The sequence below is a fragment of the Barbatula barbatula genome (genome assembly GCF_947034865.1).
Source record: "Barbatula barbatula genome assembly, chromosome: 2".
NCBI classification, from domain to species: Eukaryota; Metazoa; Chordata; class Actinopteri; order Cypriniformes; family Nemacheilidae; genus Barbatula; species Barbatula barbatula.
Genome location: NC_136767.1, coordinates 2,469,398 through 2,526,883, shown reverse-complemented (window position 1 = coordinate 2,526,883; position 57,486 = coordinate 2,469,398). Strand labels below are relative to the sequence as shown.

Genomic DNA, 57,486 nt, shown 5'->3' with positions numbered 1-57,486 from the left:
CTCTGATCCAAAATATTTAAATTCATCACGCATTAAATCACCCAAAAATGAAAATTCGGTCATTATTCCGTCACCCTCATGTAACTTCATACCTGCGTAAATAGCTTTGTTCTACGATTTAGACGGAAAGATATATGGGAGAACGCAGTCATTTTCAGTTCTGGGACTTCATTGACTTCCATAGTAGGAACACTTTAATGGTAGTCATAGGTGCCCCAGAACTGTTAGTTTTTGTCTAAATTCTTCAAAACTTCAAATTTTGTCTTTAACAGAACAAAAATACAATGTATTTTCTACTATTGTAGTGTACTGTATGATGTCCCAGGAATGGAAATAGCTAACATTCTTCCAAATATTTTTCTGTGTTCATCAAAACAATGAAATGTATACGTGTAAATGATAACAGAATTTTCATTTTGGGATGAGCTGTCCCTTTAAAGCCCGCAAAATAATATAACTGTATAGTGCAGAAGTCACTAGATATTGAGATGTACAGTTGATGCACGCGGTCAACAGAGTTTGCTTCTCTTTACATTTCAGTTTGGTTTATAGTTTAATAAAACCGCATGACAGTAGCTGACCGATTACGCTGTTATGTTATTTAGCCCAAGGAAGATGCTTATGAATGTTTCGCGGTTGCCTTTTGCAAATTATTATGCACAGTATATATTCATCAGATAAGTTGTATATATGATGCTATATTTAAATAAATAAATAAAATATATATACTGTATGCATGTATTTATATGAAAATGTTAAGCTGGTTCATTGAAGTCATTTGTGACCACATGTCACCCTCTCACATGAGTAAATAGCAAAGCAGACCATTGAGAAAAAATACGATGCTTCATCTAATCCCTTCATGTGTGTTTACATAAAGCAAATGAGGTCAGAATGTGATTTTGGGGTAAAACACATTTTTTAGCAACAAGAAGTCTTTTTCCTACCAACTACAGTCAGTACATGTAAGCAGTGACTGGACCAGTAACGTCTCAGATTTATAATACCAGGCAATACATAGCAATAAGATTGATCACAATATTTCTTTATCAATACAGATTTAACACTGTGGTGATGTGACGTCATCATCTATATTGCTGTTTGATTCATTTAATGGCAGGCTTTGCAAAATGGTGTTTCAATAGTGGGTTAGTTTAACAATAGAGGAATTCCAGGCAACACAAGTACACTTAATGGTAAGATATGGGGGAATTTGGTCAATAAGCATTGAGAAAGCTTCTTCTCGTAGGCCATTTACTGATTCTCGGAAAACAGGCATGTTTCAGGTACGAAGAACTAATTTATAATGTAATATTTTAGAAAGAAGTAATAGAGAGAAATGATACTCTGTTGATTCATAGTTTGTGCACCGGTTCATGGTAAGATTCATAGTATTGTGAACAATAGTACGTGAATTTCACTAAATCACCCAAGATGTCCACCCATGATGAACATCCAAATGCAGCATACTGACGGCGGGTCAATACGGTTTTAAGACACATTCTGTAACGAGTGAAAAAGTAGCACACATGAATTAAACATAGATGATAAAAAAAGACAGTAATGACTCGACTTCATATCATCCGGTGAGGTAAATTAAATTCATAAAACTCCAACACAAGATATCAACACAAGACTTATATTATATCCGCAACAAAAGTTTCACATTTGTTTCAAGTATGAATCATTAAAAGAAAATAGAACGCTAACAACGTAAGAATATTTCATTTGCAATATCATTTTTCAGACTAAATATTAAGTCAAAGGGGGAAAGTTTTCAGTGCATAAGAATGAAGAACCATTTATAACAAACAATACATTGCACATTACGTCAATTAAAAGATAAAAACGGAAAGAAAAAACACAAACATGACGCTTAACTGTTATGATATTTTCTCCTCATTAATTGACTTGGAGTCAAAGAGTATTTGCGTTAAATAAGTTTAGGCCCATAAGTCAATTATTCTGTGTCCCCCATCTAGTCGAAAAAACATAAATGTAGTTATCCTAAATGCTTTCACAATATGGCGTCAACATTCTGTAAGGCATCATCTCTATTAAAATGTGCTCTAATACATACCTATAACGTATTTCTAGATACTATTTTAATATCGTAATTGTGTGTATTTGCATGACATTTGCACCCTTATGACCGACAAAACTGTTTTGGTCCCTTTCCACACACCAGTACTTCTGAATTTCATTCATAAGCATCTAGACATGTTTTATATTCAGACTCTTCTGCCACTCATCAGCTTGGAGGATGCTGGAGATTTCCAGGTATTTCAACTATAAGCATGTTTTGAAATGTGCCTGAATGTTTTTGGTTGAAAAGGGAGTTGTGCCATCCAATCTCATACCAAGAAATCTCTGCCCTCCCACAAGTCAGGATTGAAATTTGGATGGTTGACAAACTGTGTCTACTAACTAAAAAACATGTCCAGATGCTCCAGGAAAAACATTCCATAATGCCCCAGACGCTTGAGAAATAAACATTCTTGCTTCTCCATATTCCTAACTGAGTTGAATCTAAACGCTACCCAGCTCAAATAAATAACAGCGTACAGTACAAGTACAGTAAGGCAAACTCCTTTTTCATTTTACGGTCGCATTTTCGTCAACCACGAAGCGTTGTGTTATAAATATAATGTGAGTACAAATTTGGTTTTAATAGTTTAGTAGTAATAAAGATCCCCATGCAATGGGTCTCTACATTTTTCACGTCCCCTTCTCGCCATTCGCTCCTGTCCTTTACTTTCCCAACCAAGCTGAGCGCACACAGAAGGAGGTATGACACGGCACAGAATACTCACTCACAGAAACAGAAAAAGATGAGATGACGGGAGCAGTGAGGAGACCGAAAGCGTCATGGAGAGCCGCGTTTAGCAGAGCTTCGCTGGATTCAATCACACAGTCACCAGTCCACAGGGCTCAGAGTTTCACATCAACATTAAGGTTATATCTGGTGACACCGGGCAGGAGACTTGAGAAAGCGTTTAGATGTAAACTGGTTGCTCCTGGGCTGTTAACAAGCGGTACATGGCAGCCGGCATAGTCTTCATGTGAATCTGTTTGGAGTGAGACCACGTTTATCCAATGTGACTTTAAGGCAAATGCAGTTTTTCTTAAAATAACTATGAATAACTATTGACTGTGTCAGCAAGACTTACCTCACCGACCGCATTTGACAGAATGTGTACGATCTTCTCGTGAGGGGTGGCCACGACACTCTGACTATTGATTTCAATGATCCGGTGTCCGACGCGCACCCCACCGCGCTCCGCTATACCTCCTCTCATGAGACTACAGATCTGGAGAGCACCAAATACATTCACATTCTCTCCGTTATAGTTTCACAACAATGTTCTCTTACATTTAAAGTTGTGTCCTTAAAATACCCACAATGCCGTTCTGCACACTAAAGCCCAGCTGATATCTCAGGTCTGGTCTTCTGATGAGAACAGTGGTCACGGGGGGACATCTGACAATGTTCAACTTTATTCTAGATTGGTTCTTCAATCCCTGAGAGAAAGGAACAACATCTTGATATGTAAAATGTGTGAATTTCTATTAAATAAATGTAAACGTAATACGATAAATTTGTACCTTGATAATGCTCTGACAGGTGGAGAGGGGTAATCCCACCAGGCTGGTGCCATTGATGGACATAATCTGATCTCCAATGTTCAGCCTTCCGGACTTCTCAGAGGGACCGCCGTGCATCATGTTTGCTATGATCACAGTGGGCAAGATGGAGCCCCAGCCCGACTCCACGATCACCAGCCCGAGAATCTCTCCCTTCTGCTTCTCTATGTAAACCTAAGAGCAGACAAACACCACGTTTACGTCTGTTCAAACGCTACGGTTAGTAAATGAAGCCATGAGAAGGTACACAACATCACATGAATGGTAATATCGTCACTATTTGCAATTGGTCACTTGGTTCCTCAAAGCGAGGATGGTCTACTTACATCTTTGCAGTTTTCAGACTTTGAGAAGTGAATGAGGTCATCATTGTACATGTCCTGTGTGTTGAGTAGGTCGCTGTACTCCTTCTGGCTCAGATCTTCTGGATTGATGCCGTTGGCACGCAGGAACTCTTGGTATGCCACGCTGAAGGCCTGGCCGATGGATTGTGCTATGAGCTGAGCCTGACAAAAAAACAAATTTGGAAAACGTTTTTGCAGACTTATAAAACATATTGCAACTAGTACACAATGAAGCAGGGTGTCTATACTCAGTGTGGTGTATTATGGTGGTGGTTTGTGGGCAAATCTTCAGGAGCCCGTTATGCAAATCAATATCAAATCAATTTTAAGGAAGGTAAGAGTAATATTCATATCTTATGCCTTGGAAAAAAAGTTAGTTAAGTTAAAATAAGATTTTTTTTAAGGGACAACCATTGAGTGTGGTTCCCCAACATGTCTCAGGTTCTCATTACATTGCTGGGTTGAATGTTGTGGCACGGCCTCTTTATATTCATCCCTGCTTACTGCAGCTGAACATCGAGAAGGTCACCCCTCTGTCTACTGTACCACAGAAGACCATCTGGCAAAAATACTATTAGAGGTCACCGCAATGACAGCAACTCATGCTCCAACACAATGCGAGGAAGCCTGAAAATGATTTACGGGCTGGGTGAAGAATACGTTGTAAGAAAGGTATATTCAGGTAATAAAATGAATCGGTGATTCGCATTGTACCTTGACTGCCTTGACTGGTTTATAACTGCGACACCAGCAGTACGATAAAATATTTAAAGGGATAGTTCACCCAAAATAAAAATTCTGTCATCATCTACTCACCCTTTTGTCATATCAAACCAGAATGACTTTCTTTCTTCCGCAGAACACAAATAAAGATATCTTGAGGTATGTTGGTAACCGAATGGAACCTATTCACTTCTACAACATGGCCAAAAAAACAATGCAAGTCAATGGGCACCACCGTTGTTTGGTAACTAACATTCTTCAAAAATATCTTCCTTTGTGTTCTTCAGAAGAAAGAAAGTCATACAGGTTTGAAATGACAAGAGATCACAGAATTTTCATTTTAGGTCAACTATCCCTTTTATTAAGGGATGTATCATTTTCAATCTATTAATATTGTACTTATATCAGCATTTTACTTCAACTTCTAATGCATGTATTATTGTTTAGCTCATCTGATTTGATACAATTTCAATATTGATGCAATAAATAAAAACGAGGTTACTAAAACAGCTAGCAAACCAGGCAGCGATGGATTTGTTTATTTCATGGATCTGGCTATTTCCTGCTGAGATGAGACTGGTATGAATGCCAGCCTCCCTCAACATTTGATAAGGTCACCCTGACTGAGTTAGGATGAAAACTCACGTCTTCAGACTCAAACACGTGACAGATCATCTTGTATTGGCGCTTCTCCTCCTGGACTGGATCAGAGGCCTCCATGTTCTCCTGTGAGTCAGAACGGCCCATTCTCCTCCTCGCCATCAGCACCACGATGTTCCCGATGTCGGCGATGTACGAGATGGTCCTTAAAGGGTGGTCCATCATGGTCTCCTGTCGATCAGGAGGAGACGAAATGGTGAGACAACTGATGGGCAAAACACGAGGTAATAAAAAATATATAATTAAATGCTTTAGATGTGTTGGCACCTGTGAGTCTGCATTGAGAACTTTAATCCTTTGAGTGGAGATGAAGAGATCCACTTCTGTCATGGGTTGAGCTTCTCCTTCGGGTGCCTGAAGACACAAAGATCAACCAGATGTTATATGCTGAGACAGAAAGAGCTATAAAGAGAGAGCTAGGCCCAGAGATACTATGAAGGAGCATGACACTCTTTTCAGTTTGCTTTAAGATGAATCTCAAACATACTTGTGGTCAAGGTCAAATGTTAAAGACGGAAACAACTTTTCAGTTTTATGTGCTCTCCTTCATTAAGAACTCTGTTTTTTTTGTGTGTGTATTTTTCAAATCCAGCTCGCACGTGGTTAGTTGGTTAGTTTTGTTCTTCATTTTCCAAAGACTTAGTAGTGAGCGAGAGAGAGAGAGAGAAGATCAGAGATGATTTTCAGAAACCACCAAGTGATGTATTAAAAGTGTCAAACATGCCGTGCCAGAGATACAGCTTTAAAGACAACCCCAAACACGGAACCTCACAACCAAAAAGAGAAAGAATAAGAAAGAAACGCTTGCATTTTCTGTATCCAGCAAATAAGACTTTCCCGTAATGACCTCACTCCTAAATTTCCCCGTCTATGCGTACGTTTGAGTGATAAAACAGAGGTAATGTTCGGTGTGGAATGAGTGATGACTAACAGACTGTGCAGACAAACACAGGCACGTGACTCGTTGCTGGATTCAGAAAAATGGCAAGGACCGACAAGAATTATGAAAACACCACAGTGTCGAAACAAAGCCAAAAAGACCAAAACAAGACGAAGAACAAAAATAACAAACATCAAACCCATGAGCGGTTACTGCACCTTTTTCCTGTTTTTGGCTAATTTCTGGGCCGTCTGCTCAGCATGGAACAAACAGAGACAGGAACATTGTTAGATAAAGCAAAGCCCAGCACGCCGGACACAAATCACATTCGTGATCCACAGTGGACCTCTTGAGATCTCTTTTGGCTCAAGAAGTATCATCCACGAGGGAATGACATCAAATGACATCAAGCCAAAAAGGACACCACCCTGCTACAATATGTCGACCTCATACATGGGAAGCAGTTTATTTATCATAATTTGCAATGTTGTCCACCAGGTGGCACATTTGTTCTTTTATTATAATATATTGACTATATGTGCTATATTACTGTTTAGCGTTTATAAATGGTCAACTATACGAATTAGAAAGTGGCTCTGATGAACATTAGATTAAGAACAAGATTAGATGTTCCATCACGCTGTGAAAATGGACCAAACTGGCCATCAAAGGAAGATCTACATCACGGCTGCTGAAGCAGGGTGGACCGACTCAGATGTGGACTTTGGTCTATCTGCTTCTTTGAAGGTGATGCTCCAATAACAAATCCCAAAGTGTACCAGTGAATAAAAGTTCATAACGTTATGTTTTTTATAATATATATATGTTTTATTAGATATACATATATATAGAGAACCACACCGCAAACCCAAAGGTAGAATTGACATACTATATGCAAAGTGACATCTGAAGATCAAATGTGTATGCATTATAAAAATAGATGATACTAGAGAGGTAGAGAAACAACATAAGTGAGATTTTGCCATAATGCAGCTCTAGAAGATCTAAAGTAGTGTTGTATGTCCTTTACTGAGGGCACTAATGGACTTTAAAAGCTATACGGTTCAATTACATTTGTACATTTGTTTGACCGAATCTAGTTTTAAGAACTTGACCTGCTTGAACTGCTACAACCAACAAGTCATATATAGAATGCAGGTTCTCGGGTATTTTATACGAAAAATTTAAATTTGTTCAACATTTACTTTCTTCTTTTGTTTTTCTTCTGCAGAACACAAAAAAGATATTCTGTATAATGTTGGTAACCAAACAACATTGGCCGCCAGTGACTTCCATTGTATGGACACACAACCATACATTAATCAAAATATATTTTTGTTTTCCATAGAAGAAAGACTGTCAACATTTTGAACAACATGAGGTTGAATAAATGTTGTATTTTGGGGTGAACTATCCCTTTAACAAGCAACCAGCTTCACCAGAGCAAATTGTGAATCTTCTGTATGTACTGTGTTAAGTTACTGTGTTATGTTTCCTTTCATACAATATTCTGGTATCAAAAAATGCCATTTGAGGAACTATTTAGACAAAATGTTTTCTGTGATGACACAGTGAAATGCAGAAGGACACTAAATGGACAGGTATGGGTTCACAGCATTTTTTAAAGGTGCAGGTAAATAATGCAGAAGAATGCATCTGACACGGAGAATGGCTGACTAATGCTGCAGGTGGATGAACAGGCGGTAAATGCTTCTACTCCTTTACAAACAGGAATCATGGGATAGCTTCCTACAGTACATGAGTGTTTTATTATTGCTGGATGACCACACGCTCTTACATTCTTAAGCATCCGTCTTTATCCGTTCACCTCGGCCGACATTTGACTTGAAATGCCAAAAAAACACTTCCTGTCTGAAAAACGCACCTTCACCACATTGTATCCGAGGAATGAAACACTTGTGCATTAAACATCATTTATGCATATTCTGAAGCAAATGCCGTAGTAGGTTAACAGGTTTAAAGAAGCAGGGCTTTACGGGATGGTTTCACCTCACCTTAATGCGACTCACAGCCTCCTGGGCCTGCATCATGCGCACGTTTTTAGAGGGCGTCTTGTCCGAGAGCAGCTGGGTGGATCCCAAGTAGTTAGCAGCGAAAATAATACCATCAATGAGATCCTCTGGATCACAAGGTCCTGGTACTGAGAGATGAGAGAGGAGATTCCTACATCATTTTAAAACAAACTAAGGATTGAGTGACAATTATAATAAACAACATTTTGCAGACCAAAATTTGATTCAACCAAATAAGCTCTGTGACAAACCCACCTTCCACATACGTCGGAAATGAGGCTAAACTCTTCTTTGACTGCACAAACAACAAAAAAATCAAGCAGTTACTATACGCTGTAAAAAAACATAAAACGGCAATATTCAAGCAACTGTGGCACCAGAGAAACATACAAAAATGTATGTATTATAAAACGTATGTTTGTCTTGTTATTTTACAACCCACATGTAAATTTGCAGTCTGTTTCTATAAAACTATAAAATGTCAAATAAAACAGGAAGATTTCATAATATTAGGATAGGTTTGGCATATGCATGTCACTTCTATAATCTTATATAAAAATATATATTATTCTTACAAATTACATATTGAACTGTGAACATTTTCAATGCTTCCTGACTGCCCTAACTGAGAAATGAGTCAGGAAATGCTGTTTATTTATACATTTTTTCTCTTTATATCATTTTTAATGTACACTTCATTTTCCTACACCCAGTATTTTAAAATCAAAACCTCAATATCAATATGTTTAAAAACAGCATTACTATTTTTTATATGTCATGGGTCAATTAAGGTTAAAATTGCCAATTCAAATACAGTTTATAATGTATAAATTGCTTTCCTGTAGCTCATGGCACTAGCAATGCCAAGGTTGTGGGTTTGATCATAGGGGATTGCATATACTTAGAATCAAATGTATAGGCCAACGCAATGTAGGTCTCTTTGGATAAAAGCGTCTGCCAAATGCATACATGTAAATGTAATACATATTTATGTATATAAAGTACAGAACAAATTAAAAAAAAGAACAAATTCAGTCATAAATGAAGTGTCTGGTTCCAAAATGAGATAAACAAACATGTTTTTAATTATGTTATCGTGTTTTATTGTGTTAGTTAGCTGTACTTATTTGAGTTATTATGGCTTAAATCACAACAAACCAACTGCAGTTTGATTTATATTCATTGGAATGCACAATAAAAAAACATGATTTTTGTAAAAAATCTGTCCAATTCATTATTTCCTCACTTCCAAAGCATAACTCCAGCCACATGGCTGAATCCATGTTAAACAAATAGTGCAGCAGAGGAGAAATACACTGTTTTAAATTTTAATCTGTTCCAGTTTATCTACTCTTAACGGTTAGATAATTTATAACAGCTTTTAAATCACACTGAGCCTGAAGTCTAATTCTGTGGCCATTAATGTACGCCTAACTAAGCATAGTATTCCCAACACTAATAAAGAACCATCCAATTTAAGTCGATCGCATTTCTAAGGCTTTATGGACAACCCCTCACCTCTTTACTGGCCGGAGACGGAGACGGAGAAGGAGACTCAAAGCTGTCACTCCCCTCATGTGACGGCAGGGGACGACTGGAGGACTCCGCCCCCTGCGGGGAGGTGGAGCCAGAGCCTGGAGACTAGAGAAAAGAGGACATTAATAATTCACGTGTTACAGTCTTTTGTGAATACCTGAGAAATACAAGCAATTACGTATATGAATGTACGCAGCTTATTCTGTGACAGATCTATCGTGATCATAACAATAACAAATGAAAGAACAGCATCGTGAGTTTGAAAGCAAAGCAATGTGGGTGAAACAAAAGAGGGCGATCAAATGAAAAGATGCATTTTATACTTCATGAAAGTACAGAATATTGCCTGATGGATTTAAATGACTGTTGTTGGCACGTCAAAAAAGTCAGGAAATCTCCAGAGAAGAACAAAAAAAGATTCTTTAGCAAGACAGACTCATTTCAGCGAAGATGCATAACTAGCTCTAAAGTAAGACTCGTGTCTCAGAAGAGGCCACGTCTGAATCATAGAACAAGTGACTCATACACTTCAAATCTAGAAGGAAGCAGGACAGAATAACATTAAAAGATATTACTCATGATCGTCATTAATATATAACTTAAACAATATAACACGAAAAAAAACCATTTCACTTTATACATACAGATTTTGTCATTCTACTAATTCTTTAAACACAAAATGAAAAAATATCTAAACCCTTAACTCAACTCCTCACCTCATCACCATGGCGATGATCTACCTGATACATCCAAAAATTTTCCATATCAATGCACGCTTCCAAAAGATACGATAAAAAAGGCAAACAGAACAGCAGATGTTGCTCTCTGGACACACAGAAGAGTCACTTCTTCTCTTATACGGTCAGATACGGTCACAAATGGCCCTAGACAACAAGGGAGGACACAGCTCCGGTTACATCCCTACCTGGGAAGCTGTTCCTGGAACAGCTGCCCTCAAACGTCACAGTGACCTGGTCCGAAATCAAACAGCTACGACATCACAAAGCACCAACATTTGTGCTAGAACTAATAAACGTATTATTACATTAGAGCGACTATAATTCATTATTTTTCCCTTTTTGTACTGGAAACACTGAACGTGAACTATAAAACGTAACACTTATTGTAAATAAGTAGTGCGAAGTGCCTTAAGCATTAATGCAGGCCAGTTTCTTCTTCTCTGGTGTTATATGAACCATACTGAATTATTTACAGGCTGTTTTTTTCGGTGTCTCCCGACTGCACTAAATAAATCATATTGTGGAGGGAAAAAATTACACGCTTCCAACAAAACGTCAAAACAGCGAATGACAGCTGACATCACACCACTGATCTAAGTTCAGCAGATCTTTCATGGGAATTCTGAGAAAAGTCTAAAGAGGCTTCTGGAGATGAACATTGTATAAAACCCGATGTTGAAATCTATCTCTAAGCTCTACTGAGAACGGAAGGCAAAAACGAGAAGAAAAGTGAAAAGAAAATTCATAATTTGTTCACCTCATGTCATCGCAAACCACTGTAGAACACAAAAGAAGATATCTTGAAGAACGTTGGAAACCAAACAACATTGAACCCCATTAACTTCCATTGTATGGACACAAAACCACTAAGACATTTCTCAAAATATCTTCTTCCACATAAGAAAGAATCATATAGAGGGTTTATGGGTGAACTGGCCTTTTATTGTAAAACAAAAGCATCTTTAAGAATTATGAAAAGTAACTTGTTTGTGTTTTCCTTAAACTAAATGTATTAAAAAAATAAAGCAAAAGACAATCCACTTCTAAACTGGTTTAACTAATCTGGGATATAAGCATAAACGCATGAAACGCAAACGTAGCTGTAATTGCGGCACGCGGGGGCCTGTGTCTCATTTAAAAGCCATTGGGTGTTTTCAATTCAAGTGCAATTGTTTCTCTTTCTCTCTAAATGGCACAGAGAAATTACCTCTTGTCGGGTGGGGGAGCCCCCGTTCCCAAAGAACGGCCTGTAAATGAAGCCCTGTCCTCACGAATGCTTCACAGACAAACAATGGTGATTAATTAACGCCGCTGAAATAGGCGACGGAGGAGTCTGGCTTTTAATGCGTACCGTGGAAAAAGTTGCTGTTTGTTCAATGAGACAGAGTGTGTGTGTTTTCGTAATTGTTTTCGGTACAACGTGACTGATTCAGCCGTGATTGATCGACTACAATTATGCAGCACGGGATCTATTAATAATGCAAATTAACAAAAGAAAAGATATCAAAAATCTCAACCACACAGTGTGAGATGATAGCATTAAGTTAATACCAACCGTGGGCGGACTTGAATGACATCTACTCATTATTTTAATAAAAGCGTAATATTTATATAGGCTTATGGAACGATAAAATAGAATATCTAAAAAAGTGTCAAATAAGTAGAAAACATACATAATTATTGTACTCATGAAGTGCTCATCTACTTCTCCTCAGACCGGTTGTGTTGGGGTTTTGCACGCTCGTGCGGCTTTCACGGAATACAGATGAGGCCTTCGGGCCGCGGATAAGGAGAGCCGTTCTATGAGTGCGAGCCGTCTTCATTTCCCACCGACATGCAATTTGTCGGTCGCAGTGACAGGCGCTACTCACGAGAGAGAGGCTGGCGTGTGCCATCATCCTCTCCAGAAAAGTGAAACAGTGATGGAGCGGTTAAGTCACGGGCGGGGGAATGATGCGATTGGCCATGTGAGGAAAACAACAAAGTAATTGTGCATCCTTTCCCTCTGGGATTTGTGTTAGTAATGTGTTGCACCTGCTACACAGATTTAACAATGTACGTTACAGCGTACATATAATAAAGATAAAACATAAATAGAAGCTTGTATACTTGAGTACAATTTTAAATTGTCGAATTATAAGTGGCCAACATTTTCAATAGGTCTACGGTATAAACAACATCAAGCTGGGATCTTTTGGGGTTTAAAATAAACGTTTTAAAGGTAGTGTTCTAGCGTAACACAAGAACAGAAACGTAAAAATACTGATTCTGATCGGAGTGAACGACTGAGTTTTTTGGCTTTCAAATTTAATCTGGGATGGCTTAAGAAACAAAAAATGTCAAACATCAACCGAGCTAGAAAGAGGGAGCGACCATGTCTGTCAACTGGATAAGTGGCCACAAGAATGAGCAGATGTTAATCTCAAAGTGACAAATATTGATATTGACAGCAGATCAATTTGTGGTCAACATTGTTTTTGTGAATGAAATCACATTTTAACCATATTATGGATTTGTTAACAAAAATAGTTCAAAAGAGCGACAAAACAGTGGACATGGTAAAAGATAAACCGAAGCAAGTGTGACATTCTACATATACCGGCTCATACTCACATCGCCTCCTAAAGACGGCTGCAGGTCAGATTCTGCTGTAGGACTCAGGTCTTGTCTCATTACCCAGATGGGTTCTTTGGGCTCGTCGGGCGTGTAGGGCGAGCGAACTGTCCTTGTCTTCACCTCCTCTATGGCCTCTTTGATGTCTTTAATAGCTAGTGAGATTGCGTCTCTCTTGTCACGACTGCTCTTTACCGGACCCGACTCCTCTGAGGGGCTTTTGGGGATCTGCTCCCTGCTCTCTCCTTCACCCTCTTGCTCTGGGGGATGGATCTCCTCAGTTTGACCATGGTACTGGTGCTCAGACTCGGGCCAGTCTCCGTCCTCCTCCCCGTCTTTGTCTAGACCCAGGGCAACACGCTCCAGGCTTTGCGAGCTAAGACTCTCCTTCACCTCTGCCACGATCTGGTCAATGTCCTCATCCTGCTCGCAGCTATCAACACGGGGGTAGGGAGCAAACTCCGCTTCCTTCTCCGGGCTGTCCGACTCCCCATCGGATCGCTCGTCGTAGTGGTGGAGTCTGGAACCGACAGCCTCCTGCTGCTGGTACAAGTCACGCTCGAAGAGTCTAAATTCCGCTTTGCGTTGGTGAGGCGTCTGACCCTCGGCTTTGGGGGCATCTGCTATCTCCTCATAAACGTGCTCCTGGACAGAGTATTCAGCGTAAGGTTCAGAGTAGGGCTCGTCTTCTGTTGCTCCACCCTCGCAGGGCTCTCCTGCTCCGTCGGGGTTGCGGTACACTGGTTGAGTGTAAACATAATTGGAGTAGTTGGGATTTAGCGTCTCTGCATCGCGACTGTGTGGTCTCTCTGCATTGGGCAGGGGCTCTCGAGGTAGCGGCGGAGGCTGAGGTGGGTATTGGGGCTGGGGGTAAGCTGGACCACCATGCTGTTGCTCCGATTCGGCACTTTCCGTGTACTCCTCCGCTTCAGGGCGAAGCGGGATGCCGTAAGTGCTTTCGTCCTCTGGCTCGGCTTCTATGGCCATGACCGCATCTCCTTCTGCTCGGTCCGTGTGGTTGTGGAAGCCACTCTCTGTACTTGCAGATCGGGCCAACGCGCTGCCTCCTTCCCCGTCGTCCTCTTCGGCATCCTCCTGCTCTCTGGCCAACGGCAAAGGCTGCGTAGGGGAGCTGAGACCTTGTTGCATGTGCTGTTCGGCTCTCTCCGTATCTCTCTGCTGCCTCTCCCGCTGCCTCTGTCTCTGCTGCTGTGCCCGGAGCCGGGCCTCGTTGTCCCCCTGTCTGCGGTAACGCGTCACTGCGGGTCTCGGTATGGGCTGCTGCTCCGCACTGCCTTCTTCCGTCTGCCTCCTTGCAGCACGTGTGCGGTTCGTTCCTCCGTTAGATCCCTCATACCTCCGGTAGCGCTGAGCCCCCTGCTGTTGGGAATGGTAGTGGTTATTCTCCGTACCCTGATTGCTGTGGTGGTTACGGGTTCGACCGGATCGAGAGCTACCATCACCATTGTCATGCCGTCTACGGTGGGATGAGGGAGGCTGCTGCCCCTCAGGGCCCCTGCGCTCCAGATCGGCCTCAGCCGCCTCTCTCAATTCCTGGCCATGTGGCGCCTCCTGGTGGCTCATGGTTGGCAATGGGGAGGGTCTACACACAGAGCTTTCCTTCACCAAGACTGGGCTTCACTTAGTTCAGCTCAAGCAAAACCTGCAGTAAATGTAAACAAACACAGAGATTAGCTTTAAAACAGCATCAAATGTTAGACTAAACAGAGGTTTATTACAAAGCCAGTTGTATCAAGTATCAGTCTTTAGTGAGTGCTCATGACACCTTGTCATACACAATCTAGAAAGGGGAAAAACGTCAAATATTAGATTTTCTGGTAACTTCAGCCAGCTGAGAAGGGTCTCATAGTGTATAAAAAAGAATAAAACAAAAACATTGATAGGCCGTGTGAGTTGGGCAGATTATCATTTCATTAATAAAACTCTTATTCGAACTATAGTGATGTGAGGTGACCTGCTAAAGAGACACATTAATGTCTTCACATCACAAGATCCTGAGGGGATTCCCGTGCATTCTTTACAGGCAAATGACAGCACTATCATTTATTCTAAACCTACTAGATGTGACCTACTTCCATCCTCGCCAGAGCACAGCACCATCATGAACTGTCATTCACATTGCATGGGTGTCTATTATTTGTGAGGATTCACAATTTTGGACAAAAATTATTCTGCAAACTATCATGGAATATGGGCTTAATATAAAAAAATGAAAACAACAAATATCACCAAGCTAACGTGGAGGTTTAATCATTTATTATAATTTGTTGTTTTTTCAGCAGTCATTCACATGTATTGTGTGTGTTTTTTGCTGGGCTTCTTTATATTCTCTCAAACCTTCAGTCTACACTTTCATGATATTTTAAATAATGAGTTTAAATAAAAGGCAAAGTTATACATTTTTAGACATTGATCACTTTTGGGCGCTTGTGTTTTTTTCTTCAGACAATCCACTTACAAGTCGATGGATAAAGTACATTGTTTTGAGCATCCCGACTGATAAATAATGCCTTATTAAATAACTGACGGCCTAAATGTCATTACTAAATACCAAACTTTTGACATTTCTGGAGCATCTCCACTTGTGATGGTTGACATTTTGCTGCAGACGCTTAAGAAAAAGCGCTGATCTTATTTTAATCAGCACAAAGAATTAGCCGCTCTTTCATTCACTGCCTGACAGCTCGCCCGGATGAACAACAGCGTGTCTGAGCCTCACATCTCAACCCGAAGAGAAGAGAGGCGATAGAAGCACACGACAGTGCACAGCACACTAACAACATCCACGGCAAACCTGATATCTGTTTCCATGCATGACGATATGTGGTAACACTTCGGTATAGTGGGCAATTCTCACTATTAACTAGTTGTTATTAGCATGCCTATTATTGGCATATTCGCTGTTTATTGGTATTAACAAAGCACATATTCTGTATGACCATATTCTAACCCGATCCCTAAACCTAATAACTCCCTTACAAATTATAAATAAGTCACAAATTAAGAGTTAATTGGGGAAGAAGTCGTATTAAGTGGTTTAATAATAGCGAGAATTGCCGCTATACTGAAGTGTGACCCAATATGTGGCATGTTGGTAGAGATATCACGCAGAAAGAAGTCACGTTGTATTGTTTTCGCAAGGTGGGATCAAAAGCAAAAGTGTTCATATAGACGCATCAGAAGGCAGCAGTAATTGGTCTAGACGTGACAAAATGGTGGAACACCAGAGGATGTTAAGATGAGAGTCTGGCCACCCCCACCCAGAGGACGTTTTATTGCTCACTATATTCTCAGATGTGTTACATTTACTGTAAGTATCACCCCAGATACTTCTCCTAAAATAGAGACAATGGTTATATAGGTAAAATAATCTGGACAATCTGGACTTGATGAGAAATGCTAGAGTTCATACTGAAACCTTCAATAATATTTTAATATTGATATTTGATTGCAGATTTGACGAATCTGAGCTGTGACATTGTCTTCTGAAACTCTAATGGAGACTTCTCCATCTTATTCTCAGGAGAAATATCTGAGAGCAAAAGACAAGTTTCCTCTTGTTCTTCAATTAAAAACACTGATATCTAAAAGAGAAATAATTCAGATATTGAAAAGCGCTCATCTGTCATTTTTTCTGTCACACAGACACCCCAGAGCATCAAAACATGAATGTTTTTTTAATCACGTTCACATCTATGAAGTAAATCGGCTGTTGAAAAATAACATTTCCCATTGAGAGTTCCAGGCAAATCCCCTTTCTCAGCCTGATAAAAACATAAAAAATCTGCAAAAAATATCTCGTCGGGCAAACGTCCAACACCTCCCATCTGTAAGCAACTGACTCACGCGGGCTCCTTCCTGGAGACATCCCAAGGAGATGAAAGAGAGTATTATTGGCATCGGTGAGTCAGTCGAATCAATCAACACTACAGTGACAGACCTTCCAATGTGATCTCAGGGGTACGACTGTCATCGATTCTGCACGCACATCATCTCAGTCACAGGGTAACTCCTCCCTCCAGCAAAACATCTCTTTTAGACTATGTCAGCATTTTAAGAAAAATATTAAACAAATTAACAACCCACACATAGCAAGAAAATAAAGCTTCCAGAGGAAGAACATATTATCAAACTTGATTATTCGTCCTTTTAAGGATAAACGTATTATCAACGTATTTACAACAAAGAACAAACCTACTGCACAGTAGAGGGCTAAGGTGTGCTGTGCCAACACCTGCAGATACTATGCGAATGAGTTTTCTAAAATCGCTCCATGAAAAGATATTATCAGCTCTACATGAATCGTGGGCTCACCCGAGCTGCAAAGAGACGAGGAGAAACATGAAGATGAAGGGCACAGATGAAGGTGGAATAGCTGGGGCACGTTACAAAAAGGGTGCAAATACGGAGGAACACTGTGTCATTTTCCATCTGTCTGGTTCGTTCTCACACATCGAGTCTTCAGTTTGTGAGGAGCAGGTTTAATCGGAGGCTGTTCACACGCAGCTCGAGCTCCCACACAGAAACCAGCAGAGGTCTCACTCGGTGGCCTACCCACCCAAGCCAGCATGTTGTCTACTGCATGTGTGGAGATCTGGGACAATGCAAAAATCGTGTTCTTAATCACTGTCATTGTTTTGTTCTAGTTTCTGTTTGTCTGTCCAATGGTTTGGATGTTGCAAGTTTGCCTGGTAATGCATACATTCAGAAATGTATAGTTCTGAACCAAACATCAGCCATTAAAACAAGAGTTGTGGAATGATTGAACCTATACAATAACGGAGAATACTTAAAAATGATTTCTGAGCGAATTAAGGAATATTGTTCGTCTTTAAAGTTCTGTCAACAGTTATTGTTCTCTGATGTCATTCAGAACATGTACATGACTCTTCCACCGCGGCTCGAGGAGAGGAGCCGGGGTGGTGGAGGGATGCTGAAAGCTGTTGAGAGAATGCAGGTAAGACAGCTTGTCTATTTATAGGAGATCTCGCATGAGCTAATAGGGTAGATGCTGTGATTGCTGATTGTGGATCGGCAGCTCATTCTCTGCTCCTGATCTTTGATAATTTTTGGGTGAACAATCCATTACACTATTCCAACACCCAGTAATATACACAATACCAATGATGACACTGGTTTCTACACTATTGCAACTTTTCGCTTTGTTTTCAAGAAACATGCTGCATGCTGTGTTTTGTTTTTGTCTTAAATGTAGAGTAGCAAAATAAAAGGTTGAAACGGATGAGTTGGGATGTTAACCACCCTCTGCTTTGAAAGGTGCAGGTCCTGTACACGGGCGGTTAGACAAACTCAGCAGACATGTTCACTTGTAGACACCCACAGCTGAGCAGATACTGTCTGCAGGGCTGTCAGGGAGTGTGAGGTCAGGAAGACCTGCTGATAAAGATACACAGCTGCTCTGTTGCAAAAACATTACACTATAGGGGAAGTTTATTCTGCTGCAGAAAGAGCAGTGAAAAAACTGACATCTCAAGATCACTGATGCCCCTTAAAGGAACAGTTCACCCAAAAATGAAAATTTGTACATTTCTTTGTTTTAATGAACACTGAGAAAGACACCATTGACTACCATAGAAGAAAAAATGGTTTATAGATTTCTTGAAGATCAAAGAAGATATTTTGAAGAATGTAGGAAAGCACTTTCGACTCCCATTGTGATTTTTGTCCTAATATGACAGTCAATATCTTTTTCTGTATTCATAAGAACAAAGAAATGTATACAGATTTGAAACAACTCGAGTAAAAGATGACAGAATTGTTATTTTTAGTTGAACTGTCCCTTTAAGTGAAGTAAATCAAATGGTGAATAGAAATAGATAGAAAGCGCACGGAAGAGCCCTTCTGTCTAGTCATATAGGATTTGTAACCCAGTCTGTGAGTTCAGGCTAAAGTCTCGGAATATTATTTCGAGATAACAAGCGTAAATTTGATTTCAATAACTTCACTTTTAAAGACACGTTTGAATCTTTGACATGTTCTTATTCTGCTAGGTTTATACAGGCAGCGTCAAATTCTGTGAGGAAATCTCAAGTAAACTAGTTTCAGACTTTAGAGACAGCATAACATCACATCTAATGATCTAGAACAAATTCAAGTGTGCTTTAAAAATAACTAGTGAATCACCAAAGAATATTTAATGACTGCATAACTTAATTCTTAAAGGATAATGAACATACCTTTTTTTAGCTGCTCTAGCAGATGTTACCACATGCACATAATTGTGGGATATCATAGGCACAGAAGGATGCCCACAAAAAGGCATCTTAAAGGATGATTTTGACAGAAATGCAATATAATACACATAACTATGCCTTCAGAGGTCTATAAAGACTTTAAAGCGGCCCTGCAACGGTGTTTCATGCATTCTGACTTATTTACAATATTGAACGTGTTGTCTTCTCACGCTTGACATGGTCAACTTGTCAAAAAACGAGTTGGACTTATGACTAGTATTTCTGTGCTCGATACACTCCCCCAGTGTTCGTACGGGTTTCGGAAAGTTTTTTTCCAACATGAAAAACTGTTACGTAACAACTTTTCTAAGTCCCTTATTGGACAATTTTCCAGAGAAGCATGGGGCACGCCCACGCGTCAACCAAGGAGAATGGGAGAAGGAGCATGTGCACAAGTCACGTTCACTTGTGTGCAGGAGAGAGCACTACGTACGTGAAGTTCAGCTGTGTTTGTCTGTTCACTGCATTTGGGTGATGAATGTTATATAAACGGTGGATATAACGCTGGATTTGGAGATTGAGCGGCGGTCCCAGCGCTAAACCATGGCGGACAGGAACCGCATGCGGTAAAAGTGAAACCGTCTGTGTTTTGTTGGCAATATATGCGCACGTGCTTTAGTTCAACCTCCTCCACCCCCCACACGAGTCGCATGTTTTCGGAAATACTCGTTCAGCTGTATCTGTCTTTTATATATGAGATCGAACTAAAGACTCTACTGATATTTGAAGGATGTCATACTATTCTGTAAGTACTCAAGATTAACATGAGATGTGCAGAAACTGTCTGAGTAAGGGCTGCTTTAAATAATGTGGCGTTATGTTTTTCTATTTCTATCTACATGCACCCTGGGTCCTCTTGTATGGAATTTGCCATGTTGTCTCTAAAGTAGCCCTAAACAGACAAACTGCTCTACAGAACACATTCCAGAAATACATGATCTCAGTCCGGTGTCAGCCACCGTGGTGCTAGCGTGTGCATGAAAAATCTAATAATTTTGATGAATTAAAGTTTTTCTATTTGCATCAAAACATGAGAATCTCAGACTATACAATTAGTCACAGCTTCTCTTTAGACACAATGACCGAATTATCAGCATTAGCATCTCAATGCAGATAGTCAAAACAGATTTTCTCAATGGGCTCCACAAGGCTGGAAGTGAATTAGAGCTTTAATTCCAACCAATGTGAAACAAGTGTGACTCTGAATAAGCTTATGAAAAACAACTCTTTACGAGTGCAATCCCGTATACCAGTTGCTTCTGATTGATAAACTAATTTTAACTCCGATTGCCTTATTACACAGGCATGCACTAAAAGCACACAGATACACAGCCAACAATGAAGCATTCCTCTAACCGGATTACCACTGCCAGATTTATCTGATGTAGAATTGGCAGACGCGGTTGGTGGAGGAGATGGAGGAGTGGGCGTTGGCAGAGCGAGGGAGAGAGAGAATGCATAATGCACGATAATGCACAATAGCACTTTCAGTATTCCATCAATGATAGACTGTGTTTGGGTGCGACGTGCCATTAAAGGTTTGTATCTGGTCATACAAGACCATTCAGACCAGTCGAACTCATCACCCATTCATTTACTGATTCAGGCTTATTAAGGCGCATCGCATTCACACTGACAGATGGCATCACGCTACGACACAAACCGATGTCAGCTGATTTAAAAGGCTGTATTTAGCAAGCCAAATGAATGAACAGAACGGACTGTTATATCACTGCTGCCACAAAGCTACAACATCACATGTAATCCGCTAATACATTTTAATAGAATCCAAATAATAAAATGCATTTTATTCGGCGCAGATTTCCCAAAAGGGCGATCTATTAAAATGAAGGGGTCCTCCTTCATTTCAACTGGTGTCTTGGGAGACTTTAAGAAAAGACACAAATAACGACGTATTAGCATACATCTCTAACGCGGCCAATCAATGGTATGGATTTATCCTCCCCCACCCACTCACGTCTGCCTCCGGCAAATCAAATTTGACCTGCGACTCAGCGTAACCGGATCAGCCAATAAAAACCCTCACAGCATCTGAAATAATTAGATTTGGCAGAATAATGAGGGACGATGTTACGGTGACTCAGTAGGTCAAGGACATGAGGGTTTCTTCAGAACTTCTACTGCGATTTTGAGAAAGCTGCCTACTAACAGCGACAAGAATGCATTTTCATCCGTACAATCCCTTGTTATTGGATTTACAGGCTTAAACAGTGCTCAGTGGGGGCAAACATAAAAAATAAAGAAGCTTTCTATCATGACCGTCACACGGCTGAAGAGAATGTTTTTTGTTTTTACTGTGCCTCTCTAATATTTAACATTTTTGGTGAGCTGGTAAATCCTTGTTAATCCATCCCTCACTCTGGATTTACAGTAGTTGGTACTCAGTTACACAGCCCTCAGTACACCCAGGCAAGGACCCTTTTTTGTTCAGGGCCCCCTTTAAACCCATTAAAAACCCACCCGGCGGCCCCCCACTTTTCTCTGTTCACTAGTGTATTACACTTTCTCTTTTTCTGCTTATCACCTGCGATAGAGAGACAAAAGTTATGGATTGCAGCTTTAATGTTCTGTCTTGAAATGTGTTGAATTATTTCAATATTTATGGGACTTTATCAAAGTTTGTGATCAAACGGACTCAGGATTTTTGCCTGGTAAATTCTGATGATGCATCAATCCCAAAACTCCCATATATACAGTATATATGAGGCAGGGAGCTGAGCCAGAAAGAGAGCCCTATATATCTCATAACATGTTACTAATAGCATTACCCGTGACAGCAGCCGCATAGCAATGTCCTGGCAAACACATAAAACCCTATTACTGTGGTGGAAAGTTTTGGACAGAAAATCAACACTTCCATTTTCTTCATAAGGCGTACTAGTCAAGTTATCTAAACATAAGTTTGACTACACTTTATATAGTTTAAGGCATGGGTTCTCAACCTTTTTGACTCCAAGGCCCCCCATTGTATTCAGCAATATTTAAAGCCCCCGATCTACCCAATTTCTTCCCAGTAAAATATTTTACAGCTTAACTGGAAAAATATTTATTCATAATGAAATCGGCCAAATGATAATAAATATCTTGGTTTTTAAGTCAAACTTTATAATATTGGTCATCTTGAGGCCCCCTTGGAAGTCAGCTGTGGTTGGGCCCCGGCCCCCTGTTGAGAACCACTGGTTTGAGGAAATTGAAGTAAACATTTTTAAATTCCACAAATAAACAAATTCACATAATACAGCTGAATCTCATGTGACTTTTTCATGCGATCTACTTTTCAATGTAAAATCACAGACTCCACGATGCTCCCCGGCAAGTGCGTGTCCCATCTTAAGATGAAACCTTTCACTTTTTAAAGTAAATGATATAAAATGAATTATATATATAATGGGAATAAATTATACATGCATGGTCATCTTTCAGGGTCTGCTGTATTTAAATCTGTAGGAGCTTTAAAGGTTTGCCCAGTAGGAATTCAGGCAAGTGTGAAAGATAAAAATAAAACAAGTACACAAACCCTCCAGTGAAAGGAAAATGGATGCTCACAAGACCTAATATAATTGAGTTTAGTGAATATACCCCTCTTATGAAAATGGAATGTTCCTTGTCTTCTGTATACTCACTATTTATACCGCAACACAATGCACAGCGTTTGCAATGACAAAAAAAGGAAAGACAAAAATGACACAATCTTGCAGACAACAGATCTCAGCAGAGTGGAAATCTGAAGGATAAGAATCAAATCCAGAAGCAATCTGATAGAGCAGATTAATAAATATAAGGAAGATAAGCATGTGTCTGGTGGTGATATTATTCACAGACTCTCATTGTTAAGATAAAAGAACTGCATATATGTACATCACACTGACAGTATGCATAAGGATACGAGGTCCACGAATAACCTGCTCGCTCACAAAAAAACGTTTTAAGCCATTTCAGATTCAGATTGACTTTATCTGTAAGGTATATGGCTTGCAGTTACCCGGAATAACATTCACAACAGATTTTAACCCCAAAATACCACAAAATATAAGAGTCCTCGAGTTGTTCCGAATCTGCGTACATGTCTTTGTTCGATATTTGGAAGAACAGTTCTTGGACCCCATTGACTACACACAGAAAAAAAATGGTTCTTCACCGGTTCTTCACCGGTTCTTCGGGATGATTGAGGTGCTATATAGCACCGCTACTGTATAAAGAACCAGTTAAGCACCTGTATGGTTCTTCAGTGGTTCTTCATTGGTTCTTTGGGGTTGTTAAGGTGCTATATAGCACCACTGCCGTACAAGTAAACCGTTAACCCCTCAGTATATAGTTATTTAGGATCTCAACTCTCTCTTAGTCTCTTTAGTTGGGGAAAGGATTGAAAACAACATAAACAACAAGATAATTCTGGGATGTGAGAGCTGTTAGTTGTAGCTTAAATTATGTGGAAGGAGAAAGGAGGATGAGAGAAAGCTAAAACATGGTGAACGGCTGTAGTCTTTGAATGAATGTAAATGGATAAGACACTTCACATGGGTGTGAAGTCACAGAAATTATATCACAAACTCAATTTTTGGGCTATTGCCTTTTTCTCATATATTAACTTTGCTTTGTGTTATTTAGTGAAATATTATATATGAATGTTTTGTGATTTAAGCTTATATAATGACCTTTCTGTTGGAAACTGCATTCAAGTAGACTACTAATTTCCAATGTCTTTAGTGTGTCACATACTGGGTGAAAAGCAAAATATAATAAATTATAAATAGGCAATATTCAGATAGATTATCAAAAGCATTCTCAATATTCTCAATAACTATAGTCTTGATATTAGACATAATACAACAATGGTTATGTGTCCTGCCCACAAAAATGAGTTGGAAGTGTTTTTTATCACACCATTGTTTTAAATTATATCTTACATATATAGTTACATTTCATTTATAAAAGGTTTAGACCGTACCATCTTTAATCTTATTTACATAGATTATAAAATCCCACCATGAACAAGAATTTAAATCGCTAAAAACCTGAGCTGGACCTGCTCAGAACTACCTTTGACCAGAGCACGTCACGTAACCTAGCAACCATTCGCCAATCAGGTGGACGCACCATGCAAGCGCGAGTTCAAAGCTTCCTGAGGAGAAAACTTCATCGTTGGACGCGGATTCAGACGGAGAAGCAAATATATATCGAGGTGAGTAACAGTGCCACAGAAATAGGATCTTTACAAAATGTATTCTACAGGCGACATTTTTCATTTGTATTTGCAAACGTAACTTTAACTTATAGCGTTTTGTGACAGAGCCAAACCAACCGCGTAAGGTAACGCTAAATTGCAGATTTAGTTTTCTTTAATATGCGATTACCATCCCATTCACGCTCAAAAAACACCAACAAAGTCGAACCAGCTGTAATTGCTAGTTTTAAACAAAAAAACGAACCAACCGACAACGTTAACGTTAACCTCGAGACTAAAAAAACAGGGTTCATTTAACGTAACAGAGATAAGTTTACAAACAGTAAAGTGTAACGAAATATCCTTGGTTTCATAATTACGTGTATATTTTGTGTATCTGTATTTACAGTAAGCGATTCATTGCAAGTGTTAATGAATTGGATTTAAGACATTTAATGGCCTTGTGGTCATTTAACTGATTTACAGTAACTGTTCAGTTTAAATTGTGTTAAACTACTGTTCTAGCAGATATTAGTAATTCAGGTTTTCATGTAGGCATAATAGCAGATAATGTTATAGGCTAACATTCACCTTTATTTTATCTTTCTCTTTAGACTCTGACAGACTTTAGGAGTTCGACTTCTGTTCAAGTTTGCCAGCGGCTAAAAGATATCGAATTGGGGGAATTCTGTGAAACTTTTTTGGGTAAGGTTCAAGTATTCTGCAATTGATGTACCAGTGCCCTAATTGCCATGTAAGAACATTCACTTACAACAAATACCTCAGACACCTGCAGTATTTCCATGAAAGTGAGCCACATTTCTTTGTTGTATGTGGACACAGTGGCTGCCTAAAAAGGTACAAAAGAGTAAGTTCTTTACGTATCCATGTTTTTCGGACTCATAAAATCCCAAAGTGTGCCAAGAAAATATCCCCCACATCATTACACCACCACCAGCCTGAACCGTTGATACAAGTCAGGATGGATCCATGCTTTCATGACGTTGACGCCAAATTCTGACCCTACCATCCAAATGTCACAGCAGAAATCGAGACTCATCAGACCAGGCAACGTTTTTCCAATCTTCTATTGTCCAATATTGGTGAGCCTGTGCGAATTGTAGCCTCCGTTTCCTGTTCTTAGCTGTCAGGAGTGGCACCCGGTGTGGTCTTCTGCTGCTGTAGCCCATCCGCCTCAAGATTCGACGTGTTGTGCATTCAGAGATGCTCTTCTGCATACCTTTGTTGTAACGAGTGGTTATTTCAGTTACTGTTGCATTTCTATCAGCTCGAACCAGTCTGGCCATTCTCCTCTGACCTCTGGAATCAACAAGGCATTTTCTCCCACAGAACTGAGGCTCACTGGATATTTTCTCTTTTTCGGACCCTTCTCTGTAAACCCTAGAGATGGTTGTGTGTGAAAATCCCAGTAGATCAGCAGTTTCTGAAATACTCAGACCAGCCCGTCTGGCACCAACAACCATGCCACGTTCAAAGTCACTTAAATCACCTTTCTGCCTGATTCTGACGCTCGGTTTGAACTGCAGCAGATCGTCTTAACCATGTCTACATGCCTAAATGCATTAAGTTGCTGCCATGTGATTGGCTGATTAGAAATGTGCGTTTACGAGCAGTTGGACAGGTGTACATAATAAAGTGGCCGGTGAGTTTAGTATTGTGCCTTATTTAAACATAACATGGCATAGTTGACTGGAACAGGTTATAATGTCATTGATCACTTTATTATGTTTATATTTATATTATCACTTTATGACACTTATTTGTTACATTTTATTGACAACCCTCATTTATGACAATTTAACTTCCCTTAATAGGTAGATGCCGGAGAAGATGAACGAAGCATCAAGGAACATCTGTGAGCAATGAAGGTGGAAACTGAGAAGCTTCGACCAAATATAGAGCTCAGAAAAGAAAAGTTGGCACTGATTAAATGCTACCAAAGAAATTGTATGTCCAACCACAGCACAGAGGAGGCTCTCTGTGAGTTCACGTGTTTTAGACTGGCCAAAATAGTAAGTACAGTAGTATATTAATTGGCTCCTTTAATTGAGTTATGGCTATATTTTAATACGCGTCTTTTTTACTTAATCGGAAGCTACTTTGGACTTTGAGAGACCACACATCTGTTGATGTGGACCAACGACTTCTTGCGCAGCTGTCTGTAATGGCACCTCGAGTCCTTGAAGAGTCCCCTGAAAAAGAGATTCAGGCGCAAAATTGAGGACTGTGTAAATGGCAGACTAAAAAAGGTAATTCAATCTGCACTGCTTAGATAGTCTCCCTGCATGTTTCTGTCTGCACAGTAATGAATGTTTAAAAAACTAAACAAGTATTTGGTGAAAGCATCCACCATGTTATGTCAACCTAATGAGGTTATTGTATTTAAAGGCCTACTGTTGGAAGCAGCTATTTTGCTCTTACCTGCACTGTTCAAGGAGGACCCAGGGTTGCTGTTTGAGGTTGAGGTAAGCCATGAACATTTGATTACAGTTTGAAGAACTTATTGCACATTTTTTACATTGAAAACACTGAAATGGAACATTTACACAAGTAGTAAACTTAGTTAGTTATTTACATTCACACTCCACAGAAGTCATCTGCATTGGTTTGGTTCCGATCGGTCGAAAAACCAAGGACTAGTTCGCAAAAGTAGGTTTTTTACATCATCAGCGATAACTCGCAAACCGTTTGCTGGACAGAAGTGGTTCCAGAGGCAAGTTTCCTGTAGCTCAGTGGTAAGAAATAAATTGTATCCTGTATTTATTCTAACTGTATATCCTGCACCTGCTAATTGCACTTCTGGTTAGACCTAAACTACATTTTGTTACACTGTACTTGTATATGTGTAATGACAATAAAGTTGAATCTAATCTAATTTTGTATTGCCTCTGTTTATTCCCTTTATTTAAGCATATATTTTATTTGCTGCTTAAATGCATAAATGCTTTAAAGGTTTTTAAATCTATGGTGTTATGGTGTTTTGATACGATTAAAAAATGTTTTTTAATAAGTGTCATTTATTAAAGCATTTCAACTTGTCTATGGTAGTATCTGGCATTAAAATGAGCCCTACTAGATAAATTAAAACAATATACGACACCTGTTATGGTTCTACCTAGCACCTTTTGAGAAATGCTATAACGCTTCTTTATAAGTAGGTGCCATATAGAAGTTCTCCTATGATTATGATCCAGAGAACCATTGTTGGTTCTGTTGAGCACCATTAAGCATAAAGTGCTATATGGCACCTTTAATGGTTCTACATAGCACCATTTGATAAAGGTGCCATATAGCACCATTTAAAATAGGTGCTATATAGCACTAAAAATGGTTCCCCTATGATTACGAGCCAAAGAACCACTTTTAGTGCTATATAGCACCATTTGTTTTTTGTGTGTACCGTAGTAGGAAAGATTACAGAAGTAGTCAAAAGTCCCCCAGAGCTGTTTGCTGTTCTACATTCTACAAAATATAATTTATAAAGCATTTTTTCCTACTATGCTAGTCAACGGTGGCCAAGAACTGTCTGGTTACAAGCATTCTTCCAAATATCTTTCTTTCTGTTCATCATAACAAATACATTTATACAGATTTGGAACCGCTGGTGACTGATCACAGAATTGATATTTTGGCTGAGAACGTCGGGGGACAAGATTTTTTGAAAGGGGGCATTCCCAAGTTTACACCAAATATCCAGGCAAGACAAGATTAAACATTTACCAGCAAAAGATTACGATCTGCATCAGGCGCAGCTAGGGCACAAACTGTGGTTTTAATGTAGCCGTGGATGTTTTTGAGCAAACACCACCTGATCATTTCAGCCTATCATAGCATGTTCAGCAGTGAGCACCACGCGGTGCCTGCACAGTGCCCGTGACGTGCACCCAAGATCCTGCCTCTTCACACAGCTTTTCGCGGCAGCCGCGTCGGCTTTAACCGATCATTGAAAATCCTATCAATATGTTCTTATTCTCACAGAGATGCAAGCACCACCTTGCCTGTACAAAACGTTTGGAGTACTAAGAGAAAAAGTATGGTAATATTCCAACTGGCCATGGCAAATGACTTTCAATGACATGCTTTTTATTTATTTTTATTGGTATATCACGAGACAAAAAATATATACTTTTAATGAGACTACCGATAATCTCATTTCAGTGACATGCGTTTCAAATTATATTATAATAACAAATAATATATTTCTATTATTCAGGTATGAAGACATTGAGCCCATTATTTTAGTGGGGGGCGGTAAGGGACCTGGAAAATGGATAGAGGGGCGCTTTCCAAAATAAGGTGCTTTAAGGCCTCAAAGAAAACTCTGGGAGCTCACTGATGTAAGGGATGCATACAAATCATCAATGTAAGAAAAGGTTTCTTGTGACTCGTGCATCTTTTAATGATTTCTACCCCAGTGGAAAATTTACCATTAGAAAGCATTTTTTCTTCACTTCATGTGGTGTTAAAAAGCACAGATTTTCAACCCTAAGATTTTACTCATGCAGTGGAGGAGAAAGGTTTCTTGAAGTTTCTTCCATAATCTGTCAGGAAGATGCTGAAAATGTTCTCTCTCTCTCTCTCTCTCTCTCTCTCTCTCTCTACAGTCCATCTGTTCACTTTGCACTTTTAAGCCCTTGAGTTTTCACATAAGGTAAGAGTGAGATACGAGAACGTCTACAGAGAATCTGACGACTTGAGATATTTGATCTGTCAGATACAGTGTGACAGGTGCTCACCTCCCAGGCTCATCTATCTTTAGGGATGCAGGATGGGTGGCAGTACCAGGCTAGAGAGAGATGTGGAGGTAGATGTGCTTGCGGTTGCTCCCCAATAATTAAAACTGGGGCTAAAGATCCGGAGGCAGGAGAAGGGGGATGATGCAGCTCAGCTTCAAGTTGGTGCAGGGTCAGATGGAGCCAAACATTTCACTGCATTTCGCTTTGATAAAACCATATGGGTTTCGAACAATGTGAAGGTTGACACAATTTACATTTTAAGATCAACTATTCCATTAAGAGTTTCATGCAATCTTTCGAAAACAGATCTGAGGGAAAAATGCAAATAGTAAGACACAGCTCTAAAAATAGCACACGATGTGCCCTCAAGACACAACACATCACCACTAAAAAGGCATCCTCCACAATTAATGATGCACAAGGTGGTCACAAGTTACACTAAAAAGCGTGTCCAAATTCAGCATGCGCTTGTAGCAACTTAAATGCAAGATTCTTGTGCAGAATGAAAAGTGGAAAGGACCGGCTGCGTCTACATCGGAATCCACAGTCACACCAAACTGTCAAAGCAAACAAGAATGCAGGAGACATGCGAGGAATTTTTCAGACGCTGATACTAAAAGCTGACTTGGCTCACGATACTTTTATGGTAAATCCCCAAAAGATCAAACAGATAGCTTGAAAGTGCTTTTAAAATGTGTTTCGCATCCCGTTTCATATTTGGTTAAAGTGGTCAGTTGTCGTCTGATTCCCGTGCTGATCTTTCTTTTGGATAATTTGGAATATTTTGCTGCCCAGTTATATTATGAACTATGTATATTACTACATATTCCTTTATTTTCGCTGTCCTTCCAAAACCTTGTATCTCCATATTTCATAAATTTTATTATACACCGTATAATGTTTGTCACTCCTATCAAATCTAACCATTAAAAAGACACGCAATACACTCTGATTTTAGCGCACATTCGATGTACGCTCGGTCACTCACAATTTCCCATGATACAACACGCGACGACTGCTCGTTAATACACTTTTGTTTGTTCTCGTTGATAGTTATTTCGTGTTTTTTATAATAAACAGATTAAATGAATGTTATAGACAGTGGTGCATTTTTTTAAATATATTAAATCATTTGACTAAACAAAATAAATGCTAAAGTAAATAAACGTGCCATTTACACGAATACAAAAATGTGACAAAGAAGGTGAAAATGAACTCAACCATTTTATTTGGCGATCCATGAAGCCACATAGGTGTAATACAACCGGTATGTCGAATGTACACGACAGTCCTGTCGGACGCAGGGTATATTACATCAGTGTCCAAAATTCCTTCACTCATTTTCATTCCCTTCTTCCCTATATAGTGGACTCACATGTAATTCGCTTGATAGGTAATAGTGAAGGAGTGAGCAAGGGAGCGGTTTCAGACACATAGGTCTATACTGTATGATCAACTAAAGATGAGATGTTTTTTCTAGTGAAAGCGGGCATTTCTTATCTTAGTTATTATATAAATCAATCAACAGAAATACAAACTATGTAGAAATCATTTTTATTCATTTGACAGGTGTGCTAGTGTTATCACAGCAACGTGGCACTTCGTGTTTTTTTCTGCCAGTATGTCCTTCGAAGGTTGTCTCGTTTAATTTGACGATTCTCACAGCGAAACGAGACACTGCTATTGAATGGGTCCTATCTTTTGCCATGTCATTTTATGCTCACGTATCCGTTTAACAATTGCATTTGTAGTAAAATAAAAAAATGGTATTCAATTTTATTTTACTAAATAAAACCCATTCTCCAGTATTCAATAATTGTCAACATAAAGCGAGTCTCTAACGTAACCAACACACATCGGTGTACGGTACAGTCTCTCAAGACCACTGCCAGTATCTAGGCCAGAAGCTCCATCATATCTGTCCTTAGCTGACACTCGCAGTTAAATTTGTGTGATGTGAAAGCCTCTCCAAGGCATTTATTATTCACCAGTTAACAGCACCGCTACCTCGGGGTGTGCGCTGGTTTTGCGTGCACACGCGTGTACGTGCCAGTGATGGATGGAGTCGGGCTTTCCTTCACTATCTCTTCTCATCCAGCGCTGTTATTTCGTGGTTTCTGCCCCGTCCCATTGCTCAGCCAACAGGAAAAAATATTCCTAAATAAGACATGACACTTGCGGGGAGAAAATTGGGTTTTCTCCTCCTTATGTGCCGAACAAGGGAGCAGTAATTGAGTGAAGGGAGTTCCATCCCACATGTGCTTATGATAAAAAGCCCCTCTTGATGTATATAAATGCTAATATTTTAAATAAGACGGGATTTAGAAGGGTGTGCTTGGGGCAGCACTGCTTTTTCAGATTGTGAAGAGAGTGTATTTTCATTTGATCTTCTTGAGTGTGTATTCCACAAAATAATCATTACGTTTCTGCTTCTTCGGTTGAAACATTCGTGTCAATGTTGCATGTGTTCATAATGTACCAATACTGTCAAGAATCAGCAGTAATTGAATTGAAAGGCAGGGTAGTCACTGGTGATCTCAGCAGACGACAGAGAGGGAGGGAGTCTATTAGACATATTTTCTTCCGCTTATTCAAGCGTGTCAGATTGGTCTAACATGAGAGGCGGAGAAAGCTCAATGTAGAACGATATTATATAGTATCTTGAACGGCCTTTGCCTTATCACATTTTTCTTTCCCCACTCTTTCCAACAACCGACAGGAAATCGATGGCTGTGTGTCTCTTTAAGACAAGCCTGCATACAGTCTGCATTATCTTTCTAGGATTTGAGGCCACACGGTCGCTTTATTGAACTCTTGTGATGTTATTTGTAATCTGACAATAATGAGTAATCTTTATGTTGTGTCATGTTCTGTCTTGTATGAGCTTTCGAAAGGGATGGCTCGCCTAAACAATCATTTATTTACCCTCAAGTCGTTCAAAACCTGTGGGACTTACTTCTGTGCAACAGAAAAGAAGATACTGTGAAAAAGCTTAGGTGGTTTTGTGTCAATGGGGTCCAATGTTGTTTGGTTATCAAAATTCTTTCAACATAATATATTCTTTTGTGTTATGCAGATGAAATTCATACAGGTTATGAATTACACAAGGGAAAACATTGATGAAAGAATTTTCATTTTGGGGTCTGTTGTAAGAGATGATAAGGGCAATGGTAACATTTTCAAAGCTACGTGGTGAATCATCACTTTCGACAAATTGTTTAAAACAAATGGCTAAAGGTGAGGAACAAATGTCATCACCTATAAAAGTTCAAATGTAAAAAACAATATACTTTATATTATATTATATTATAACTACTGTAATGCACAGAATAAATAGAAACCTGGCCATTTCATTTGTTCATTTTACAGTAGGACACAACCTCCCTTTCCTGAGTATCCTACAGAGCAAAGAGCCACGGTAAAGTGAGAGAAATTACTGGTACAATAAAAAAACGGTCAGCGAAAGGCCCAGCTGAGGGTGTTCTGTATGGAGAGGGAGAGGGTCGGACGAGAGAGGCGTGGGTGGTCACGCTGGTCTGTAATTACTCCCCCCGGATCTGCAGGTGAAGAGCGATGACCTTTCCACACACACACACAAATCACCTGACATACAATTTCTAGCGTTGAATTACGATTTGTTTATTAGTGGCATGTCCTATCCGCATTGTTTTACTAAAGGGATTTCCTGAATCAGCAAAGACATTTATATCTATCTTTATGCATTTGGCAGATGCTTTCAAAAATTGTGTGAACTCAATCTATGCATTTTATTTTATAAGTATGCGTGTTCTCCAGGATTGAATCCATGATCTTTATAATACAACGGTAAACCAATTGAAATAATGGCACCGACACAATTATCATTTTTTAAATTTACTCTTAAATTGTTCGTCCTGAATTCATAACTATTGTACGAAACTGGTAATTTTCGAATGCTAAAAATACAAAAACATACGATAGTAGAAAAAAGTCCCACCTCTAAACTTAACCATCACTGTTGCGAAAGCAAGTCTTACTGAAAAGTATAAGATCGATCAAATTCATATGAATTACCTTGAAAAACAGATTGTGAAACTTATTGCAGCAGTCACTTTTTCATGAAAAACAGTTTGGTCCATCAGTTCGGTCTAGTTTTATAAAAAACAGGGTGTGTTTGCACTGGTTTGGTAAGGTATTCGCTGACTATTTAATTACAAAATGCAACGTATTTTAAATCACGTTTCATTGCTCAATCTGGATTCCTTATGGACTAAACACTAAATCCAATTTTTGCTGGATTTTCTGCAAGCGAGCCACAGAACATGTTTGTTTTGTGTCATCTCAGGGCTCCCCGCATTAAGCTGGGCTAATCTCTGCTATAGTGGCTGACTGAGCCACCGCATGGCCCTAAAATCTACCGAGCATCTCTGGATCCTAGACAGAGCAGCTCTCATGTGGAGCGACCTTCAAGTGCTCGTGAATTAACACAGCAGTCTATAAACACAAACCCGGACACACACGCTATGACAATGACTCGCCAGCCGTGAGAACTTGGAGAGGCAACAAAGAGAAAACCCGTCTTTTGTGTAATTCTTACAATCCAACACTGTTAATCTCGAGGCCAGTATGTGTCATGAACAAAAAACATAAAACAATGTGACTGTCAGACTGTCTAAACCGAGATCAGTCTGCCAAACATCAGAATGAGTCTCTGGCGAGAGAAGAATGACAACCAGAAAATGTGCCAAAATGTAAAATGAAATTGAGTAAATAGAGCAGGCACATGGTGTTGTCTTCCCATTAGCCATGTACTGACAGTAAAGCAGAGACAGAGATATTTTGCTCTAGAAAAATCCAGGACATCTGTCCTCCCAAAAGACTCATATTGCTTTATAATCTGCGGTCAGACCGTTGTACTGCTAATGTCGCTGTTAGATGCTTTACGATCATTCATAAGGTTCAGTGCATGAAATTTTGCGGCATCTAGCGGTGAGGTTGCGAATTGCAACCAACGGCACACTCCACCACTCCCCCCTCCCTTTTGAAGCACTGCGGTGAATGACACGGGATTGAGATGTCGTCACATTTTCGCTCTTTGCCGAAGGATATAACGTATTTATGAAACGTGCTCTGTAGAACAGTTTGTCTGTTTAGGGCAGAATTTCATGTAAGGGGACCCGTGGTGTATGTAGATAGAAATAGCGCATTCTAAGGTAATAAAAACACAACTCTTCATGATGTAAGGTCTTTCCACACCTCAAAAGACATAGTTATGTAAATGATATAGCATTTCTGTCAACAGATTCTCCAAAAAACTACACAGAGAGCACTTATAACTCTTTCTGTTTTTCATACGTATGGATGTAAGAGATTTTAATGATATCTTCTAAATGTTGTCAATGTTTTGGACACCCCTGCTTTATAGATATCCTAAAGTTTAAGGTATTTTTTCCTTCTTTTTCCTTCCTAGACTGTCAAGCCAGCTTATAACATAAAACTCCCCCAGGTTGATTTTCTCAATTTATTCTGCTGCAGTGCCTTTTTCCTCTAATAATTCATTCATTATGATTCTATGCAAGTAAATGTGAATGTAATTACGGCCAAAGCTCTTTTTACAGAAGCCTCCATAATTTAATGACTCCCCGATTAAACAAGAATAGGAACAAACAAACCACTGCCAGAAGGCGCAAAACAAGTGTAAAGGAGGTTTTGGCTTTCGATAAGAGAAACCAGTCCTACTATTATTTTTATTTGTTTCGGCTGACAGGATCATGACAATCCCATGTCTTGTGTCTGTGTTGGAAGCACATGGCCATTCTTTGTGTCTTCGTGCCATGTGCTCTCCTGTCTTTCGTCTAAACCCGGCCCCCTTGTTTCCGTATTCATAATCCCGTCATTATTTAACGCCCTACACCTGTCTCCCTAGTTAGTTTCTTCCCTATTTAAAACCCTTATATTTGTTGCCTTGTGCTGCACCGTTTTGTGACACACCGTCATGTTTTGTCTGCCCCGTGAGTTGGTTTAGTTAAAGTTGAGTTTTGGCTTAGTTTTCCCCTCGAGGGATTTTCAATAAATTTTAAATAAAGACTTTTCGGTTACGTGCTGTCTGCACCTGGGTTGTCTCTCGCAATCCTGTCAAGAAACATTTTATCTCTGAAAATGGTCATCTAGGGCTTTTCCATTAATCGAAAATAAATCACAATCATCAGTTTAGGCCTTTATCAATCACAAACAAAATAATCGATGTAAACCGATATGTGCCACATTCCATTTAGCAAGGATCCCCTCTTTTCTTGTAGTATGAATCCACAGCGCACACCTTTCCTTTACAGCGGTTCAGCAGTGCTATTTCTTTACATTTCTCTTTCTGTTAAATTCAGAGTTTAAAAGCAATGTTTTTTCTATTTTCTATGTTGTTTTAAGGGTTAATGAGTAATCGGGTTATATAATCGGGATCTCAATATTGGCCAAAATAATCGCGATTATGTTTTTTGTCATAATCGAGCAGCCCTTCTAGGTCTTTCATTTGATAGATATTGGACAGCCCACAGTTATCAGCAGAGTATATATTTATTTAAGATTATATAATAATTCTTTAAAATAAGTTCAATTTCACCCCAAAAGGTCATCGTTTACTCACCCTCTTGTCATTTCAAACCTCTATGACTCTATTTCTTAGAGCACAAAAAAAGATATTCTGAAGAAACCGAAGAGCGACAGTACCCATTCAAATGCACTGGTTTTGTTTCCATACAATAGAAGTGAATGGGTACCGGCACTGTTTGGTTACCAACATTCTTCAAAACATCTTCTCTTGTGGTCCGCAAAAGAAAGAAAGTCACACTGGTTTGAAATGACAATAGGGTCAGTAAAGTACACAATTCTTCATTTTTGGGTGAACTCTGTCTTTAAGGTTGTGAAGTCATAGATTTAGTGCTCCTATTGAAACTCAGTGACACTGGTTCTTAAAAAATTGATACATTGTTTCAAAAAACAAACACATTGCAGATTAATTTTTAAAACATAAGAAGTGATCTCACATCAGCAGAAAGGGAAAATGTATCTCCATAAATGACAGCATGTGAACTGTGCTTTCCACCCCACACGCCCATTACAGCTTCAGCTACTTTCACGCTGACATTTAATTCACGTCAAAGCACTTTATCAGTTTAAATGCAGTGTTTCTTTACGCCTATAATTCACTAAATCACTTGGCTGTAATGAATAGCATTAAGAAAGCTTCACTTAGGGATTGTCTGAATACGACTATTGATAAAAAGTGTGAGAAAACAGACGGTGTGTTGACACAAGGATGTGACCTCTAGCATTGGAGGTGTTCGTGGTTCGTAAATACTCCTAATTAAATACTTTTTTGGGAGGGGGAATTATGTTACTGCAGTCTGTTTTGCCTGGGTCTATACCCCCAGACGTCTTTATTCACTCACAATCATATTTGTTTCAAGTTATTTAGACACTACCTTGGATCAAAGCTACTCTGTTTTGGCTCTGATGGAAAAAGTCAAGAAAACGACTCTGAAAGCAGTTTAATAATTTCACTCACTCCGGTGACAAGGTTTTGCTGACTTGAAAGGCCACACAAGACAAATAATGCATAAGAGAAAGCCGGCCCAAGGCCACCGATACTGGTGAAGTGCAGCTGTTTGGTTTTCAAGATTTCATAAGAGGGCATTAGACAAAAGTCAACAGATACACTGTTTAAAAATAAATAGGTCCCAAACCCTGATGCCAGCTGCTTCCTGAGAAATAAATATATACCCACATGCTGTTTTATCTCATTTCTCTCTAATGTTTTTACACATGTATAGTGTGAAGTTTGAGAGCAGCTGCAATACGGCACTGGTGATGAGAGTTTAAGCTGTAAATGCATATCGCTGTTGTCATTTTGAAACCTCGCATCTCCGTATTTCATGACTTAAATTTTTAGCCATAAATCATTATTAGTATTTACCCTTTCTTTTTCACTGGGCTTTGCAAATATTTAATCAATAAAAAGTATTAAAAAGCACTTGTCAACTTTGACAACCATCATTTAAAAAGTAAAATGTTTTTTTCTATTTCCGAAAAAACAGCGAATTCGGACATCCAAGGTTTTGTAAGGACACGCTGATATTTGCATGAAAAATAATAACAACAACAAACATAACAAAAACAATTTCTATAGACCTATATAGAATATTCTATATTCTATAGAATATGCATTTACCCCACGGAAATAAGGTGGCATTTTGGGGCAACATTTTTTGTTGCAGCCTTCGAAGAACGCAGTCCCTCAATTGGGACAGCCTGAGAGATGGGTTGCAATTCGCAAACTCACCGCTAGTGGCCGCTACAAATGCCACTCTAGACCTTTAAGTAACCTTTCTGTTTCACAAAAGGTTCTTTGTACTAGAAAATGGTTCTTTACACCATGGGGGATTCAAGCATTTTGAATATTCAAAGCTCCCCATTTCAGAGCTTAATTTGAACTAGAAACAAGTTTATTTTATATATAAATGGACAAATAATATGACATATCTCGATTGTTTGTCATTTAAAAATGTATTTCAATGCTCATTCAGTCTCATTTTAAATTATTTGTCATCCTGAGGCCCCTTGGAAGTCAACTTGGGCCCCCTTGTTGATTTATACTATAGAACGTTTTTCAAATGTTCTTATAGCAACTTTTGAAGTACCAAAAAATGGGGGAACCAACATTTTGTGAGGAACCTTTTGAGGCCTAGAAAACCTGATGCTCAAACAGAGAAAGAAATATCCAATAAACCCATAATACTCAGAGAGCCCTTCTGGGTGGGACATTTCCCATTCCAGATTCTCTGCGTGTTTGCTCAAAAAACTGCTCTCTGCATCAATTCCACTCACCAAAAAGAGCTTTTTCAAAACCATGGCGATAAAAATCACATAGTGTCTCCAGGGAAATTCAGTTAAGGATCACCTTTGATCCCTTTTCTCCATGTGCAGTATACCCACATGCTTGTAAGCGTCTACTGCAAATAACCTCTAAAATGTCTTTTAAAACAGCCTAGCCGCAGGTCGGCACGGCAGATAAGCAAGAGAAATTGATGTCTGATAGGCAAATAGAAGGTTCGCTGTTTTGCTGTGGAATAGTAAGAGATGCTTGTAGTACAAACGCTTCACCACAGAACATTGGCTAAAGATAGTCAAACATCTAAACCACATCTTTACATCCATTGGGTAACAGAATAACATAAAATCGCATACCCTGTTCTCATAGCTAGAAATAATAACCACACCCGTCCTCCTCCTCATTCTGTGATCAAGAAACAAATCAAAATTCTTCAACTGGACTAAATGATAACTGACCTTTCGATCCAGCCATTTTCTAGATCAAAGACAAATGAAACTCAATAGAAAGCAGCTTGCTGTATAAAATAAATGCACCTTTAAACATTTACCGATCTAGGATAAATAATCTATGCACATAACCTCTTCATTACATAGTAAATGAAGATCAAATTGGCAAGTACGGTGTCAGAACAAGCACAAATCTGCATCTGATATCACCTGGCAGGTAGTAAAAAGCGAATGCATTTGATGCTCCAGGACAGCGATGCTCAGCAACTTTGTGCAGGACAAACGTTCGCCTTATTTGTATATGAAAAGACAGAGTCCGTCTTACACACGATTCATCGCTGATGGTGCCTGAGAGCTAATGCACAGATGTCAAATCCATCCTCTGGTGTTGTTGCTGTTATTTGCACAGTCATGGCTTGAGAGTCTTTCGATAACACTCCCATCACATCCCCCCGCGTCTCAAAATATTGAAATTGCAGTATTTTCCTAATGAAGCATTGAGCAAAAGACTTACTTCTCTGTATTTGTCAAGGTGGGGTCGTTGCTATTAAGGTCCCACTCTCTGCATCCCCGACGTCCACACAACAGCGTACTGCGACACACACCACGACATTTTCACACAAATGCACTGAAAACTAAACATACCGGTCGATCGCAAACTTAAAGTGCATACGTTTTCAAAGTTGCTGGTGAAACGACGCGCGGTACGCATCAAAACATCAAAGCGATGCGCGTTTTCGCAGCCCTACCTGCATGGGCGCCAGCATCAGCATCACTCGGAGAGTAAAGGTGCGATACTGCAGATGAACGTAGCATCTAACACGCGCACCTCGCCGTGCCGTCTGTAAACGACGACTATTTATTATCAACAATCTACGAGACTTGTCCTTTCGCCTTCTTTCAAATCGTCTCACCCACCTGCGCAGCATCCATCAGCGAGTCTGCATCCAGGGCATGTATTCGGCTCCGTGATGCCTAGAGCGCAAGCGTATTCAGAGGACGCCATTCAACAGAGCACTGTTTTGCAAGAATTGCTAAGAAAGATATGCAAGGGGTGCGTTTACAATAACACACACACACACACATATATATATATATATAGACCACCGTGAGTCATCGGATGTTGCAATAAAGACTGCACATGGAAATGTGGTTTGGCTCAGTTGCACATCCTCCCTACACACACATTTGGATCATACAACACGAATACACGCGCATATAGAAATAAAGTTAGTAAGTTAAGCGCCTGTCACTGTGCATCGCATTGATTTCGCATTCAGGAACTGTTGCTGAACTTCACTGTTACGCCGTCACGTTACGTCCATCTGTATCTCATCCGGTATCAGGGTGTGATAGTGATACAGCACAAACATCGGCAAAGAAAACGCATCTTCTATTCGCACCCCGAGCCAAGTCTGTCTACAGGACGCGCGACACCGCAACGCGTTTAACGCAACGCTGTTCCTTCTCGTCACGTGACAAGTCGAACCAACGGGGTACTCAATGAAATCTCTTTTTATATATCCCACCTGTATTGAATGCGGTTTCCAACGATCTAACGGTTCACCCGATGTGTGTCCGATCCACCATCTTCAGCTCCTGCCTTTCAGCCCGAGAGCAAACGCGACTCCTCCCATCATATATCCAAACAGCCAGACCACACCAAACCAAACCCTGGAAGATTTGGAAGATAATAAACAGATACTCTCACTAACACAAAGGAAGCAACCACCCTGCTTAAAAATAAAAACAATATGAAAATTCTAATGATTATCATGGGAGTTGTATTGGATTAACTATATGGTCTCTTTGGATATGGCAATGAGGGATGAGAACCAACAGCACAATATTAAACCCTACTGAAACAAGGCCCACAACACAATGCAAAAGGGGACATTGTAATGGTTTTACTGGTAAGCATTGTGATATTAAAACCATGAGATTTTTTATTATATATAGATGCAATCTAGCTAGTGTCATTTTTTGCCAGAGCCCTTTCAGCAAATCAGCTAAAAACACGGACGGAGGTAAAACAAGTACACGGGTGTCAATATGACCACACTCGAGAAAGAGAACAAAAAAAAGGAATTAACATCTTAACTTCAATGGGTTTTTAACTCAAAGTCTTTGTTTGGGTGCTGATAAAGCTGTCGTTCTCACGAGAATCCTTCCCAAATCACCTTTGTAGTCCACTTAAAATGCACAACATTGCTGAGACGTCAACAGAACGAAATGGCCACGAGTGCAGAATGACAAAATAAAAATGAGATGGACCTTTTTCACAGATGCTTTATTTCATGTGGTAGGTAACTGGAAAAAGTGCTACGGTCAATACAGTTTTTATTTGAATACAAATAGATATAAATACATAATAGATAGGATGCTACTGGTTATTGTGGCTGTAGAAAGCTACAGTACCTATTCATTTAATCAGTAAATACATGAAAACAATGTCATTTATATTTGTTCTTTTTAGCTAAAGCTTAATGGACTGTAAAACGATTCAGCATGTAAGTACAAGTTCCTTATTTTTGCTGTACTGTGAAACTTTTGGTTTCAAAAACATGACATTTTACGAGAAAGGAAATTGATTTGAGAGAAACACTGCTTCCTATATTTAATCCACGACACCTATGTTGAAACTGAACATGAAGGAAGCCCTAAAGAGACTAGCCGTAACCTTATACATGTTAAGCAACTATTAATCCAATGATCTGGTAAAACTGTCTGATTTAGATAACAGATTAAATAAGGATTCTTACTACAAGCATTGCTTGCCACTTTCTGCATGTGTGAGTCATGAAAAAACAAATCAAATACAATAGCATGAGCTTGATCCCTATTTAACAGAGCAGTAAAATGTAATAAACATGCAAACAGATGATCAAAGAGGTATATCATGGATACGGGAATAACATTAGCTAATGTTTTTATCTAATATATGCACACATTTAAAAAAGCAAAGAGCAATTTTACAAGGAATTCTTTGCACTAAACATTAATTCCAGTTTTATGAGCCCGTATTATTTTTCGGTCTCTTTTGAATCAGTATAACATTAGGTGGAGGGAAAAAGATGCAAAAACTTTGCAATGATGCCATGTACTAGAGTAATTATTGTTTAAAAGCTGTCAGTTTATTAATATTTTGTCTTTACAGAGGAATGTCGGAGAAAAAGCTGGATTTATATTTTAAAGAATTTTAATAAAGAAAAGAACACCCCATTCTGCAACTGCGCCTCAAAAACCTAAGCATTGCTGAGATATCTACACTGAAACTTTACTCTCTGGATATCAGTCGCACTCGACTTTATATTATTGAAATCGTTTCATAAATCTAGTGCTTGTGCAAAAAAATTAAGAAAAGTAATACACTTATAAAGTGAAATTTAAGATTGAATTCTACAACTCTTATAGATATACTAAGACATGGATATTTATAAGTTCTGCTACACTGTTGAAACGTATCTAACCAAAATAATTGCATATATAAAACAGGAACTTCCTGATTTAAGAGCAAAATATAATCTATGTAACACCTTTTAAATAAATTGTGAATGAATTAATTTGTCAATGCCAGTTGAAGCCTGTAAAACTTGAAAGTTTATTACAAGTTAATAATAATGAGTAACAGTGAGTCAACCATAACTGTCTTAATAGCTTATTAGCAATCATAAATCATGACATAAGTGAAGCTAACAATATTTCACTGTCCATATTTGCATAAATATAAATTCAAAATAGTGTTAAACAAAAAGCAGCATTTGTAAACCCAGTTCCCCAGTGCAGAGAATAAGCACCATTCTGCACCAGATGGCGATGAACATGGCAGCTTGTTGTTTCTTCAGCCACGATTGGGCCAAGCTGAGAATAAGAACAACTCTTGCTTCGGAAATTCCCTTTCATCACGAAAACCCATACATCTGCGAGACCACCTGGATGAACCCTAAACCAAAGTTGTGCTTAAAAGCTGAGATACGCTTAACTTTTATTTATGATCGCCTGCCCTTCGTCACTGTAATGAATGATGAATGTGCTTGAGGAGCATTTATTTACTCCTAAACATCCGCAAATAATCAGCATGAACAGATGAAAGACTGATCTCGTAACAGGTGTCATATTATTTTATCACAATACAAAAAGCCTATTCATCTAAAAATTTTGCATGTTACATTGATGTGCAGTAATTGGTTCGATTTATGTAAAAGTCTCACGAAAAGCTTTAAAATGTCTTATCAAATGGCTCTAAGAATCCTTCGTTCAGTGACTGTTCTCACGTTTCCAATTGTAGCAAATCATCTAGATATTTGAAGTAAAATGTCCATGCTGCAGTATAAAAGTTCAGAGAGGAACGCTACGCACGATTCAGAGCCAGTCTGGCCTCAATTAAACAAAAGAGGGAAACTGGGTCAGAATCACATTGGGCTCTAAGTGCTCTCTTTAGTGCGCACCACAGCGTGCATTTAAGACTCCCAACAGGAATCATAAAACTGCAGACAGCATGATGAGAACACACCGTCATGTATTTGTGGTGGAAGACTTGAAATGATGTAAAACAAAAAACAATACACAAAGAAAACAGCCGTGAGGACGTAAGATAATACACAGACCTGAGATATCCAGTACCTGAACTAAAAGACCGGTCATGGGTTTTCATCACGAGGTGGAATTTACTCCAGCAGAGCGCCTCTAACAAACCAGCCATGGAGTCCAGCCATTTCAGAGACCAGGACGTGGGCGGTTGGAGCCAGAAATAAATTGACCTATCACAGCTCTCCCACCTCATGGTGGGCGGAGTGTTCCTCACGCTACTGACCTATAACAGAGTCCAGCCACTTTCTGTAGGCTACGGCAAAGCGGCTTTGCTCTGGGCTTCGGCAGCCTGTGAGGATTCTGGACACGAATGTGTGCTCGGTGGAAAGTCCAGGGTGGGGAAAGATGGGACCCCGCTTTAGTCGCTTGCTGTCCTGCGTGTAGCTTCCGTGTTTGCCCCCGTCTAGAACGCAGTCAATGTCCATGGCCTGGGAGGCGTTGCCGTTGTCACAGGTCTCCTCGCTGAGGAGAACATCAGTGTGGGTAAGAGGTGGGGAATGCGAGTGCACTCCCAGATCCCTTCTCCACTGATGCCACAAGTAGAAGACATGACGTCTGATGAATTAGAAATGCAGATGTTTGCGTTTTTACGTAGAAAACAGAAAAACACAAAACATTACATTAGCTAATGCACACTGAACTAAAACGAAGATTTGTACAACGAAGATTACATCAATAAATTCATCTCACACTTTTAGGGGGGTCCCCCAAGATTTACTATAACGCCTCATGCTCCCATCTCCTAATGATTAGCATTAAGTACGTTGAACAAACACAGATTTCTCATCTCTTCAAACTAATAACACAACTGTCAATGAAACAGATCTGCTACCATGATGCACTTCATGAGAAAAACACAAGCTAATAACATAAACACCATTCAGGGAACAGCTGCTCCTTACCACATCCACAAGGGACGGGCTGGTGAGGGGGAGTGAAGGAGCTAAAAAGACAACTAAAGAACCGTTCCCTCTGTGCACACTGCAGAATAAGACCATCCATCATTTCATAACACTTAGCCATAAACACATCAGTGCGTCCAGCTGGAGCCAAGGACAGACTTTTGGCAGACAAAGTCACTGCGCTCACACCTGGAAGCGCTGATGTTGACTGATGCAGTTGGAAAGCTTTAAGTGCTCCTTTATTCATCTCACCTGTGGCACCACAGTGCCTCGTGCCCTGGATACGACTCGATGAGGTCTGTGCAGAGCTCCATCTCTTCATGGAAGAGCTGGGGGATGACATCGCTATGGCGACGGTCGTCAGACGTGGCTGCCGTGCACTCTCCGTTGGCCTGCAGGTCCCTTTCTCCAACCTGGCTCAGCTCTCCGGCAAGGGTCTTCAGCAGGTGCTGACGGTAGTGGAAGCCGCTGTGATCGGACACGTGTATGGACACCCAGAGCCTGGTGGAGGACAGTTCATCGTGCAGAATCTGGAGAGATTCAAAAAACATTTCATGTGAATAATGACCAGTTCAAAACATTTGTAAATTTTGCACATGATGGAAGACAATATTAGCATACAGCATTTAAAGGTCCAATGCATGAAATGTAGCAGCATCTAGTGGCGAGGTTGTGAATTGCAACAGACGGCTCACTCCACCCCCTCACTTTCGAAGCACTACGGTATTTGGCACAGAACTAAACTGTTGTCAAGTTTTCGCTTCTTTGTCGAAGGAGATAATGCATTTATGAAACGTGCTCTGAAGAGCAGTTTGTCCGTTTAGGGCTACTGTAGAAACAAAATGTCGAATTACATGTAAGGGGACCCGCGGTGTTTATAGATAGAAATAGCTCATTCTAAGGTAATACAAACAAAGAAATTTGTAATAAAAAATTCCTGGTGTATTGAACAAATGTAAAGATTTACACTAGCAGCTGACAGCAGTTCTTGGTTTACTGTTCATCAACATCCCAGTAAAATAAGCTTCACGCAGAGGTTTTGCACAACAGATTATTTAAAATGACATAATGTAAACCTGCGATTGCTGTAACGGAAGTTAAAATACAAATGTGTGGTGTGCGTTTAAAACTGCAAACACTAGCGCTCAAGGAGCAAGCCCAAAAATATATACGCTACATATTTACAAGGTGCGCCACTGCCCTTACAATAAATTGGAAGAAATGTCAAACTGTTATATGCAATACTAAAAACGAGAACATGCTGCTTTCGTATGCAATGTAAAACAAATTAAATACATTATTGATGTGCCAAATTCGGACATTATCACTTGTGTACAACGGTTATACAACAAAGCCGCTATGTTCTGGTGCTTCCGATGGCCAGCCCACGTCTGTTCGTCAGCATTTTACTCAACATCTCATTGCTTTTATTTTATATTCTAAATTATTGGATCCGATTCCAGTCTTTGTCAGTCAGAAAATAGCACACACACCCAATGACACCAATGCTGAACCCTCAAGTCTGTCGATCTATTTACTGATATAGATGGGTAAGCTTGGAGTTATATTCCCATTTTTTCAAACGCAAGGCATCCAAGATGTTTCACATTTCATTGTGTTTTCAAGGTTATGCGCTTTTTGTTCATGCATGGAATCAAGTTTTAACATTTTGGTAATGAAAATAAGAGTTAAGAGTTAAATGAGTGATTATTATTTGCAAATTATTCCAGAAGTAAGAAATTATTTATCTTTAAATAAATGCACACTTAAAGAACGAGAGCTCTGTTAGGAGTGCTAAAAGCACTGCATCACTATAAAGGAGAATAGTTTGTTTTAACCTGAAGAACAGGAAGTTAGTAAGTAGTGAAGCAAGTGGCATCCCTTCTTTATGGTGAACCATACCTGAAATGTGACCTCTGCATTTAACCCATCCAGAGAGAAGTGAACACACGCACAGCAAGTCGTGAACACACGTGCACCCGGAGCAGTGGGCAGCTATCACTGTAGCGCCCGGGGAGCAAGTAGGGGTGAGGTGCCTTGCTCAAGAGCACCTCAGTCGTTACCTGCCGGCCCTGAGGATCGAACGGGCAACTTTCTGGTCACGAGTCTACCATTAGGCCACGACTGCCCCGTTATGCATATTATACTGCATTTCTGTCAAAAATCCCCCAAGAAATTACACACCGGACCTCTAAAACATAGTTATACAAAAATAGTGTGATTCCTCAGTAATATCTAGTTCTGAAAACAGTCCAAGTGCTATAGTCTAGATCAGCAGGGTCTCATAATTATTCATGAAAAGCCTTCATCTATGAGAAGACACTGCCTCATTAATTATTCAGACACCGTGTGACCTTTTCCCATGACAGGCATTTCAACCGAGTTGATACCAGATACTTTACTGAAACATGGCTCTCATCACTTGCACTGTTTTAAACCACGACAAGTAAATATAAAATGATGCATTTGTGAACTGCAGCGTTTGAACAACGTTAACTTGTTTTGGGAACAGCAATGACATGACAAGACGAATGGAGTAAAAGCAGAATGCACTGGGAACGTGAACAACATTAACAACATTGACAAAAATACTTTAAAGTGACTTGAATTAAAAAGAGAAATATACCACCAAACAAAACCGACAGCCATATTATTGCCCTTTACTGTAAACCCATTACCTAAAACCGCCTATGAATGGCTCAGATTTGGTTTAAGTTTGTTTTGGATCATTAAATCTACAGGCTTATGATTTTATATGAGGGATTTAGGCTCAGATTGAGCCCTGCAACATTTGCTTAATTTCACATCCAATTAAGAAAGGATAAGCGCACATCAAAGGTCTGGCTCTTTGTGACCCCCTAATAAGCTCTCCTGAATAGTAGCACTCATATGCAGCTGTCCGTAGTCTAGCAAAAATGAAAAAAAATGACAGTGAAGCAGTACAGTGAAGGTTGCTCTCTACCTTCAGATTGCCTTTAGCCGTATGCTGCAACACCCAGATGCGATGGGACCAGGCATTGTAGTTGCTGGGGTAACGGCTGGCTGCATCTCCGCAGACCCTCATCTCCTCCTGCAAGGCTCTCTGCAGCCGCTCGCACTGCCTCCTCTCATCGTCTCCCCTGGGTTCAGCTGGTTCCTTCGCTTCCGATCCAGAGGGGGAACACTCCTTCTGCAGCCACTGCAACACCCATCGCCTGCGTCCACACAACACAAGAACAACATTTTACTGCTGCTGACAGTTTAGCATGTATTAAAAAAAACAATACAAAGGAATAAAGTCTTGTACTATCAGATAACAAAAAGATGTCTCTCCCCTAACAGCTCTGTACTAGCCTGACCCCATTTATCCTGTTGTCCCGTTTTCCCTCTTTATCTAAATATCTTATGACCTTCTTTAGTCTCTTTGTTACAAGCACCATTATGGATTTAAATACTGATGTTTCTGAGTTTTCTTTGATGGCGCTGGGGTTGCAGACACATGCAAGTTCTAGTTCTAGCCTTTGTCCTCACAGCGGTGATGAAATTCTGCTTCGGCTTGCATGTTCACAAATTGCAAGTGGACTGCAACTGTGTCATTTCATGGTCACCTTACCACTGCTTCCATTATTTCTGTACGTTTGCAGACCATCACAGCTACTTCAACATAACAGCAGAACACACACTTTATCACACGTTTAATCATTCCATTAATATTTTAAAGCCTACTTTATTATATGTAGTTGTTCCTCTGAAGATCACTATTTTAATATTCTGATTTACATAATCTAACGGTGAACAACGCACTTAAAACTAGAACATTCGCACACGTGAAGACCTTATTGAACTCTATCCCCTCAAAACAGAAACACTTCTACACAATGATCACTATAAAGCTTCTGGCTGTATTGTATCAATGTCAGAAGAAACCGTTCTGGAACATTCCGTCAACCCTTAACCGTGATAAATTCCTCATATTTATTTCACATCTGCAATGACTTCAGATGACCCAAAAGGACTTCATATGCCATTAACTTCAATCAATACACAAAACTGCCAATTTTACATACATTGTAATCATTATGATCACAACATGTATTCATTCTTCCATTGCGGCTATTCTGTGTTGAAATGTAGAAACATGCAATTTCTGAAAAGAAGCTTTGAAACTATATAAAGTGTGAAAAGTGCTATATAAATAAATGTGAAAATGAAATGTCTCCTAGCACCTGTGGATCCATGTTTCTGGGCTTTTCGGGTGCTTTGTTAGGGCTAGTTTGCCCAGGTAGAGGTCCTTCTCAGGATTTAACACGCCACACTGCAGGAGCTCTTTCCTACACAACAAAATGTTCATCAACATCAAGACAAATTTACTCCAGTGGACAGATGGTGTGTGTAGAAATCATCATAACAATGCATATAGCACCACCTCCTGGACAAATGTTTCCCTCCACAAAACACTATCATAGTGCTATTAAACTTAAGAGTTTTGTGCAATTTTGTATCATTCTTATAAATAGTATTCGTACAATAACAAATTATTCTACCAAATCATTATGTTGGAACAAAAATAGTCAATTATTACAAGATTTGAACTTGGGTTATCAGTGTGAATTTTTTTCTTCTAAGCGCTAAATGTTCCCAAGGAGCAGGCAACGAATGTTTCATCTCTTTTTGGAATGATCAAAAAACAACAGTCCATGTTTAATGTGGCACCTCTTTTCTGATGTCCTGTTCTTAAATTAAACGTTCTAAAAATGGCATCGATGACACATTCAGAGCAATAATGACACTGATGCCACAAAACATCAAAGATGTGACATTAGTTGTGCATAAAAAACTAAAGTTAGAAATAATGTGAAGTGTTAGTCAGCTACAATGCAATGGCAATGTTTTCTCAGGTAATGCAGGTAAAACAAAAATAATCTGTACCTGACATTCCAAGCAGTGGTAAAGTCTGGATTTAAGAGAAGCAACGTGCAGGTTATATCTACCAGTGCTGGAGGAGAGAGAAAAAGAGAGAGAGAGAAATAGTTTGCCACCGTTCTATGAGCAGTCATCTTTCAATACAGACCAACAATGTGAGCTTCCTGAAAGAGATAACCCAATAAATATTGCTCTACCTTCCCGGTCTAACCATTGCTTCCGCTGCCGGTAGAGCAGGAGTTTATTATGCACATAGGGCAATAGAAACTTGACACACCAGCTCTCCACTCCCAGCTTATTCTCCACCAGGACGATGGGGCTTCTGTTGTATCTGGCCTCCGGGCAGGGTACCAGTCCGATCTCATCACTGTCAAAACATTACAAAAGTACAGAAAGTTAGGAAAAGTCATAAAGTACCGTTGAGTCGGCCACATTTAAAAATCATAACATCTCCTTATATACGTGCTGGTACCTTTTTGACCACGCAGTCATAAGAGAATGGACAGATGGCATCTTTGGGACAGGGCACTGACCTTCACAGTCAGCAAAACCATGCATTGCAACAGTAGGTCACCGACCTTTAAAAAATCCTCTTTAAGCATTTTCATTTGTGAAGTAAACCACCCATTGTAGAGATTTATATTAAGATAGATATATAAATGAATTACTTCAACGAATGTGCGCGATCGGTAAATAATACTACTGTCCGGCGATTTACATCAGTTTACAGTAACTCAACGCTAATAACCGTAACGTATACTTTCCCACTCCGGTAAACTCAAGAGCAACTTTAACAGTTAAAGAGCCACATCCGACATAATAGAGATGCTGCTAAGGTTTAGGACTGCGGGTCCAGCTTAAATAAAGTTTAGCCAGTTAGCCAGTCAGTCGCCGCCGGCGCGAGTTAAACGGGATTTATTATCCAGACCTTTGAATGCAAATACGCCGAAAGGCGCGACTAGACAGCGTTGTGACAGAAAGTGACTAGAGGTCGCATACGTACATGTTGGGGTTCCTTTTGAATGCGTTATTGATGTCTTTCATAACTCTCTGGACCAACACATCCACCTCCTCTTCCGACTCGGCCATTTTCAGAGCGCGAGTGACGTCAGCCCGGGTGACTCAACCATATCCGGGATCTTCACGGGCGCCCGTTGCCCGGTAACCGCATATATGGTTTGACGCATTGTTGCGATGTTAAATATGATTTGTTTTCTTTCTCTTTGTGTTTAAATCGCATATGAAACGGAAGTTGTTGTGACGATGTATATATCCGCGAAACAGCTCCTCTAATAAGGACAATGTGGGCGGGGCTTGTTTCGTCATGCGGGAAATGATTGGAGCATTGAAAGTGGGAAGTCTGCGGGCCATTGGACAGTCGGTTTAGTCGGGACGAGACAAACGTCACGCTGTCTTAAGGAATTAAACATATATCAAAATAATTCAATGTATTTTGTTCGTGAGAAGTGAGGGGAAATGTTGATGAATGTCACAGAAAACAAGAATAAGGAGAATCGCTTGTGTTTTGTGTGTCTATGGCCTGAAACACAGATGTGAATTCTTTCTCATCACATTGGAAGTGCATCTTGTTCATGGGATGGAGATTTCTGGGGCAGAATTATATATTTCTTATGCTGTTGAACACAAAATAAATTATTTTTGGAAGAATTTAGGAAAACACATTTAGGTCACATTTGATTCTCAGACATGCGAGTTTCTAACAGAACTCTTAGTTCAACAGGAAAATAAAAGTTTATAGGTTTGCAACAACTTGAAGGTGAGTAATTCATGACAGAAGTTTCATTTTTGGTTGAACTATCTATTTGAAAGGAGACCATTTGAGCTGCTTTCGACGCTTCGTTTTTTACTTTTTTAAATGAATCATAAATAATAATTTCTTTATAAACAGTAAACAATAATATATTTGTTGCAGTAAGACAGAATTGTAAAAATAATGCAGTCTCATTTACATTCTTTTCAGCAGAATCAGCACCACAAGGAAATCTTCAGTGGTCAGTATCCCCAATATCCTGCAGTTGAAATGATCCCAACATACTTGTGTCATTGAAAGGTGGACATATGTGATGTTGGATCCTGTTTGTTTTTACATTAACTACCAGTAGAGGGAGGCCTGAATATTTTTGTTCTGGGTCTGGTGTGTTGAGATGGTAATCTGGAAAACAAGTCTTAAAGCCATAAAATGTTATAAGAATTATTAATATAACAATGAAAAAAGATCGTGTGATTTGAATTACAAATACCTCAGAATAGACTACATTATTCATTTTATAAACAAAAACAACCACTTAAATTGTGACATAGGTATTTTGTTAAATCCCTCATATTTTAATGTTTAGTTATTTATTTTTTCTTGAAAAAGTGAGAACTTCCTTATGTTGGACATTTATCATCTTGTATCCATTTAAAGACAGAAGGTCCTTTGTGAACACATTTACTTATATTTCATAAGTCACAGGAGGTTGCTAAGATCCTGCATACTAAGTTTGGCTGACACATTTCTTTTTGTACTGTTTTTAGGTCATCGGCATTTGAAGGAGTTCTCGAGTCTTGACAAGGAATATTATAACACACTTTAGCAGCTCCATAAAGTATGTTTTAGTTAAAGGGATAGTTCACATTGAAATAAAAAATGTCATAATTTATTCACCTTCGTGTCATTCCAAACCTGTATATGACTCTCAATGAAGATATTTTGAGAAACGTCTTCTTCTGTAGTTTTGTTTCCATATAATCTTGAAAATATATTTGTGTACAGAGGAATGTCAGGAATATATGTAAATTTTGGGTGAAATATCCCTTTAAGAGAAATATTCATTTGGGACTTGGAAAAATCTGGGATCCTCAGCAGTAGTGAATCATCTCTATAGGACAACTTTATCTGGAAGTTGCTTTAATATTTTAATAGATGTTACTCATCTCCTATGGGAGTCATAAGTTAATGTCTTGCATGTGGGTGCAATCTAACTTCAGAAAATGAATGCATATGTGTTGCAATATTTTTACCCAGATATTTATACTCATAGCAGTAAAGCTACAGTCAGCTGGTGCAGAGGAGTAGTAGATGTGTCCATTGAGATTTCGTTCGCAATGAAAATGTCTCTTAAGTTCATATTATTTCACAGGATGGGGTTATTTTGCAAACCTTACAATGATTTGCTTTATCGTTCAAACAAAATGGTGATCTGTGTCACAGACTGGTCATTTCAACAATGTAGATTGCGATTTATGTGTTGTTTCACATGTAGGAAGTTTTGCCCAAGGGACAGCATCCGCTACAAACAGTTTCTCCCAGAGCTTCTTCTCATTTTGAACAGGAAGTTGAGATGTGGAGAACTGGACTGGATATTTCCTGTTCATTTGTACATTCACAAAAACAAGCATTCATAGATTATAGAAGCTGTCAGTGGTTTTTTGTGATATAAATGTTTGAGTTACTCTTCGGTGAAAACCCTGTCTACTGAAACCTGGCCATCCTTCTATGTTGACGGACCAGACAGATCATTCTTGATGGGCGGAAACAAGGCTGAACGTGAACTAGGGCATTTGGGGCCATTGACGTTCAGACTGACCTAAAAAACTCTTTTTAACATAGATTGAAAGGTTCTCTTTCAGGTAACATGCTTTTTTATTATAGATGCTTAATGTACACAAACAATGTTTACTGCAAAACTAATTTAACAAATGATTAAAATTAAGCAGTAACCTGCACTAGGCTGCAGCGTAATGTCTATTTTATTTGTGTTTGCATGAGTTCCAATTCACTTTATGATGTTTTATACTGTAAATTATGTTAATACATTGTAAAGCACTTTGGCAAATCGTCCGTTGTTTTTAAATTGAAACTTGAAATACAGTATATATTAATAATTTAAAATAAAAGTGGATCTTGTTCTCTTTCCAGACAAATGCAAGACATCTACGGCACATTTCCGTTGTGTCTTTATTTTTATAGGTCTTTTGTTGCTATGGCCGATTTGTTGTGCTGCAACTCATTGGGAGCCATGACATCATTTTCCACCACATTTCATTGGTAAGTCTTTTTTAAGAGAAAGACACATATTACAATATAACAGTGGAGACAACCACAGTATCCTGACTCCCTGTGAGTGACCCACATACAGGCAAGTGTGTCTGGCGTTTTGGAAGCATCATGTGCTATAATTGTTTCAAGCTGCATAACTTTATGAAGTAAACAGTCCTCCTGTATAAATCAACATATCTCTTTAGTTGATGTCATATCACCTGAGGGTTGGGCGTTGAATGATAGCTTTAAGCAATATAACATATAGCAGTTTGCCTCACTCTGGACTCTTTGCGAAGAGAAATGAAATACTGAAATACTGTTTAGTACATGGTTAGTGTATTTTAAACCTAATTGATCAAAATGAGTTATACATTTAAAAGGATAGTTTACCCATTAATGAAAATTCTGTCATGAATTACTCAACCAAAAGTTGATCCAAACCTGCAAAAATGTATTTGTTCTGTTGAACACAAAGAAAAATATTTGGAAGAATAATAGCAACTGAGATTTCTGGGGCAGCATTAACTACCGCTTTAATGCTTGTCAAAGGTGCTTTGTTTGTTTGTTTTCCTAAATTCTTCAACATATTGTTTCTGTTCAACAGAAGTTGTACTATGGTAGTTTATGGTGCCCCAGAAATCTCAGATGCTAACATTCTTTCACATATCTTTCTTTGTATTCAAAAGAACAAAGAAATGTATACAGGTTTGCAACAACTTGAGGGCGAGTGAATGATTATGAATTTTTTTTGTCTCGGATGCTTAAAGAGGAAAATGTGATATCATCTTTTTATGATGATCCATGCAGACCTATTCTCTAGATTAGACATAAATTGGTGAAAAATGAACGTCTAAAAGTTAGAAAATGAGGCAATGGTGAATGTACTAGTGATGACAGAACAAAATAATTTCACTGTATATCTTATATAACTTTATTGCTGTGGTTGCATTAATAGACATACTTCACAACCATCGATTTTGTGGTCAACCATCTAAATGATTCACACAAAACGCCTCTGACCTGCTGCAGACGTGTTCATTTAGAGAAAGTTTATCCGACTTCACTTCCAGATATGCAAATGTTATGTTTCTGGTGCACAATAATTCACAACAAAAACTGTATTAGATAACATTTTAATAATGGAAAACATGCACATTTGGTTTTCCAGTGTTAAAATCCTAAAATATAATCAGCATGCAGACATTATTAATATGTCAACATCTGTCTGACACCTTTTAACAATTTGAAAAAGCCACTGGAAGAATATGTGTCAAATGATGTCATGTTTTGGAATAGGATGTTACTATGGTTACTGTGTAAGCTCACCAGCTCCATTAAATATACCCACTGAACTAAGGTCTAAGATCTGTTTAATACTGGAACAAGGTATCAAATAATGGTGCAACTATTCTGCTCTTCCAGTGAGAAGCTTCTCCACATTTAACAAACAGGAAAGCACCGGATGAACATCATAGCGTGATCATTACGTGGTGATGTAAGCTATGATGTGTCCTTGAAAGTTTTATTTATTATTTTGTCGAACACAGAGTCCATCTGCAGAATCTAAGCAGAAATCCCAGGGAATCTGTAATGAAAAACAAGTCTTGTACGCCTTTGTGTCTATGGATTGTTGACAGTTGATGGGCCAACTGTGAAAATGGAGTAGATGAAGAATGTCAACAGGACATTGTCAATACTGGACAGAACGTCTTAACCACAGGCCTCTAACTGCTGTGAAGACCTGCAGGTGGAAACACAATTATGAAGACAGACATCTGTTTATTTCTAAAATCATTTTCTAATAGACCAAGCTACATTAATGCTCTTATCTATTAATAGAAACACGAGTATAACTTAATCATGAATTATGATTTAGGAGTGGTGACTCAAAACAATATTGGGCGAATCTGAAAATTAAGTGAGGCTATTTGTAACTATATTTGACATTTAAGCATGTCAAATTATTTGTATGTTTTAATCCGTTTTTCTGCTTTGGCCCCAGCGAAAGTTAGAAACTGCCACCGTAAGATGATATAGTTTCAAACATTTTCAAACCTTTTCTTCCGTAAGAGCAGTTGTTAACATAATGCATTAAGCATTAGTTAAAGATATAGTTCTGTGTGTATATTTCCTCTGTCGAAAACAAACTGAGGCTTATGGGTAAAGCTTTCCAGGGTTCATTTATATATAATGGACTTAAACGTGGGGCTGTTGGTTAAAGGTCCAGTGTGTAATTCTTGGGATGATCTATGGATAGAAATGCAATATGATATATATAGCTATGCCTTCAGAGGTGTATAAAGAGATTACACGGTGAAGTGTTATGTTTTATTACCTAAGAATTAGCAATTTATATGTACATACACCACGTGTCCCCTTGCTTACACCACGCGGTTGGTTGCTATTCACATCCTTGCAACTAGATGAATACGGGTGTTGTCTAGCAAAACGATTAGTAATTTTCCAAGAATTCTAAAAAATACACACGGCTTGCATTGCTTCCGCGATGCACGTCCACGACTTCCGTACTACGCAATCACGTTGGTGACGTATCTTTCAAAAGATTTAAACATCCCTGCTATGGACACAAACTGACCGCTTTAAACAATAATCTTCAACAAAGATGCAGTGCACGTGAAGGTACCTGTTATCATTAGATAATGCAAAGTGAACTAACATGACTCAACAAAGATGACAAAATCCTAAAAAGCGATATCGCTCATTGTGCGTGTTATTTCATGCATTTACTAATGTTAACAAATACAGCATTTTAACCTTATTTGAATTCATATCATGCTTAGTAGTGTTTTTGAAACAAGGCTTGGCGTGTTTTTATGGCTGTTACAGAATTCATCCTTCACCAATCCCATCATTCCTGTTTTCTGGAATGCGTCGTGGAAAAGTTCAGCACTCCAAGCTAAACACATGGTTAGTAAAAACCCAAGAAATTCACACAGGGCCGCCTGAGAGAGGGCTTCCTGAATGAGGGGAAATGTAGAGAGTGGCCAAGCCCACTCTCTGCGTGGCAGGGATCAAGTAGAGAGAAGTGAAGGGAGAGAAATGTCACTTTCTCCTTAATCTGAGTGCAGTCTAAAAAATGAGTTTCCATTGCCTCTCAGTGTAGTCTGTGCACAGTAACTTATCATAACCATGTCAGTGTTTTTCTCGGAATGAACAAGATTCACGCATGCAGGTGCAGTAATTCTTTTGATCTAGCAGCTGAACAACTATCGAATGATCTAAATTTGCAGCATCTTTTACGTCTTGGTCACTTCTCCATGTGAGCGTGAAACTAAAATCTAAAATACATGTGTCAACACATTCTAAATACAAAAGTTCATATATGTCTCGTGTTTATTAAGACCATCAGTCCTAACTGTGACCTACACAAATACTAACATCGAACTAAACACGAACAACTCGTCTTGTATCCACCAACAGATAAACGGAAGTCATCGGTTTAAGAGTAAGTGCCAGGGACTGAGGAACACATTTTCCACGATTTGTAAGCTATTGGTCTCTCTCTTCCCATGTAATGTTCCCATGGAACTGAATGTTATAAGCAGTACAAAACCTCTGCCCTAAGAATAAAGCTTCAACACTAGGCCACCCCGATGAGCTACGGCCCAGAATCACCACAATCTTTGTGCATATGTAGTGGATTTGGGCCTGCAAATGAAGCAACAGCCTCTGAAACCACAGCTTTGTTTAAAGCCGGCAGCTGGGTCTCTTTTATTGGGTAGATCACAAGAGAGTGTTCCGATCAGCAAATCCCCTTCCGTCCGTATCTAGTGTACATTTTTTAAACAAAATGACACTTTGTTGCTTTTAACTTCCACTAGAGCTCTTCCTGAAAGCACTTAGGGTTTGACTCTACCGATGGATGGTCTGGACCGTGCTAGTGTACAGATTGGTTTAGTTTAGTTTACACCAATAAAAGTCTATGTTTGTTATGTGACATCATCCTAGTTGTTAATCTGGGGAAGTGAGCAGGATGACATAATGGATCTTCAGGGTAATTGAGAAAAGACAAATCGGATCACAACATTAAAATGGATTAAATGCGCATAAAATTAAAAAAAGTATATACGTATCACTTTTTGTTTATTTTTATTGTTCGAGTAGGCAAATGTATCTTTTTTGTTTCAGTTTCTGACAATACTCCTTCCAAATTCCAAATAAAATAACATTTATTTTGCAAAAAAAAAAAAACATTCAATCCAACGTTGCAGACCTTGAATACTGCAAATCTAGTTAATATACATTTTAAAACAACACTATAATGTTTTTGCATAAGAGTATGCGTGTTGGTTTTACATCACTTTGACGTGGAATGGAATGTAG

The 57,486-nt window shown here is 39.2% G+C and overlaps 2 protein-coding genes and 1 long non-coding RNA gene across 5 annotated transcripts; 1 reads left to right on the top strand and 2 right to left on the bottom strand.

Annotated features, from left to right (window-relative positions):
• Positions 1–1,625: 1,625 nt before the first annotated feature.
• On the bottom strand, positions 1,626–40,316 carry apba1a (amyloid beta (A4) precursor protein-binding, family A, member 1a). 2 transcript variants are annotated; one of them, XM_079481947.1, is made up of 13 exons: positions 40,233–40,316; positions 13,175–14,837; positions 9,804–9,926; positions 8,541–8,580; positions 8,268–8,413; positions 6,471–6,503; positions 5,640–5,726; positions 5,358–5,543; positions 3,972–4,151; positions 3,607–3,819; positions 3,403–3,522; positions 3,171–3,311; positions 1,626–3,068 (listed from the first exon to the last, which is right to left on the bottom strand). In XM_079481947.1, the coding sequence occupies exons 2-13, from the start codon at positions 14,756–14,758 to the stop codon at positions 2,997–2,999; spliced, it is 2,925 nt and encodes a 974-aa protein (XP_079338073.1). In that variant the 5' UTR covers positions 14,759–14,837; positions 40,233–40,316; the 3' UTR covers positions 1,626–2,996. The 2 variants fall into 2 exon arrangements, with proteins under 2 accessions (XP_079338073.1, XP_079338074.1); XM_079481948.1 differs by lacking the exon at positions 6,471–6,503 and having other exon boundaries at positions 2,858–3,068; positions 40,233–40,306.
• LOC306905550 lies at positions 26,697–27,457 on the top strand. The gene is made up of 3 exons (XR_013787751.1): positions 26,697–26,904; positions 27,044–27,120; positions 27,246–27,457. It is a non-coding gene; the product is annotated as an uncharacterized lncRNA (long non-coding RNA).
• Positions 40,317–40,974: 658 nt separating the features above from the next.
• ptar1 (protein prenyltransferase alpha subunit repeat containing 1) lies at positions 40,975–50,418 on the bottom strand. 2 transcript variants are annotated; one of them, XM_079451281.1, is made up of 7 exons: positions 50,101–50,418; positions 49,295–49,464; positions 49,104–49,170; positions 48,401–48,505; positions 47,158–47,389; positions 44,448–44,725; positions 40,975–43,848 (listed from the first exon to the last, which is right to left on the bottom strand). In XM_079451281.1, exons 1-7 carry the CDS (start codon positions 50,184–50,186, stop codon positions 43,509–43,511), a joined length of 1,278 nt encoding a protein of 425 aa, XP_079307407.1. In that variant the 5' UTR covers positions 50,187–50,418; the 3' UTR covers positions 40,975–43,508. The 2 variants fall into 2 exon arrangements, with proteins under 2 accessions (XP_079307407.1, XP_079307408.1); XM_079451282.1 differs by lacking the exon at positions 50,101–50,418 and adding an exon at positions 49,570–49,675 and having other exon boundaries at positions 40,991–43,848.
• Between the last annotated feature and the right edge of the window lie 7,068 nt (positions 50,419–57,486).

Excerpts from the sequence above, each read along its gene's own strand:
- apba1a (XM_079481947.1), bottom strand. The coding sequence starts at position 14,758 with ATGAGCCACCAGGAGGCGCCACATGGCCAGGAATTGAGAGAGGCGGCT. Across the intron at positions 6,504-8,267 it reads AGGCTGTGAGTCGCATTAAG|ACGGCCCAGAAATTAGCCAA; the intron begins GTGAGGTGAAAC and ends CATGCTGAGCAG. Across the intron at positions 4,152-5,357 it reads ACGTGTTTGAGTCTGAAGAC|GCTCAGCTCATAGCACAATC; the intron begins GTGAGTTTTCAT and ends TTTTTTTGTCAG.
- ptar1 (XM_079451281.1), bottom strand. The coding sequence starts at position 50,186 with ATGGCCGAGTCGGAAGAGGAGGTGGATGTGTTGGTCCAGAGAGTTATG. Across the intron at positions 49,171-49,294 it reads GCAATGGTTAGACCGGGAAG|CACTGGTAGATATAACCTGC; the intron begins GTAGAGCAATAT and ends TCTCTCCTCCAG. Across the intron at positions 47,390-48,400 it reads CCAGAAACATGGATCCACAG|GCGATGGGTGTTGCAGTGGC; the intron begins GTGCTAGGAGAC and ends GTGTGGACGCAG.